This window comes from Vicia villosa, linkage group LG1 (genome assembly GCF_029867415.1).
Source record: "Vicia villosa cultivar HV-30 ecotype Madison, WI linkage group LG1, Vvil1.0, whole genome shotgun sequence".
In the NCBI taxonomy this organism is placed as follows: Eukaryota; Viridiplantae; Streptophyta; class Magnoliopsida; order Fabales; family Fabaceae; genus Vicia; species Vicia villosa.
In genome coordinates, this window is record NC_081180.1 from 40,934,510 (window position 1) to 41,006,083 (window position 71,574).

Here is a 71,574-nt window from a genome sequence, read left to right on the forward strand (position 1 = left end):
TGAGTGATATCTGCCTCCTTTTTCTCTCGTTTTAATCATTTAGAAATGTTGATTGTTGTGTTTTTGGAAGCACTTCATCATTTTTACATCCCTCAAAATAATTGCATCCACAATTAGCTCATTTTCTCGATTAAAAAAGGATAATGGTGCACACATTTGATAACATAAATGACCTAGTTGTAGCAAAAATAACATGAAGGATCAAACTGTTACAATTAAATAACTTAAAGGACCTTGGAAGTAATTTAACCTAAAAAAAAAGAGACATAAATGTCAAATAATATCATACATAGGACTGTCGATGTCCTCTATTTTTAAATTATCGATGTTGAAATGTCTTAATCGTGTTATATCCTAGTGTTTGTGTCCAAATCGTGTCGCATCGAGGTATTCATGTATTAGTCTTTGCTTTATAGATGTTTAATTAAAAGATGGCAAATTCTTAGGTACCCTCTTGTTTTGAATGGGTACTGGTATCCAATTGAAATGGATGAATTAAAAATGGCCACTTGTCTTATTTAATTGATATTTTATTTAATAGTTATTTTTAAAAAAATTAAATAAAAAATTTATATAATTACAGATATAATTTTGGCCACGTGCAAAATTCTGTTTTCCCATTTGTTTCTTTATTTTATATTTTTATTTATTATTATTAATTATTAATTGTCTGGTTTCAGATGAGTTATGAACGGCGGGGCTGGATTGTATTTTCTATGGCAAGTAATTTTCTTATGATGTGTTCGTTTGATTTCGAATCGGGCTCTTAATTCTGGTGGTGATATGGTAGATCCGGTTCCGGTCGTGTTCGTCGTCGGAGTTTCTCCTACTCCTGTCATAGGTGGCCTCGTCGGCGCAAGGAGATTGAACGGAGGAGTTGTCTACGTCGTAGGATTTAGCAGCTTCAACACTGTAAAAATCTTGAAAAAAAAGGAAATTAATTTCAATAATAATAGATAGATTTATTTCAATATGATTCTATTTTTTTCAGATTTCGTTAATTTGTCATTGTTGAATTTGTATAGTGGAATTGGATTATGTGAATTTGATGAGAGGTTTTGTTGAATAAGATTTTTGTGATTTCAATAAGACTTTTATGGCAATGTTCACATGGAAGATCAAGAAGTTTATTGGAATGGTGATAGAAGCTGGAAAATGTTAGCTTGCTGTAATAAAAAAATTTGGAGGGGTTTTTGTGTTTGAAAAATATGTTAAAGTGTAGAAGTTTTATACGTGAGTAAAAAAAAATTTGTGAATGAAATTGTTAGTGGTGAAGATTTTCTTTTGTTTTTGTTATTTAGTGATGATGTGAGTTCTGATTTTGTGATGCATTTGTGAAGTTTATGTCAATGCTGATGAAGGTTAAAGGTAATTATAATAATGGCGAAATTATAGTGAGGCAATTTCATGATTTATGGATGGTCATTTGGTTTTGGATTGATAGTTTTTGTATATGAGTGATGTTAGAATTTTTTGAATTTATAAAAGTGGAGATGAAGAAGGTCTATTACAAGAAGAAGAAGGAAATATTGAGTTTCTTAAAGAACATAACGAGAACAAAAATAAAAAAGTGGAATTGTTGGTATATTTTTTAATTTGTTTAATTGATTGGTCTGATAATTATTAATATAATGATTTTTTATAAATAAAATTAATATTAATAATTAAAATTAAAATTGTATAAGTGAACCTATCAAAATTAGACATGTCAGACAGGATACTGGTAAGTGGTACCCAATAAAATTGAATGGGTACAAAAGTGTTCACCTTAAAAGATTGCGGGAAAAAAGTATAATATATATTTTTTTAAATAAATGTTAAAAATCATTAAGTACTGTAAATAACAGATAAGATACCGGATAATAAACTGAGACGTGGCAAATGAGGGGTCGTTCTTCTTCGGCTGCCGCCGCCAGCGCCAGTCGTGAAAGGAGGAGAAAAACAAACTCAACCTCGCCGTTGAAGGATCGAACCAGAACTACTTCATCAAAATTATCATCTTCATCCGAACTAACCTCTTCTCCCTCTGCTACCACTCTACTCGATCGTGAACCAAACACTGCTCTCTTTGGCGAATACTCTAACCCTAACCCTCGATCCTTCCCGCACAATGTTAAACAGAAATGTTGGGAAAAAGCTGATAAGGTTAAAGGACGGGACCCCGATCGATGGCGGAGGGATCCTCTCGGGAATCTTATCTTCCGGAAGCTTGTAGGTTGCCCGGGTTGTCTCTGTCATGACTATGATCACATTCTACCTTACTCTAAGGTTTTCCTTTTTCTCTTTTCATGTTTTATCACTTTTCTTGAATTGTTTTTCTCAGCATAATTTGTAATTTATTACAATCTTCTTATTAATGGAGAATCAATTTCATTGGAAATTACTGATGACGACGTGTCAATGTCGGTATCTCGTGTCTGGTGTCCGTGCTTCATAGATAGATATGACATTGAGGATTTAGTTTGAGTTTAGTTAAATAGTTTAATTAGGCTGTTATAAACATGCTGGTTTGTACCAAGGATCTAGATGAATATGAAAAACTATTAGAAGGAGATTAATTAAGCGTTTATTCATTATTTGGAAAGTTTATTGAAATAAAATGTAAACAGAAAACTGGTTTATCGTAAGTTATTCTATTAAAGTTATTCTATTAAGTGAATGCAAATTGCAATACTAGTATAAGCTTTTGTGTCATGAAATTAGTCTAATCTGGTTTCAAACACCTTTTTCATTTCTGTAAAAGGTAGTGCGCTTTACTCTAACCTGTGGTATATCGGTGGCTAGCTATCATTCAATTAAGGGATAAAGGTAGAGAGTAAAGGAGGATGAAAGCTTTTGGTTTATCTATCTAGCTATTTGGAAGTTTGCTATAAAGGAGAAGAAAATGGGAAATTTGTATGTTATCCTCTGATTACGACTTAGTCAATTTTCTGAACCTTAACACGCTATTTAGGGGCATTGTTTCCGGAACCTTAACACGTTAAACATCCTCCCAGGAGACCATCATGACATCAATGAGTTGTCAACTTATTTTGATTTGTTTTCCTTTTTACTTATTCATTTTGGTGTTTTCTGAAATTCAGGGGGGCCAAAGCACGCTGGAAAACTGTCAAGTATTACAGGTAACGTTTCCCCGTCTTTCTTCATTTCTCTGTTTCTAGCGGAGTAAAATGTGTTGACTTTCAGGAGTATAATTTATAATAAGTTTTATTATTGTGTAATGTGCTTTTGCGGGATGCCATTTTTTAAACCATTGTATATGAGATTCAGTTAATCTAGGTTATGGATTATCTACTTAGAGTTCCATAGTGAAAATATATATTATAAATAACTACTTAGGTTTTTGTCATAGGATTTTGTTACCATATTTCTGGACAGTGAACTAATAAGGACTTGGATGTATACGATTACTGGAGCTATGTAGAAGTAGGGTGAAACTTGTATAATGTTGGCATGACTATCTTAGGTAGTGGGAAGAAAAAGAATATTGACATCAATAACATTATATTGATATTGAATATTGATGTGAATGGTATGCTGGATATTACTTCAAAAGCCAAAGTACTAATCCTTATTTATACTAATACTTGGCTCTTAATCCTAACTAAATAAGGAAATATTGAAGTTAATTCTAAAGTTTATTATATGCTCGGACATATTTCATGATAAAACAATAATGCGATGAGATGATTTTTTTAAAATATTTAACACAAGTCATCGGATGTCACACTGATTTTGTTATCCTACTATTATGTGGCTTTCAAACTTTCTATCGACGAGCTTTCCAATTATTAACATTAATGTCATTAGATGCTGGCATGATTTCCTTCTTCTAGTTGACTTGTTCATGTTATCTTTCATGTGGTTATGTTGCCAGCTCTAGTTTATTTGATTCCTTTTGCATTCACTTGATAAAAGTTCTGTCTATAATTTTCCAGGCAACAGTTAATCGATCAAAGGGTAATAGAACAGATATCTCCAGATCTGATCTTATTCAGAAGAGTTCTTATTGCAGGGTTTCAGGTATGTCACTATGACTATTATGATCTTACTTAGCCGTAGTAACTGGAAACTTACTGATGGAAATACTGGGTGAATTGCAGATCGTGATATGGATATGCTGGAATTATCTGCTTTTGGCAATGTTCGGCGTGGACAAGATACCGGAGGATGTAGAATTCAATGATGACAACAAACATTTTATACGTATTAATTTATATTGCGTGGTTCATTCCTATCCGGGGTTGGAATGATGACATTTTTCGGAGCTCCATCTCTGCGACTGCAAAGAAGGTGGTGGCAATGGCATTGTCATATCCGAAGTTGATGTATTCAAAGTGTAGGCATGTAACTATATTTATGTACTCTCTTTAAAACTGTAAGATCTCTCTCCAGTGTAACTATTTGATAATTTTGAATCTGTTAAGAACAAAGCAGAATGTACTAACTAAGCATAGATGTAGAGAAGAGTGAAGGTGATGATCTAAATCTGAGTCTGGGTAGTTCTCTTTCTCCATGTGACTTGATGGGTCAGCCATATAATATAGGAGTAGGTATTTTTCAAACTCCCTTTTTAATATTTTTAAAATTAATTGATATTATTAAAGAAGAAACATTTGAGAAAATTTATCTCTTCATTATACACGCTTCCATCATCCATGTATCATGTGAAAGGCCTTCAATCATGCCTATTCTAGATTGTTTTATTTATATTTCATATTTTTGTAAATCTGAAGACGAAGTGATAATAACTACTAGACATTCCCATACAATCCTGAAATTCAGGGTTGGAATCTTTCTGTTGACGTCTCACCTAATAATATTGATTTTTGTCCGTTAAGATAAGATTTGCAGACATTTAAATTTTATTCTGACGATGGTTTGTTATAATTATATTCTTAATATTAACCATCTCAAACAATATTAGAATAATATATTGTAAATATATATTTTTTTACAATATTGCAAAGACTATAGTTCTATATTAACCTATACATTTGAGCACTTTACTTAGAAAGTTACTATAAAAGATAGACACGCATTCATAAAATACATTTGCACCACTTAAAGTGATCGATCACTTACACATTTTTTGCTTAAAAGATAGCATTACATGAATATGGAGTGTGACTTACTAATCACTTTGGTAAATGTTGGCAAAATTTCTTCGCACATTTTTAACACCTTCAAATCTTTATTGCTTTCCATGAATCAAATATTAAATTCTAACCGTTTAGATTGATTTTTCCAACACTATTTTTGTTGACACATGAAAGGGAGACAAATAGGCGCACACTATATATTTAAATAAATTCAGGAACACTATAGAAACATCAAAAGATTGCCAATGGGAATTGCTTTACTCATTACTAGAAAGCCCCACTAATTAAGTACCTTGATTAAGGGGTTATTGGTGAGGTGTGCTTGATTGTAGAATGCATGCTTGTAAAATATAAACACTTTAAAAATATAAATGATCGACGTGTTCATATGAAAATCATACAATCAACTTAAATACCCAATTAAGAAATTATCAACTTTAGATGCTTTCAAAACCTATGGCCTCCCTTGGAGTTTTTGTGTGGTGTGAAGAGGACAAAGCTGCCACTATTCATATTAGTTTAATGGAGAAAATTTCTGTTCCCACTAGCAATAACAAACATGAGGTGGAAGACAACTTTTGAGCCTTTTTTAATTTTTTGTTCAATACATGCACATATTTACAGAAAAATGTATACTAGAGTTGCAAAAATCACAGGAGCAAGAAATTCAATATCTCAGATTTAGAAAATTTGGACTCTGACAAAAAGTAGTTGACCCTGCTGAACATGGATAACCATTTATCTAGCTGTTTTCCTAATACTGCTAGTGCTGTTGCCTTTTCGTGAGTTGAGGCAATATGTGAAGTGTTGGAGTCTTCTTGTGAGTTTCTTGGTTGTGTCCCCACTTTCTTTCTTCTACACATAGCCTATATAAAATATTCTTTAAGATTTAATGGCCATTTCCCACTACATTTTGACTTTGGTTGGTTTTATACCACCTTAGGTAATTGATACAAGAATATTTCCTTGTCATCTTTCCACTTTCATAGGGTACTCCACATTGACTTAAAATATATAATAACTTGATGTCCGCCTAGTTTAAGTAGTTTAATTTGGATTTCTTAAGCAATATTGGACCAGAAATGCTTAGTGGAGTAGAGTCTTGATGTAGGGGAGTGGATCTCCGGTACCATGGTGCAGGGTAGATCTGCAAAGTTAACACTTTAACGTTCAAGGCAAGATAATGAAGAGTATATTGACTTAGAAATTTTTTTTATAGACCTCCCAACCTTCTAGCCCATCTCTGGTGAAAAACCCAAACTACCCCTGACTTCGGAAATGCATTTCCGAAATGCAAGAAAAAGGTGTTTTCGGAGATGCATCTCCGAAAGCGCAATTTTTTTTTTGAAAAAATTGTCTTATTTCAGAAGTTCATTTCCGAAAACAGCATTTCGGAAGTTAATTTCCGAAATACTGGGTGTTTTGCAGATTAAGCAAAACAGCCCCCTCCCCCATTCATTTTACCCTAATCCTATTCTAAACACAACCTCTCTTCAAAATTTCTGCAAAAAGCAAGTGTGAAGTATCAGAGATAGCCAACATCTTCTTCCAATCTCAATCTAAATCCTCCCAAACTCTATTAGTGGTAAGTTTAGTGCATTTTTTTCAATTTGTAGATCCATTATTATATCTCTATTAGGGTTGTTTAGGTTGTTTAGATCCATTAGTTAAACTCTAAACTGCTATTTAGGTTGTTTAGTAGGCATAAAAGTAGTTTTGATTTAGGATTTTGGGGTCTGCCATGGAAGTTGCAGAAAACTTCTGCGCAGGGGTGTTTCCGAAGTTCATTTTCGAAAACACCTCCATTCCCAGTTTCGGAAATGAACTTCCGAATTGTATCAGAAGTTTAATTTTTTTTAGTTCTTTATGTTGTCTCGCATATTAATCGATTTCAATTGTTTTCAGGAACATGTCAGACAACGTAGCACGCATCAGACAGGGTAGAGAGACCCAGACTGCGTCGGCTAGACGCGAGCGGGCGGCGCAGCTGGCATCGACATGTGGACGGGGGCAGGGGCGGGGACGACGTGTGCGAGTTCCCGTGGAGATGGACGAGGGTACCTCCTCATCTGGATCTAGGAGTAGGCTGGCTCGAGTATCTTCTTCCCGCCAGCGAGAGGAGGAGGAGGACGTGGCAGTGCCATACCACGAGGCGGAGGGGGTACCAGATGTTGACCCTCCACCCGGGGAGGAGGATGAGCAGGAGAACAGCTACCCGGGAGGGCCCATTGACACTTCCGTGCTGATATCCTATCGCGACCACGTCGCTCGGCGGATCTGGGAGGGAGAGATATTTTTTATAATTTGCCCGAGTACATTATTTAACCGTTTATAATTTAGACGTTTATTCAATATTTTATTAACCGTCTATTTAACCGGTCTATGTAACATACTTTTTTATTTGTTTTTTTGTAACAGGAGAGAGATCCGTTGAAAATGGTGAACCATGCCCGAAAGATTTTCAGTCTGTTTAAACCGACTGCCGAGTGGTTTAACGACGCTGTGAGAGGTTCAGGGCTCAGTGGGCTCTGCATGACGGGGTACACCACCATCAGCCACGGCATGCAGGGGGCTTTTGTGGAGCGGTGGCACAAGGAGACGTCTTCTTTCCACTTGCCGGTTGGGGAGATGAAGATCACCTTGCATGATGTGCAGTGTCTTCTCCACCTGCCGATCAGGGGGCCACTGTTGACCCACTCCCGGATCCAGAGGGTCGTAGCCACTGAGTGGATGGCGCTCTATTTGGGTATGGAGTCAGAAGCTGCTGACTTTGAGTGCGCCACGACATCTGGGCCTCATATCCGGTTCACCACACTGAGCCGCTATTTCGAGTACCACCTGGACGCGGCGGCCGATACCGAGGAGGCGGGTGACGAGCTATTTACACATTATCACTGTGGCTGTGCTCTCCGGTGCTGGTACATGCATGTGGTAGGCGCTGCGATCTTTGTCGACAAGAGTGCGAGGTACGTCGACGTGACCTACCTCCGCTACTTCATGGACCTGACCACCGTTCACCAGTGGAACTGGGGGGCAGCTACTCTGGCATACCTATACCAGAAGCTGAATGAGGCCTCCAACTGGAGGACGAGGCAGTTGACCGGATCCTGCACACTACTCACAGTACGTTTCATTTTAATTGTTCCGTATTTATTTATGTTTCGTATTTACTTATGTTTCGTATTTATTTATGTTTCAGAGCTGGATCATCTTCTACTTCTCCCGCATCCACGGCTTCCACATCGATCCTGCGTACGTTGACGCCATGCCCAGGGCCGCCAGATACGTTCTCCAGAGGGGGAACAATACGATGGGACCATACCGTGGGTACTTGGACCGCACGATGCACGACGACGTCACCTGGAGGCCGTTCAGCGACTACACTCAGATTGTCCCCTTTGACGACATATCTCTATATTCTGGCTGGTTGGCATGCGGGACTACCATCATGCGGGACTACGATGCATGCGGCAGTTCGGATTTGTGCAGATGATACCCAGGTCACCCTTTGAGGCTGCTCCCGACACAGTGACCAGAGTGCAACTCACTGCCATGTTTGACGATTGGGAGCATCATGTGGTACCGGAGGAGTACCGTCGCATGCGGGTCACCCAGGACTGGCACAGTGTGGAGGGGTACGTCACATGGTTCTATCGGGTGTCACATCCTCTGCTGACACCCGACGCTCCCGGCGCTCCTAGGCCAGCACACGAGGAGATCCTGGAGAACCAGCAGGCCGAGGATGACCACGCCATTGATCTCCTGCCGATCTGCCTGCGGATAGAGATGCTTGGGCGGGACGCGTTGGATCGAGGTGTCGTTCATCAGGGCGGTCCAGAGGCAGTCGCCGTGATGGAGATGATCGTCACTGATGCGGGCTGTGCGGCGGCATACGGGCGGCAGAGGAGGGCAGGGTGAGAGGGTTAGGCATACCCAGTAGTGGTCGGGTTTTTTTTTTTTGTTTTCGGATTGTATCTTTCGTACACTATTATTATTTGGATTTCGATCGGATCGGTTTGTATATATCACTTTTCTTATCATATTAGTATATTAGTATTTTCTGTTTATATATCGATTATTTTTATTTGCCGTCTATCTTTAATTCCAAAATCATTAAAAAAAAACAGTTTCTGCATAATTCGGAAGTTCATTTCCGAAACCCCCCAAAATCTGAAAAAAGGTGTTTTCAGAAGTTCATCTCCGAAAACACCCCCCCATTTGGTGTTTTCGGAGATGAACTTCCGAAGTCTGAGAAAATTTTTTTAAAAAAATTACTTCGGAAGTTCATTTCCGAAGCAGGGGTAAACTGGGTTTTTCGCTGGGGGTGACCCCCATAGGGAGGTGGGTAAAGAAAAAACCTTGATTTATGGGTTAAAGTGACAACACCTCAAGTCTCACGTGAAACGTCTTATATCTGAATGACTCTTATAGATATTCCCTACAATTTCGACGTGAAATACGAGAGACCGTCTGATGACATGTAACGGTAAACAACAGCCCCTAGCATGAATCATGTGTGGATCCCTAGAGTAGAGTTGTACTATACCTTCCGTGCTTTAGTGGAGTGACCCGGACTGATGATTGGACTTCCTCTTTTTGAACCAGTAGCCAGCTTGGCCCAAAACAATTACTATTGAATATAAAATATCATAATTGTGTATAAGAAAATTCTACAATTAATCCTAGGGTTGACTAGTTGGTAAAGACTTGAGACTTGAGAGTGTGCTCTTCTAAATTATAGACAAATTAACGTGTATTTGGATTTGGGGTGAACTTGACACCGTGATTTTGTTGGCGTTGCGAAGTGTAGTTTTTGTTTAAATTGCGGCGACTCACCATGATTATGTTAATCTTATTGTCAAGCTAAACACGCACTTAGTTTGAGGTGATACTTTGGGAAAAAACAAAACAAAAATTAAAGTCTTAATTTAAGTTTTCAAACAGGTAAAAGACAGAAGTTTATGAAAGTTTACCAACGTGTGGAAACAACATGTTGGTCTTCCAAGAAATGATGGGTTACTATCAACTTTATGACTTTGGGAATATGATAATATTGCTGCTCCATCATATCGACATTCCATGTTAAATAAACATTCACCAAGATCTTATGCCGGTGTATATATAAACTGAGAACTAGCATATGAGAGGAAAACATAACCTAGAGCTTGCTGCTGAGAACGATCATTACAGGCATGACAGGAACTTTCTTTCGATTTTTCGTGATTCTTCTTGGCCTTTCTCATCTTTTATTCTCGACAGCAGTCCCAGTTACAAGTAAATTCTACAACTTTTATCGTTTATTCTCATGAAATTCATTGCTAATCAAAACATGCATGTAGTTTTTCTTCATCTTCTTAGTCCGAGTCTTACATATGGCATGCTTGTATTAAGCAGGAACTGAAAATCTTATGCAAGATGTGCAAGTTCACCTAATTACTCAGGAAAATACTCCTAAGGTACAATCTGATACTATCTAAGACTATTAATATTGCACTTTAAGAAAAACCATATACACCAATTTGGACGCGTTCATGTTTGCAGGTTATTACTGAGAAAAACTTGCATTTGGAAGAGTTAAACATTACTGAGAGGATGGATTTAGAACTTCATGATTATCCACCATCTGGCGCAAATGGTCGTCACACTCCAAGAGCACCATAACGAAGTGCTGCGTGATTAAATGTTAGTTCCGCTATGTAAAACAATATATTAAGTTGACATATGAGTTGTAAAAGCATTTATGTTTGATGAAAAAAAAAGACTAATTAGTGTTTGGTCATGAGATCTCAGGAACTCATGTATGGTGGTGATTAACTTCTACTTATGTAACTTCTACTTATATAACTTCTGCTTATATAACTTCTGCTTATTTTATCAGTTCTACAATGTCAGTTTCTAGCAGCCATAGCATGCATGTAACATAAGCAATTAGCTTCTCTTAGAAGCTGAAAATTGGATAATTATTCATATTGGTGCAAAAAATCCTCCACCGTCCATCTATATATTAATTTAGTACTAGATAGGGATGCATTTGGAATTTAACCGACAAACAACCTTTTTCTTTTGGCACTACTTTTGTCCAGAAAAAGATGTTTAAAAATGAAGAATTATTTGTCCACCCACAGATTGTATAAACCATGTTCCTGGAAAGTGAACTCAGAACTAATCCAAAATGTTTGTTTAATTTATGTAATTATGGTATTGGCCACTTACTAGACTTAAAAAGAGTATGGTCTTCATATTTAATATTAATTTGCTTTAATATTTGATATTAATCATAAAGACAAGTTCACATGGAACAGAACAGAAAGAAAGTTGTTTCCACAACAAATGACATGCAAATTTAGTACTATTAGGCCAGAAAACTTTGAATGATTAGTCTTGTGGAGATGGAGCAATAGCGGGTGCTGGTGAAGGAGCAGCATTTTGATCAACGCGCGAAAATCCAAATTTCTTAATAAGTTCATTTGCGATTAGTTCATTAGCACTGTCTGAGGGATGATACTCGTCCCAAAACACGTATTTGCTTCTGTCGGAGCATAGTATTGATGCAGGTACGCATGTAAGCGCCGGTCGAATTCTCCCAAACGAACAACACGGCGAGTCTGAGTTTTCGAATCCTACAAACCAAACATAATTAGATTAAAACCGATCCTAATAGTATGTTCATCCGATTAATAAGGAAGAGATCAAGTAACGTATATGTACTTACCGTAATTAGCCGGATTACTAATCAAATCAGAGACAACATCATATGCATCTCCAAATCTATAATTTGAATTTGGAAGTTGTTTCGCCAATTCATCGACGAGTTCACTTGAAGCTTTATTAAAAGTAACAGCTAGTTTGTTAACTTTTTCTCTACAATTTCCGGTTGTAGTAAGCACCCTTTGAAGTGGAATGCATCCCATTGGACCCAACCCAAACACCATCAATTGTCTTGCTCCTAAACTATGAAGTACCTAAAAACACAAACAATACAAAAAAATATATAAATATTCTCATTAAGTAAATGAATCATGATTACTTTAGTGTCATGAATTCAATAAACCTTTAGTTGTCTTCTTAGTGTTCCTATCAAGTAGTCCATGAAGGTTTCATCATTGTAAGTCCATGAATCAGTGTAAACAGGCATCAAGTAGTTGTTGATAAAGTCATTGCTACCTAAAGCAACAACATAACGGGCTTCTCTAAAAAAGTTTTCCGCGGCTCTTTTTCCGATTTTGCTTCTGATTAGTTCTTGTGTCCCTTGAAAGAGTTCAATTTGTTTGTCTAGTGATAACTTCTCAATCTGCATGAAAAATAATTGGTTCATCCAGAATAAATCAGTATTAGATAAATGCCGTGAGACACATATAGTATAAAAGTTGACACTTGCAACTCACAAAATAAGTGCCGGTTTCATTCAAGATTCCACCACCACCAGAAGCATAGTTCAATCCATTTATCAGTATATCTTTCTCAGTTATAGATGTGTCTAGGGCAGGAGGAGGCCTAGGTAGCCCTAACTTGTCACCTGAAAATGTATAACATTAGATTATAGTTCTCTGAACAAAAGTGTGTCTGGTGTCTTACATCTGTCTGAATAAGTGTGAGTCTGGTGTCTGACACATATCAACGTGTCTGTCTCTGTGTCGTATAAAAGTGAAAAGATTTTACCTATAATGTCAGCGACAGTGCGACCATTAGAGAATCTTCCATTAGGCAACCCATTACCCATGTCTATACCATACCAAGGGAGGTTTGCTTGAGCAAGGCTTCTAGAGAGATGCTTATTGTTTCCAACATCCGAAAGCGAGTCTCCGAAAATGAATTGCACAATCTTACAATGGCATCCTTCAAGCTTAATTCCAAAAATGATAGCTACAATAATAATACCAATTATCTTCATGTTAATTAATTTGTCTTGTAACACAAAGCACTTATGTTGTTTTCTTAAATATGTGTGGGTTTTTATAGTAGCCAGCTAATGGAATATTTTATATCTTGACAAATGTTATTTACAATTTGGTAGTAACACAAAGAAAATGTCATGGACATGCAATGACAGGAAACAAATTGTTTGATATACCAACTTTCTTACTGATTCAAAACTACTGCAACTACCTATATATTTTGTTCCAAACTAGTGAGTAAAATCACGAATCTATGATGAAAGTCTTTTTTTTGGATGTTGCAATTTGAAAATGAAATCCATGCGAAGTAGAAATTGAATGTGTGGTGGTGACACTCAAAGTATAATTCTCAACAAATACGTTGGATGTTCTTAGGGTAAATTGTTACGTACGCTATGTTCACCCAACAAGGAAATACAACAATTTTATTGGGACAGGCTTGAGTAAATGAGTAATAAAACCGAAGGATGTGTTTGGTGTAGAGCTCTTCATCTAACAGTTCATTCAAAAAATGAATTGAATCAACAATAATAAGAGGACGATTTATCTATACTCAAGCTGAATTAAAATTATTGATTTGATATACCGAAATTCCAATTCGCAATAAATTGTTAAAATTTTTCCGAATTTTGCTATACTTTTTCAAATTTTTTGATAAAATATTTAAACTTGTTTTTAATTTTTTTTTGTTGGTTCGGTTAAATTTTAGTATCAAATCGATTTATTTGTTATTTGATTTGATTTTGAAACTTGTTTATACCATTCAGATTTGATTCACTAACAAAATATAATCGTTTTATTTTAACTTAAATTTATTTTGATTAGCCATTTATTTAAGGGAAAAAAAGAGAATAAAGAAATAAATGTTTAAAAGATAATGGTCTTCACTTTTTTTATTTATTGCCCATAAAACTAGATGGAATTTTTAATTTCTTAATACTTGTCAAAAACACGATAAATCTATTTGACACCCCTTAACTTGTACCTAACACCTCCATAACCTTTCATTTTACCATAATACTCTTGAAGTTAAAAAACAATCAACTTTACACATTCAAAATCATATTTTTTTAGAATTTTACAAAAAAAATATATAGTTTTTTTATCGAAGATTTGTTGTTCATATCTGATATTTATAAGTAAGTGTCATTTTTCATTTAATTTATATATTTATACTGAATTTTTTGATATAATATTGGATATTTAGAGAAAAATGTACATTTTTATCGAATTTTTTAAATTGTCGGTACCAAAGTTATGGTTTTATACTAACAATTTAGAAAAATCGGGTATAATGTCATATTTTGTTTGTATTTTTACCGAATTTTTCAAAAAAATTTGTATGAATGTTATGTGTTTTTATTGACAATTTTGAAATATCTAGTAAAAATGCATATATTCATATCAGATATTTACTAAATCTCGGTACACCTACTTGCATACCGAAAATTTAAAATTTCCAGTAGATGCAGGGATGTGACCAGATTTTTTTTTATAATTTGGTAGGTCAACTTTATTTTTTATTTTTTGGGTCTATTGTTTGTAGTGAGGAAAAGAGGAAGAGACGACAAGATCATTCCTAGATTGAGCAAGAGAGTAGTTGCAGAGAGCTTTGGTGGAGGCGGCGAAGATAACATAGATAGTCATATGCAAATTAGGACAAGAAGAATAGTCCTCACCGGTTCTCACTGTAGGAGGATTGAGTAGTCTCACGGACCGCGTATTCTCCATCACATAGGAGGTGGATGTGGAGTGGCCAAAGATTATGATGCTACGGTAGATGTTCTCATTGTTGATTATGTTGAGGTAGAGGAGACAATTCAGAATGATACGTAGGTTCTTTCTCAGACTGATAAGAAGATTCGTATTTTAGCTGATATGGAGGTGCTAATTCAGGCAAATACAAAGGTGTCTGTTCAGGATGACACGGATGGAGAGTTCCCTGGAAGGCCTTCTGAGCGTATCTTTCTCACTTGGTATATTGGTCATATGGCATTTAGATTATAGCACATAGATGTAAAAATATTTTAATGGAAGTTATTTTTATTTATTAGTGGTTAGTTGAATGTAACTAATTATTTATGCTTTATTTGTTACAGAACCACGCCGATTGAAAATCCCCACTCATGAGTCGAAGTTGAAGAAATTCTTTAAATTATAGATGCCTGATCAGGTCATGGCGATTTTCATTGATCCTAGCCTACTGTCGTTGGTGAACTGTTTAGTCACCATTGTTGATGCTCCCTTATTGTCAGATTTTGTTGAGGGAAGGCATAATGGGACATCTTTCTTTCAACTTCCATTTGGTGAGATGACGATTATTCATGATTATGTCTCCAACCTCTTCCATCTCCTCCTTGCTAGTAAATTCATCACCCCTCCACTGATGAACCAAAAGATTGCATGTATGGTTGATGAGGTATACCTAGGTGTTACAAGTGGATGGCATTGGGGGAGTTCAGGGCTAACATGAGTGCAGATTTCTGTCTCTCATGGCTCTAGGATATGTATCACTCATTGGTAGAGCATTCCATGTATGATGTTGTCGCTAGGCTATACATGTTACATCTTATAGAATGTATTATCTTAGAGAATAAGTCTTGTGTATACATAGATTCCAAATACATATCCCTATTTGTTGACTTTGGGCCCTCGATTAGGCATGAGGTTGTGTTGCTTTGACATTTTATTTATTTCGTTCTTATTTATCAAAGACATTTTGTATATGTAATTTATGTTTATTGTGTAGTGTTAGATATACGAGCATTTCTCTTCCATTTGTGGTATGATCATGGTCCTATCACTGATGGCTCCCCATCGCCCATCAGATATAGTTCCAAGCATCCTCATTTATGTTAGAACAAAATCTGTTCATACTCATTGGGTTTTGATGATAACAAAGTACTTAAAGAACAATTGGGTATACTAACATTTGTTTAAGTGTGCAGGTTCATTAAGCTAGTAATTATCTTGGTTCTAACCCAGTTGAACAACTTATGAAGAGAAGCAGATATGACCTAGACTCGGATTGATCAAGATCTGGTCAACACTTGGAACCTCAACTTCTGATGACTTGGACACATAGTACTGCGCCTCTGGTCCGTACTATATGAAAAGCAGCTCCATCTTGTCAAAAGCCATATTATGAAGAAAGTCTACCATAATTCCTAGTGCAAGAATCAAGGCATTTTAAAATGACTTTTTTTAGTCTGCCCCAACATCCTTGTGGTCGTTGTGCTTGACACGACTTTGTTCAAAGGATGAAGATCTTATTAGTACAAACTTCCAACGACCTTCTCTTGGAAACCACTTCTCAACAAAGACACTTGTGCAAGTTATCTTCCAATGACTATTTAGTTACCTCTATATAGGGAGCTGAAGATTCAAAGGAACAAGAACACACATATATACAACAACAAGATATTACAACAAAGAACTAGAACTGATTTGATCACCAAGCTTTCGTACATAGTTGTTGTATTGCACATATACTTGAGATTTCTTACACTCGTATATCTTAGAAATATAAAGTGACAAGGTCTTTGTTTGTGTTGTATTCTTTGTACCTCTGACTGTATATCAAGTACATCTTGTTATAAATCCTAACATTTTGTTTAGAATTCGTAAAGTCTTAGACATAGTGTTTGAGCAAGGAAGTCTCAAGCTAGGTTGCTTGAGCAAGGAAGTTCTGAACCGGTGTGTTTAGGCAAGGAAGTCTCGAGCTAGCTTGCTTGAGCAAGGAAGTCCTGAACTGGTGTGTTTGGGCAAGGAAGTCTTGAGCTAGGTTGCTTGAGCAAGGAAGTCCTGAACTGGTGTGTTTAGAGAAGGAAGTCTCTTTCAAGTTTGATTGAGCAAGGAAGTCTTGGACTGGTGTGTCTAAGCAGATTGTAATCGAGTTTGATTATAGTGAAAATCTCTTATGGGACAAAAGGACTGGACTACTCTCGGTTGGAAAGGAACCAAGTTAATTTCTATGTGTGCTTTTACTTATTACTTATGCAATTTATCTTTCAATTGTTATCTACTCTTAGAATATGAACTTGATCAGATTCAAAAGCTGTTGTTCAAAGAAGTTTTGATCTTAACAATCAATTTGTAAGGTTCTTAAAATAAGCAAAATATTCCACCATACATAATTCAAACCCCCTTCTTGTGTATTTTTCTCACCTTCAATTTATCCAGTCTTCTAAAGTGCAGGTGGATGATTGGTGCTCTGACCGTCGTCGATGTCATATGTACACCCTTTATAGACCATAAAATGCATTGTGAGTTTGATGCCACTGTTCTTTTTTCTGGTTATCTATGATGGGAGAGTTATGTGGCTACATATTTACCTGAGAGGTGTATGTGAAATTTTTGCTATGTTCAGGGTATTCCTAGAACAATTCTTGTTGCATTATTATAGGGTATTGATAGATGGTTTAGGTCTAACATTATGAGAGTCATTGCTATTAGAGAAAATGTAGTGGATGTGTCTTTTCCTAAACAATGTTTGGATGTCCATCAACCAGATGATGATGTATCATCATATGATGGAGGATGTTCATATGACATGCCACCACCTCCACCTAGTATGGCTGACCATTAGTGGTTGTAGAGAATAACACTTCTCTCTGATGACCTCATGGGTTTGACAAACCTAAATGGTGAGGTCTATGTCGGGTTATTGCAAATAACACACATTGTCAGTGGTGAACAAATGTAGATTTTTTGTTGTTTATCATTTATTATCGCTGACATTATTTTGGGTTTGTACTGAATTATTTGTTTATTGTTGACAATTTATGTTAACATTACATTAAATGAAAATTAACATTACATTATTGCGAGACAAACATAACTTAACATGAACGTAACTTAACATGAAAATGATACGATCATAACTTAAACATTTCTAGATGATTAAAGACATTCCAACATCCTCACAATATCATCAGTAGATCTCGCAATAGTCACATCCACCTCGATTGGACCCCTTGTTTTGTATCGGTGAAATGTATTCCACATAACTCTTAAGTTTTCTTCTGTCTTTAAATCAAACTTACTGAGCTTAATATTCCCTTCATTATCAACCTATGGTGAGTGATACTCGATCTTAACTAGCTTCATGTTGTCCGGGTATCGCAAAAGACTATCCAATTTGGATTTTGGAACATCAAGAGGGGTGTTCTCTGTGAGCGTAGAATAAATAGGAGGACTCATGCCATTTAGGTACACTAATGAGAAATACAAAATATTCAGACATTGCAAGATGCTTTTGTTAACAACATAGTGGTATATTTATAGAAGTTTTAAATCATTATAATCACAATCCTACAAAAAGTATCGACACAGTCACAACCGCAAAAAACTAACACTACCAGATCTGTAAGGGGTGGGAAAAATATCCAGTATACTGGATTTTTAAAACTTTTGGCAAATCTTTTACTACACACTAGATATTTCAAGTTATCTGGTAAAATATTTGGGAAATATTGCGTCTCAAGCTCTTTCTATTTGTTTCATCATCGTAATATCATAACCTTGACTTTGTACCCTTGACATGGCTTTAAAATGGAACTATTGTCGATCATAATAACCTTTTTGTCAGAGGGATCTAGTGGGTCGGGAGATACGAGACCTCAACATGCAAATACCTTGACTGCTCACTCCTAGTCCCATCAAATGGAACTCCCATAATTTTCTCGCACTATTATTAATATTGATGAGAATTGCGATGTAACACTTATTCATGTTGGCTTTGATAGATTCATTCTTTATTCTTCGTGTGCCTAGCAATATGGCTTATCTAGCTTCATAACATGCTCTATCAAATCTATCAAGGTCTCTCGCTAGTCAAAAATATAATCTTAAATGACCTAGCTTGCTACATAGACTTATCCCACAATATTAACCTCATCAGTTCCTCTTATATTAAGTACTCTACCATACATATACATATTGGGATGATCCAAGATATTTAAGATATATTACTTGATAATAGGCTATTCAAATGATCCATGCATTCATAAAAGTAATCAAGATTATGATTTTATGGTTAAACTTGAAGCATATTGTTTACTAATGTTTTTAGTAAATAAAATCACAAGTTTTCATTCACTTAAGGGTTAAACTCGAAAAAATCTTAAGGAAAATTTGCGCAAAGAGTTTGAGAAAATGTATTCATGCTTGAAAATGTAGTGTTTGGACGTGGAATAAATGGATACAAATATCAAGAAGAGAAATGCATATTTTGCTTGAAAGATAGAGTAAATGAAAGAAAATGATAAAAGTAATTGAATAAAATGCCTAAGTTAAAAGTGGGTACAAACTCATACATTTCTCAAAAATTTAGTATCAGAATAACTTGGATGTTTGAATTCTATAGAGAAAACAATGAAAAATGTGAATCTCCGTCTGATAGACGAGGTCTGTTTATATACTATGTACATCTATAATCATCGACAATGGTCAACTCTCCAGCATTTCACACGTACACAATTATGTGTCATTTTGTTTTCTGATTTGCTTCCATGTGTCTTCAGTTCTTGAAGGAATTGGATCCTCTCCAATTTTTTCTCTCATGCCTTCTCTCATGTGCAATTTTAAATGGTTAGATTAATCCAACAGTTAAAACACATAAAAGAAAAAGACACCATTTAAAGAAGAGAGAGAAAATTATTACTTTTAATTTTCTTTTATTTTGTTAATATCCTATATAACTTAAAACAAAATAACGATTATCAATTTTTATTTTCTTTTAGAGTTAAAAGGTAGTGCACTGACGTGTAAAAAATCTTTACACTGTCAGTGCATCCCCTTTTCTCTTTTTTTTATTAATCAAATGTTTTAACAATAAATATACTATAACTATTCTTATTTTTATTTATAAAATATATAATAGTAAATTATCTAATTTATTATAACAAACAATATTTTTCAATGGATGAATTCTTTGGTTCAGTAGTTTTTTTTTAATTATTGACTCTTTCAAATAAAAGAACGTTAAAAATTTAAAATGTGATATATAATAAGTTTTATTTTTTAATTTTCATGTTGACAATGTGAAAAGAAATATTAATTTTATTATTTATCCACCAAACTGTATTCTGTACATTATAATTATATCCACAAAAACATAGATTTAATTAATTAAATTAGTGAAAAATAGTTTTTTTTTCACATATATACAAATTGTACGTTTTAAGTCCATCTTTAGCGATATAATTAAAAAAAATTAAACAATGATGTATGGTAAATTATAATTGATTTATAGTAAATTATAATTATTGTTTATGTTGATAATATTATAAAATTTTAAATTTAACTATTTTTTTAATTATATACATTTGTCTTATGAAGTTTATGATACATTAATTATTATTTTGATTATTCTCAACTTTTAAATTATAAAAATTTACTAGTTAATTAAATAGTATGGAATTATTTTAATTATAAACAAATAAAAAATATATAAAAGTATTAATTTAATAAAAACAATATTAAAATAAAAAAAAATAACTTACGTGAAACAAATTATATAAGAAATGTTTGATTTTTTTATGGTATTTTGTTTTAAGTTATATAGCATAGGAACAAAAATAAAACTAATACTTTTTCTCTCTCTTCTTTAAATGATGTCTTTTTTTCTTAATGTGTTTTAAGTGTTGGATTAATCCAACCATTTAAAATTGCACAGGAGAGAAAGCATGAGAGAAAAAATTGGAGAGGATCCAATTCCAGTTCTTGAACTATTGTAAATTGTTACCAATGTCGACAATTGGCCTTAAATCTCCTAACTTCTTCTGTCCAAAAACATCTTCAAGTCTTCTAACTGGCTCAGTCGATAATCAACTTGTTTCCTATCGATTGTAACTTTGATGTCGAAAATATACTTCAACTACTTATGTTTAACCTATATTTCTACCTCACATCTTCACTCGTGTCGAATATACTTGAATCTAAAATCAGATGCTAACACATACTACTATTTAAATCTCTACATCATGATGCACACTTCTCTTTCCGGGTTAAGTCACATTCTTACATGTTCCAAGTTATCATGATGCTGATTTTAGATGTATTTTTATTCCACATCTATCCAAACCGCTACACAACCATGTTTAAGGTAACATGGTTCGGTACGACAGCACTTCATGACATGAATTTATGAAGCTCCTTCTGTTGTTGTGAATTTATGAAGCTGATGTCACTCATCAAAATTACTATAACATCGAATTGAATGCATGAAAAGATGACTTAAAAATGCACCATTTTAAACACCACAACGTGGCAACACATGAACCACTCAAAACACAAACAAAGCCACGATTCCAAGTACAGACAGACAAACAAAGGACCATACATACTCCATGATCCTAAAATCTATCCACATGAAATCTCCATCCTCAATCCCATCCATCCAACGGTTATAAACCCCCTCAAATCACCAACCATATCCACCATTCCAATAAAGAAAAACTTCATTTCTTACTCTCTCACAGTCTCACATTTCGTTACTCTTCCATTCAACCACTATGACCTCCATCGCCCTCAAATCCTTCCTCGGACTCCGCCAATCCTCACCAGAAACCACCCATTTCTCCTACCGTCCTAAACTCACCACCCACCGTCGAAAATTCACTGTCGTTGCAGGAATAACCAGCCCAAAACTCGATGGTCGTAACCTCCGTGTCGCCGTCATTGGCGGTGGCCCAGCAGGTGGTGCAGCCGCAGAAACTCTAGCAAAAGGTGGCGTTGAGACCTTCCTCATAGAACGCAAAATGGACAACTGCAAACCATGCGGTGGAGCCATCCCTCTTTGCATGGTAGGGGAGTTTGACCTACCGTTAGACATCATAGACCGCCGTGTCACAAAGATGAAGATGATTTCTCCGTCGAATGTCGCGGTCGACATTGGTCGGACGCTTAAGCCTCATGAGTATATTGGTATGGTACGCCGTGAAGTGCTTGATGATTATCTTAGGAACCGGGCTAAGGATAATGGAGCGAATATCATAAACGGGTTGTTTTTGAAAATGGATATTCCTAAAGAGAAGAATGCGCCTTATGTTCTTCATTATTCTTCCTATGATGGGAAAAGTGGTGGGGTTGGGGAGAAATGTACCTTGGAAGTTGATGCTGTTATTGGTGCTGATGGAGCTAATTCTAGAGTTGCTAAGTCTATTGATGCTGGTGATTATGAATATGCCATTGCATTTCAGGTATGTTCTTCAAGACTTTATGCTCATTGTCAGTTCATAGGTTTCTTTTTATGTATTGTTGCATATATCTTCAAAATTAGAGTTTGACCTCTATCAATGGATAGTCTCTGATACCATATTAAAGTCTAGTTAGACATATATTATTGTGATGTTTTATGTATTGTGGGTACTATTTTTGAAAGGAAACACTTAGCATTAGCATGTTTCATTTTGATGGCATGGTTAATTTTTTCAGGAGAGGATAAAAATTCCGGACAATAAAATGGCTTATTACGAGGATCTTGCGGAGATGTATGTTGGCGATGATGTTTCTCCCGATTTCTATGGCTGGGTATTTCCAAAATGTGACCACGTTGCTGTTGGCACTGGCACTGTGACACACAAGGGAGACATCAAGAAGTTCCAACTGGCAACCAGGAAAAGAGCCGAGGACAAGATCTTAGGTGGGAAGATCATCCGAGTGGAGGCTCATCCTATTCCAGAACATCCAAGGCCACGTAGATTGTCGGGAAGGGTCGCGCTCGTGGGCGATGCTGCTGGCTACGTGACCAAATGTTCGGGAGAAGGAATCTATTTTGCAGCTAAAAGTGGAAGGATGTGTGCCGAGGAAATCGTGAAGGGTTCAGCGAACGGGAAGAGGATGGTTGAAGAAGGTGATTTGAGAAAGTATTTGGAGAAATGGGACAAGACTTATTGGCCTACTTACAAAGTTTTGGATATTCTTCAGAAGGTGTTTTACCGGTCCAATCCCGCTAGAGAAGCGTTTGTGGAAATGTGCGCGGATGAGTATGTGCAGAAGATGACATTTGATAGCTATTTGTACAAGACTGTTGTACCTGGGAATCCATTGGATGATATTAAGTTGGCTATCAACACCATTGGAAGCTTGGTTAGGGCTAATGCTCTAAGGAGGGAGATGGACAAACTCAATGTCTGAGTTATATACATATATGGATAAATTTATCTTTCATTTTTGCTTTTGTAGTAAACATGATTGATGTCTTATAAGTGTTCATTATCTATCTGTGTAAGCAAACGGATTATTTTCAAGCAATCCCAATATAGAATGGTGATTGGAGCATAGCAGAGGTTGATTGAAAATTGAAAGCAGTTGTAAAAGGTTAGAGCTATTACACCTTTGTATGTGGTAATATTAGTTGGAATTTAAGAGATTTGGTTTATGCTGTACATGATTCTTTTAGTTAGTGGCTTAATTATTCCTAATCGATTTTATATTTTAGATATTGTTATATACGTATATTAACTAACTTCAATTAGTTATAACTTCTATTAGTTATATATAAGTTGAGAGAGAGGAAGATCATTGAAATATGCCAACATAAATTGGTCAAGTTATAAGGATTTAGCTCGGATCTCACCGTAGAAGGGAAAACTTCTTTGGTAGATAATATAAGTGTATGAGAAGTGTTAATAGTGATTTTAATCTATATTTTAGATTAGTTTTTTAAGAACCAAAAGCAATTTTAGAGATTAGTTTTTGTAAGAACCAAAAGCAATTTTAGAGATTAAGAATAGAATTTAAAATGAATTTTAGGTGTTTAGTTTTTTTTTTTTAAATTGATTTTGCCTTTTGAATTACTCTTTTTTGAATTGATTCTATTTAAAGTTAGAATTTACAAATTTTAAGTTTAAACACAATTTTTATATTAAAATTTATTATTCAATTCAATTTTGCATTAAATTATCTAAACATAAATCAATTTATATTCAATTAACCTTTAATCATAATCAATTTTACAAAATTAACTAATTCAAAATTAATTTTTTAATGCAGAGCTATGCATACAACAACAATAACTAAGTCTTATCATACTATGTGAGGCCGACTACATGTATCAACTTTTTCCATAATGTTCTACTAAGGACTATGCTTCTATCCAAATCATGAATCTTTAGATCTTTTTTAATAACTTCTGCTATAGTTTTTCTCGGTCTTCCTCTTCTTGAAATTGTTTGTCTTCTCTCCATCTGGTCTACTCTCCTTACTACAGAATCTACAAGTCTTCTCTCTACATGTCCAAACCACCTAAATCTATTTTCACCATCTTCTCTACTATAGGCACTACCCCGACACTCTCTAATAATTTCATTTCTAATTTGTATCCTATTGAGTCTTACCACACATCCTCGCAACATCCTCATCTCTACTACACTTACTTTATTCTCGTGTTGATTTTTAACCGCTCAATATTTTGTCCCGTAAAAAATTGCATGCCTTAGTGCAGTTCAATGAAACTTTCTCTCCAGCTTGAGTTGTACCCTTGCATCACATAAAATATTTGATGCCTTTCTCCATTTCAGCCATCCAACTTGAATTTGATGGCTTACATCACCTTTTATTTATCCATCATTTTATATTACGGATCCAAGAAATTTAAACTGTGTGAATTGAGGGATAATATGGTTTCCAACTTTCACCTTTAGGTTAGAAACGTTTCTTCTTTTATTGAACTTAAATTTATATACTCTGTCTTACTTTTGCTTAGGCAAAAATCATGTGTTTCTAAAGCTCGTCTCAAAATTCCAACCTCTCATTTAAATCCTCATTCGACTCATTAAAAAGGACTAAATCATATACTGCAGAACTAAACATACACGATGAAATTGTTAGAAACTTATCATATAACATTAAACCTACTTTATATATCATGAATAATAAACTATGATGATAGTTGTATGAATTAAGAAATTGTTAATATTAAATAAGATGGTTTAGAATTTACCTCTAGAAACTGTTGATTGTTAATGTGTGTTGTATAGTCTTAAGACATCTTCAATGCTGGTTAAGAATGATATGCACCTTTTCTTTTCTCTCAAATTTTGATGGGTAAATATGTAATAACATGATGACTTTTTTCATGTGTCATAAACATATTTAGAGAAATTGGAGAGAGGGTCTACCTTTTCACTAAATGGTTACAACAGTTCACCTTATTAATTATAATTTGAATAATAGTTTGAACCATACCCTTTCACTAAAGGGTTACAATGGTTCACCATAAACTATGGCAAGCAAGCGACATTTACAAAGAGATAACATTCAGAGACGTCATCTTTCCACCTTCTTTTTGGCGATATGACCATTATCCTAAATGATGTCTCTTGCCTCATACATTTTCCCATTAGAAAAAATTATTGGACCATATAAGGCTCAATCAAGAGGAAGTCAGGGAGATGATGGTTACCTATTTGGGCGCTGACTCACTTGAGGCCGCAAATGAGGTAGCTGACATTAGAGGTTATCATGCTAGATTTAAAATCTCGGAAGAATTTTATAAAGACTAGCTGCAAAAGGTTGTGAATGCCGAAGGTGATGATATGTAGGTCAAGTACCACATATAGTGCACATTGAAGTGTTACCTTTTATTCTTGGTTGACACGTCAATGTGGGTGGACAAATTTGTAACCTACAGTGATGTGGTCTACCTTAAATATTTCATCGACTTAATGGCGATTCACAAGTACAACTAAGGGGCGCCTATTTGATCTACTTTTTCTCGAAGCTAAGCGGAGATTGTCTTTTGAAGACAAAGCAGTTGACAGGAAGCTGCATGCTGCTTACAGTAATTTACTGTTACTAGTATTTTCATAACTCTTTTGTTACACTTGTTACTAATATTTTATCTGAACTATTTTTCAAGGATGATTTATCTCTCATTTTCCTCGCGTTTCCGGGTGAGAACCTATGCCTAACTACACCGAGGATTGGCCATGTGTTGCTGCCTTTGTCTCATACAGAAAGAATTAGGAGATGTATCCCTTCCTGGTGTATCTTGATCGCACTATAGCAGATGACACTGCCTTCTACTCATACTATGGTCACCAGCATACGTGTCAGCTGGACATCATTTGTTATATTCCGGATGGTTGGGTTATGGGTCAGGTCTAATGTATGCATATCTGCTAGAGCGAGTGATGTGCCAGTTTGGGTATTTAAAGGTTATTCTGAGACACCCATCAAAGTCAATTCCTCCCACCACCCGCCACAAAGATCTTGATCCATACTTGATGATCTCGAGAGTCATTTAGTACCAGAGGACTATCGCAGGGTGCCAGCTCCTATACAATGGACTTATGCAGACGACTGCATCACATGGTTTTATAGAGTGTCACATCCTATCATGACACCAGACACTCCTGGAAGACCACACCTAGGAAGTAAGGAGCGTATGTCGGCACATATTGTGTATATGGTGAGATTAAACATAACGACGCGACTTTTTGAGGAAACCATCCCCCAACTGACCCTCGTAGAAGACATTATTGTTGAGGGACAAAATGCCTTGCAGTACAGGCAACAAAACCATGGGGTTAGTCATACACAATAATTTATGTTTAATTGTATTATTTTTTGTATTTTCGGAACAAGTTATGTATAGTCGGTACATTTTGAATTTACTTTAATTAATGTACACCTTTTTTATGTATGTGTAGTATGTTTGAATCAATTAATGTATGTATTTTCTGTTAGAACAAGATTTGTTCTGATCAATATTCTTAGTTTTGATGATAACAAGGATATGAATTTTGTGTGAGATAATGTGGTACTCTAATACATTGCAATTTCCATTTCAGGAAATATATATAAAGAGTATGCACAAATCAGCGCTCAGAAGATTTGTCTCAGAAGGTTCAGCATGCAACATCAGAACATGGTCTGGCAAGACATCAGAAGATGGTCAAGGCAGAATCAGAACATGGGTCTATGGAAGCATCAGAAGAACTTGAGATCAGAAGCAGAAGCACTGAAGTTCTCATGGTATCACGCTCAGAAGCACTTCAAGGTCAGAAGACAAGAAGATGCTATGCACCAAGCTGTTTGACTCTGATGATATTCAAATATTTTATTCACAAACATCAGATCAGAAGAAAGTACAAGTGGCAGGCTACGCTGACTGACAAAAGGAACGTTGGAAGCTATTAAAGGCAACGTCAGTAGACACAGCGTGAACAAGGCTCGAGGTAGTTGACAAAAGCGTGAAACATTAAATGCAAAGCTGTACGGAACACGCAAAGCATTAAATGCTCCCAACGGTCATCTTCTCAAACGCCTATATATATGAAGTTCTGATGAGAAGCAAGGTTGACGATTTTGAAAGAACCAATTCTGAAAAACTTGCTGAAACGCTGTTCAAACTCAAAGCTCAGAAACTTCATCTTCATCAAAGCTCACTACATTGCTGTTGTAATATATTAGTGAGATTAAGCTTAAACGTTAAGAGAAATATCACTGTTGTGATTATAGCTTTTCAGAAGCATTTGTAATACTCTTAATTGATTACATTAATTTGTAAGTAACTAGAGTGATCAAGTGTTGATCAGAATACTCTAGGAAGTCTTAGCTTGTGTCTAAGCAGTTGTATTTAGAGTGATCACGTGGTGGTCAGGATACTCTAAGAAAGTCTTAGCTTGTGTCTAAGCATTTGTTCCTGGAGTGATCAGGTTGTGATCAGGATACTCTAGAAGACTTAGTCGCGGACTAAGTGGAAAACCATTGTAATCTGTTGCGATTAGTGGATTAAATCCTCAGGTGAGGTAAATCACTCCGTGGGGGTGGACTGGAGTAGTTTAGTTAACAACGAACCAGGATAAAAATAACTGTGCATATTGTTTTTATCGTTCAAGTTTTTAGATTACACTTATTCAAACCCCCCCTTTCTAAGTGTTTTTCTATCCTTCAATTGGCATCAGAGCGCCGGTTCTAAGGTGCAAGCACTTAACTGTGTTTAGAAAAGATTCAGGAAGAGAAAAACGCTTCAGTAAAAGATGGCTGGTGAAGTTCCAACAAATCCAGCTGCATCTACATCTGGCTCTGCTGAGCAATACAATGGTAACAATGGTTATACTAGACCTCCAGTATTTGATGGTGAAAACTTTGAATACTGGAAAGATAAACTGGAAAGTTACTTTCTTGGTCTAGATGCTGATCTATGGGATCTTCTGTTGGATGGTTACAAACATCCTGTTAAAGCTACTGGTGTAAGGCTCACGAGAAGCGAAATGAATGATGATCAAAAGAAAGATTTCAAGAATCATCACAAATGCAGGACTGTTTTGCTGAATGCTATCTCTCATGCTGAGTATGAGAAGATATCTAACAGGGAAACGGCCCATGACATATATGAGTCCTTGAAGATGACTCATGAAGGAAATGCTCAAGTCAAGGAGACAAAAGGTCTTGCTCTAATCCAGAAATATGAAGCCTTCAAGATGGAGGATGATTAAGACATTGAAAAGATGTTTTCAAGATTTCAAACTCTGACTGCTGGATTGAGAGTTCTCGACAAAGGCTACACCAAGGCTGATCATGTAAAGAAGATCATCAGAAGTTTGCCCAGAAGATGGGGCCCAATGGTGACTGCATTCAAGATTACGAAGAATCTGAATGAAGTTTCGTTGGAAGAGCTGATCAGTGCCCTGAGGAGTCATGAGATTGAACTTGACGCTAATGAACCTCAGAAGAAAGGTAAGTCTATTGCTTTAAAATCTAATGTTAAAAAATGCACTAACGCTTTTCAGGCTAGAGAAGAAGATCCTGAAGAATCAGAATCTGAAGAAGAAGATGAACTGTCCATGATCTCCAGAAGGGTAAACCAACTCTGGAAGAGCAAGCAAAGGAAGTTCAGAGGCTTCAGAAGTTCAAAGAAATTTGAACGAGGAGAATCTTCTGGTGACAGAAGATCTGACAAGAAGAAGGCTGTCTGCTATGAGTGCAAGGAGCCTGGACATTACAAGAATGAGTGTCTGAAACTTCAGAAGGAGAATCCCAAGAAGAAGTTTCATAAGAAGAAAGGTCTTATGGCAACATGGGATGATTCTGAATCAGAATCAGGATCAGACTCTGAAGGGGAGCAGGCAAACTTTGCGCGTATGGCGACAGAAGATGATGGATCAGAATCTACATCAGAATCAGATTCTGAAGAGGTATTTTCTGAACTATCTAGAGAAGAGTTAGTTTCCAGTCTAACAGAGCTTCTTGAATTAAAAGCTCATCTTAGTATCAAATACAAAAAGCTGAAAAAGCAATTTGAATTTGAAACTAAGAAGCTTGAGTTGGAAAATTCTGAATTAAAAAAAAAAGTTTTAAAATTATCCAATAATGTTGGATCTCCTTCTGATTCAGAAAAATCCACTCCCAGTCTGAATCATATTCTGAAAGAATATGATTTAAGTTTCAGGAAGTTCTTATCTAGAAGTATTGGCAGAAGTCAGCTAGCTTCTATGATATATGCTGTGTCTGGGAACAAGAGAGTTGGCATTGGTTATGAGGGTGAAATCCCATACAAGCTTGAATCTGTGGATGATATGAAAATATCATACAAGCCTCTGTATAACCAATTTAAATTTGGCCACTCCCATGATATTAAGCACACATCACATGCACAAAGTTTTCACATAACACACCCCAAGAAGCATGTGACACAACCTAAGAAATATCATGGAACTAAGAATAAGAAGTATCATACTGTTCCTCCTGTTAAATATTTTGCTAAACCCAAGTTCAATCAGAACTTGAGGAGGACTAACAAGAAAGGACCCAAGAGGATGTGGGTACCTAAGGAAAAAATTATTCCTATTGCAGATATCCTTGGCTGCAAAGAAGGAAATGCACAACATGTCATGGTACCTGGACTCTGGATGCTCGCGACACATGACAGGAAGAAGGTCTATGTTCCAAGACCTGGTGCTTAAATCTGCTGGAGAAGTGAAATTCGGAGGAGATCAGAAGGGCAAAATTATTGGCTCAAGAACTATAAAGTCTGGTAACTCTCCTTCTATTTCTAATGTTCTTCTAGTAGATGGATTAGCTCATAACTTATTGTCCATAAGACAATTGAGTGACAATGGTTATGACATAATCTTTAATCAAAAGTCTTGCAAGGCTGTAAGTCAGAAGGATGGCTCAATCCTATTTACAGGCAAGAGAAAGAACAACATTTATAAGACAGATCTTCAGGATCTTAAGAATCAGAAGGTGACTTGTCTTATGTCTGTTTCTGAAGAGCAATGGGTCTGGCACAGAAGATTAGGACATGCTAGTTTGAGAAAGATTTCTCAGATTAACAAACTAAATCTGGTCAGAGGACTCCCCAATCTGAAATTCAAATCAGATGCTCTTTGTGAAGCATGTCAGAAGGGCAAGTTCTCCAGACCTGCATTCAAGTCTAAGAATGTTGTTTCTTCCTCAAGGCCGTTAGAACTCTTACACATTGATCTGTTTGGCCCAGTCAAAACAGCATCTGTCAGAGGGAAGAAATATGGATTAGTCATCGTTGATGATTATAGCCGCTGGACGTGGGTAAAGTTCTTGAAACACAAGGATGAGTCTCATTCAATGTTCTTTGAATTCTGCACTCAGATTCAATCTGAGAAAGAGTGTAAAATCATAAAGGTCAGAAGTGATCATGGTGGCGAATTTGAGAACAGATTCTTTGAGGAGTTCTTCAAAGAAAATGGTATTGCCCATGATTTCTCTTGCCCCAGAACTCCACAGCAAAATGGAGTTGTAGAGCGAAAGAATAGGACTCTACAAGAAATGGCCAGAACCATGATCAATAAAACCAATATGGCTAAGCATTTCTGGGCAGAAGCAATTAACACTGCATGCTATATTCAGAATAGAATCTCTATCAGACCTATTCTAAATAAGACTCCTTATGAATTGTGGAAGAACAGAAAGCCCAACATTTCATATTTCCATCCTTTTGGATGTGTATGTTTTATTCTGAATACTAAAGATCATCTTGGTAAGTTTGATTCTAAAGCACAAAAGTGTTTCCTTCTTGGATATTCTGAACGCTCTAAAGGCTACAGAGTATACAATACTGAAACATTGATTGTAGAAGAATCAATCAATATCAGGTTTGATGATAAGCTTGGTCTTGAAAAACCAAAGCAGTTTGAGAATTTTGCAGATTTTGATATTGATATATCAGAAGCAGTAGAACCAAGAAGCAAAGCTGCAGAAGCTGGCAGTCTCAGAAGTAATGGAGCAGAAGATCAAGTTGCTGCATCTTTAGAGAATCTCAGGATTTCTGAAGAACCAACAATCAGAAGATCACCTAGACTTGCTTCAGCTCATTCAGAAGATGTGATCCTTGGAAAGAAAGATGATCCCATCAGAACAAGGGCATTCCTTAAGAACAATGCAGAATGTCAATTAGGTATTGTTTCTTTGATCGAGCCAACTTCTGTTGATCAAGCTCTAGAAGATCCAGACTGGATAATTGCCATGCAAGAAGAACTAAATCAGTTTACAAGGAATGATGTATGGGACTTGGTTCCTAGACCAGAAGGATTTAACATCACCGGTACTAAGTGGGTTTTCAGAAACAAGCTGAGTGAGAAAGGTGAAGTGGTAAGAAACAAAGCCAGACTGGTTGCTCAGGGTTATAGTCAGCAAGAAGGGATTGATTATACAGAAACCTTTGCACCAGTGGCCAGGTTAGAATCTATTCGTCTATTAATTTCTTTTGCCACTCAACACAACATCACTCTTTATCAGATGGATGTCAAGAGTGCCTTCTTAAATGGTTATATAGATGAAGAAGTTTATGTTCACCAACCTCCTGGTTTTGAAGACTCCATGTCTCCAAATCATGTTTTCAAATTAAAGAAATCATTATATGGATTGAAACAAGCTCCCAGAGCTTGGTATGAACGTTTAAGTTCTTTCCTTCTGGAAAATGATTTCACTAGAGGAAAAGTGGACACTACTCTCTTTTGTAAAACATTTAAAAAGGATATTTTAATTTGTCAAATATATGTTGATGATATTATCTTTGGAACATCTAATGCTACACTTGGAAAGGAGTTTGCTGAGTCTATGCAGGCTGAATTTGAAATGAGCATGATGGGAGAACTCAAGTATTTCCTTGGGATTCAAATCAACCAAACTTCCGATGGAACCTATGTTCATCAAACGAAGTATGTGAAAGAACTTCTGAAGAAGTTTAATCTTTCTGAAAGCAAAGAAGCCAAAACTCCTATGCATCCAACATGTGTACTGGGTAAGGATGAGGTAAGTAAGAAGGTAGATCAGAAGTTGTACAGAGGTATGATTGGATCTCTTCTATATCTCACTGCTTCTAGACCTGACATTCTCTTTAGTGTTTGTTTGTGTGCTCGATTCCAATCAGATCCAAGAGAATCTCATTTAACAGCGGTTAAAAGAATTCTAAGGTATCTGAAAGGTACTACTAATGTTGGTTTAGTTTACAGAAGATCTAAAGACTACAACTTAGTAGGACTCTTTGATGCTGACTATGCTGGAGATAGAATAGAAAGAAAGAGCACTTCTGGAAGTTGTCAATTTCTTGGAAGTCATCTGATCTCATGGTACAACAAGAAGCAAGCTACTATTGCCCTCTCAATAACAGAAGCAGAATATGTTGCTGCTGCTGGTTGTAGCACACAAATGCTCTGGATGAGAAGTCAGCTGGAAGATTATCAGATATATGAGAGTAACATTCCTATTTTCTGTGATAATACTTCTGCTATATGTTTATCTAAGAATCCTATTTTGCATTCAAAATCTAAACATATTGAGATTAAACATCATTTCATAAGGGACTATGTTCAGAAGGGTGTTATATCTTTAAACTTTGTGGATACAGACCATCAATGGGCTGATATCTTTACAAAACCCCTTGCTGAATATAGGTTTAAGTTCATTCTGAAGAATATCAGTATGGATTTATGCCCAGAATGAGAAGATGAGAAGATCTTATGTATGAGTATCTTCTGAAATGAAACTGATTTTTTTTATAAGAAGTTCTGATTGAAATCAATTAGAAATTGTGATTCAGTTATTACTAACGTTTCATTGTCTAAGTTGATTCAGAATCTCTTTAAAAGCAAAACAGCTGTAACTGGCTATCCAGATGGTAAACATGTGTTCACTATTTCTGGACAAGCGTGCGTGCAGTTGAGGAGACGTCTACTTAGGTAACTGTGCAAATCTCGTCTTTTGTCATTATTATCTCTCCTCACGTCACGTAACATTAAATGCTATCCATCATTTACTCTTTTTCAGTTTTCTTTTTATACTCTTCAAACGTTTCTTTTCCCTCTTATATTTCTCTCACTTTGCATTCAGTTTCTTTTTCGTTCTCTCTCTTTGCATTCATATCATAAACCCTAGCAGTTTTCAATATCTGCAACTTCATCATGAATCCATCGTCAAGCTCTGGAAATCAAGAAACTGATCGAAAACAAAAGAGAAAGGCAACTGATGAACCAGAAATCAAACCAAAAAGAGTTAAAATCTACTATGACCCTTTCAAGGTGAATCCCTTTGAAGCCATGATGTCTGGTAACTATTCTAGACGTCTGTATAAACCCCTTGATAGTATCCCTGAATCACCACCCTCTTCACATTTTTCCACCACCTCTTCCTCCTCATTCATCCTTTCGGAACCACCTTCTTCACCATCTGATATCTCCCCTCCTTCAACCCATCCCCCAGATATTTCTTCATCTCTCTCACACCCTTTTCCCACCAGAACACCTAACCCCTACAGTGTTGTTTTTCCCGATTCCAGGTTCACTGTCAACCCTCCAACCCCTACCACTCAATCATTTCTGGAGCTTTTACATTCTGATGTAAATAGCTGGTTGGAGATTCTGGGTGCTGCTCACCTTAACCATCTGGATGAGTATGCTACATGCAACCTTTGGGATAACTTTCGTCAGGATTTTCTGGTTAGGGCTACAGACATTCAGAGAAGGATCATGTCTGAAGCACCTGGTGTTCGTGGTCTTCGGTTGGAAGTTGGTGAAAGCAGCTATCACCATCTCATCAGGAACAGAAGAGTTCTTGAAGAGAGGATACCTGCAGACGAGTTGGAAGAAGAAAATCCCTGCAGAGACATCGTGGTATGGAGACCATGGTATCCTGTGCTGACTGGAGATTTTCAGTGGCTGTTTAACTGGTTCAGAATGAACCCTTCTGAAAAAGCACCTCACATGGTCTTTCCAGTAGTGGTTTATCCTGCTGAAGTTGCTGGTCTTACTCCTCCAACAAACCTAGCAGCTATTCTTCAAGCGTTGGAAGTTGGAACTTCTGAGCTGCCTGAACCAGAATATGCTGAGGCTACTTTTGAGTCAGACTCAGATGTGGAGATGGAAGATACACAAGCTGAAGACCTTCCAGAAGATCGCCCTGCTGAGATTGCTGTCCCTTTTGGCAGAAATTCTGGTGCCTCTTCTTCTGGTGAAACCTCAGCTCTGATGGAGACCTTGGAAGCTCTTCATCAGAATCAAGCTATGCTGGCTTCTCGTTTGGACGCGCAAGAAGCAGCCAATGCTGAGTTTCGCTCTTTCATGGCAAGGCAAGCTACAAGCACTGACGGGATTCATGATGTTCTGGCGCGGATTTTGCGTAGGCTAGGGTCTTAGTCCTTTGGTCTTTGTAGTTTTCTTTCCTTGTTGCATCTGTTTTCCTGCATTCCTTTTTTGTAATCCTTCTTGTTGAAATCAATGAAAAGTTATTTATGTTTCTTTCCTTTTGTCTCTTGCTTTACCTCTGAATCTTTTATGCTTTTTGATGTTATGACAAAAAGGGGGAGAAAATGTATGATAAATGATCTGATTAATATTATCAGTTACCGAGTAAAAAGGCTCCACATTTACTAACAGAACTTGCAAAGTTCTATGTTTTTAAGTTGTGTTGTTGCAGGAATCAAAGATTCAAGATCAACATAAGAAGCAACAAAATGGATCAAGCTCTTGGATTCTTGAAGCAAGCTGAGTGCTAGGAAGCTTCAGAATCAGAAGCAAGAAGGAAGAATGATCAGAAATAGCTCTTGGATTCTTGAAGCAAGCTGAGTGCTAGGAAGCTTCAGAATCAGAAGCAAGAAGGAAGAATGATCAGAAATTCTGATAATAGAATATGATCCAAATCATTGTCTATTTGCTCTGATACATTGTCTATTGGATCTGATATATTCTATATGGCTTATATGGCTCTGATACATATTTTGTGTTCTGATACACATTTTATGTTCTAACTCATTCATGCTGACTTTTGTCGTTTAGTTTTGTTCTGTAACATTTCAGGATGTAGAGATGCTCTGATGATGCTCTGGTACATTCAACAATGTTCTGATACAATCTAGCATGAAGTGATGTAAGAAGAAATTCAAAGCTCTGAAGCTATCCGAGGGAAGCAGAAATCAGAAGCTGTGAATGTTCTAAAGATCCAGAAAACTCAAGTTCTGAAGCTGTCCTAAATGGAAGCATGAATCAGAAGCTGTGAATGTTCTGAAGATCAAAGAAATTCAAGTTCTGAAGCTGTCCTAAATGGAAGCAGGAATCAGAAGCTGTGAAAGTTCTGAAGATCAAAGAAATTCAAGTTCTGAAGCTGTCCTAAATGGAAGCAGGAATCAGAAGCTGTGAGTGTTCTAGGGATCTAAAGAAATTCAAGTTCTGAAGCTGTCCAATGGAAGCAGAAGTCAGAAGCTATGAATTATCAGAAGACAGAAGCTTATGTGATCGTCTCTACCGAAATAATCAGGGAAGTCTTTTATTATTAAAGTTCTTCGAGTATTTATTTCAGGGGGAGATTATTCATCTCAGGGGGAGATTGTTAATCTCAGGGGGAGACATATTCACATGCTTATGCTATAGCTGTGTAATTTGTCTTTAGCCGTCTGCTCTTTCTGATCGCAGATTCATATCATTTATATATGTTTTTGTCATCATCAAAAAGGGGGAGATTGTTAGAACAAGATTTGTTCTGATCAATATTCTTAGTTTTGATGATAACAAGGATATGAATTTTGTGTGAGATAATGTGGTACTCTAATACATTGCAATTTCCATTTCAGGAAATATATATAAAGAGTATGCACAAATCAGCGCTCAGAAGCTTTGTTTCAGAAGGTTCAGCATGCAACATCAGAACATGGTCTGGCAAGACATCAGAAGATGGTCAAGGCAGAATCAGAACATGGGTCTATGGAAGCATCAGAAGAACTTGAGATCAGAAGCAGAAGCACTGAAGTTCTCATGGTATCACGCTCAGAAGCACTTCAAGGTCAGAAGACAAGAAGATGCTATGCACCAAGCTGTTTGACTCTGATGATATTCAAATATTTTATTCACAAACATCATATCAGAAGAAAGTACAAGTGGCAGGCTACGCTGACTGACAAAAGGAACGTTGGAAGCTATTAAAGGCAACGTCAGTAGACACAGCGTGAACAAGGCTCGAGGTAGTTGACAAAAGCGTGAAACATTAAATGCAAAGCTGTACGGAACACGCAAAGCATTAAATGCTCCCAACGGTCATCTTCTCAAACGCCTATATATATGAAGTTCTGATGAGAAGCAAGGTTGACGATTTTGAAAGAACCAATTCTGAAAAACTTGCTGAAACGCTGTTCAAACTCAAAGCTCAGAAACTTCATCTTCATCAAAGCTCACTACATTGCTGTTGTAATATATTAGTGAGATTAAGCTTAAACGTTAAGAGAAATATCACTGTTGTGATTATAGCTTTTCAGAAGCATTTGTAATACTCTTAATTGATTACATTAATTTGTAAGTAACTAGAGTGATCAAGTGTTGATCAGAATACTCTAGGAAGTCTTAGCTTGTGTCTAAGCAGTTGTATTTAGAGTGATCACGTGGTGGTCAGGATACTCTAAGAAAGTCTTAGCTTGTGTCTAAGCATTTGTTCCTGGAGTGATCAGGTTGTGATCAGGATACTCTAGAAGACTTAGTCGCGGACTAAGTGGAAAACCATTGTAATCTGTTGCGATTAGTGGATTAAATCCTCAGGTGAGGTAAATCACTCCGTGGGGGTGGACTGGAGTAGTTTAGTTAACAACGAACCAGGATAAAAATAACTGTGCATATTGTTTTTATCGTTCAAGTTTTTAGACTACACTTATTCAAACCCCCCCTTTCTAAGTGTTTTTCTATCCTTCATTTTCTAATTTATGGCCTAAAATATAAGTTGGCCTAGAAAATGACAAAGTTAGTACAATGATGCTGCCTAGACAATATTAAGGGGGGTTTTCGGAGATGTATCTCCAAAATATTTCCTGTTATGTGCAATAAACATGCTTCCAATAGCTTAAAATGAATTCATGGGATTTTACGAAGATACATCTCCGAATCTATCCTAGAAAATTCACAGAGATGCTTCTCCGTACCATATGTTGGTAAAATGGGGTGTGTGGCTGAATTATGAAGGTTGTTGTAATTTTTAGTGCGTCAGAAGATGTATCTTCAGGCATCAATAAAGATATTTTTGAGTTTTCAGAGGTGTGAAATGCACCCCATTGCGTGGGATGAACATTCCTCTTATCAGACTTAACGGGCTATCTCATATCAGCTAACCATCTTGTCGGCTCTAATCAATACCACTTTGTACTGATACCAACATGTTTTTTTAATATATCAGCTAACCTAAAAATGTCCCTAGAGTTCGGAGATGCATCTCCGGACGCACCCATTTCCCACAAAAATGAACGCAATCGAGTGAGTCACCCATATTATACTTAATTTTAGTTCGAAGTTGCATCTCCGAATGTGTATTTGGTAAATTTTGGAAATGTATATCCGAAAATGGGGCTGATACTTCAAAACAGAATCAAAGATAGTATGAGCAAGATCTAAAAATTACAACAACTTGACATTAAATTAAAACATTTATTACATAGATAGTTGTAAACATAAATTTAACATTACATATCGTTATAAACGGGTAGTTAGGGACGTTGCAACATATTGATAATATTTTTTACGAATCTTGTAATCTTCGCATTCACTTCAATTAGACCATTTGTTGCATAACGGTTAAAATTACTCCACATAACCTCTAAATCTTCATCTATCTTCAATTTAAAGTTTGTGAATTGTATCTTCCCTTCCCCGTCAAACGAGGGTGAACGACACTCGAACTTGACAATTCTTCAATTTTCTGGATATTGAAGGAGAGTATTCAATTTGAATATCAGAACGACGAGAGGTATGTTCTCGATGACCCTAAATTGAAGTGACAACTTCTCGCCCTTGAAATACACAAATGCAAGTTGGCAATATGTATTCATTCTCTGACTGAGGTGTATATATGGGATGAAAAACACTATTTTTATAAATTTTGGATCACTTTAGATTTTAGAAATTTTATCATGTCATCAAAACACTTTTTAGAGATGCATTTTCGGGATACACTTTTTTTTTTTACGAAAAAAATTATGTTTACGGATATGCACATCCATAAAGTGTCATGTTGTGTTTTTGTTTAGTATGAGATTTATCCGGATATAATTACTTTTGAATTTGAAACTGTATGAATATAGAAAGAAATTGTAAATCATGAAATTTAGGTTAAATATGTTTTTGTTTCTTATAAATATCTCAAATTTTATATTTAGTCCTATTAAAAAAATGACATATTTTGTTCTCTACACAAATTTTATACGTGGAGTTTTAGTCCGTGTTATTTTCTAAAATTTAAAAAATTATGTAATTACCATTTAACTTTTAAATTTTTAATAATTTTTTCACACATGTTTAGAATACTGTAAAATATTTATTTACCAAATTTATTTATTTTTAAAATGAAAAGAATTAAATATGAATTTAAAAAAATAATGATGAAAGTAATAAAAATTTCGACATAAAAATTAAATATTGAATTTCTTTTTTTTCAAAAAACTTTTTATAGAACATATATGTAAAATAATTATTCAAAAATAAATCTATAATATAAGAAAAATAGATGCTCTGGAAAATACCATTTTAACCTTTTGTCTTTGTCCGCCACCTCATCATTTTAGGGGCATTTTGTGTCCAAAATTTACTTTTTGTAACTAAATTGTACTTTTGATTCTAAATAGTACTTTTGCATCTAAATTGTACTTTTGGTTCTAAATTGTACTTTTGATTCTAAATTGTACTTTTGCACCTAAATTATACTATTTTAAAGGTATTTTGTGTCCAAAATTTACTTTTTGCATGTGTAAAATAATTATACACTTTCGGTGCATGATTATTATTCTCTTTTTTTAATTCACAAGTAAATTAGTTTCTAAAATATATGTTATTAATCTAATTATGTGTCAAATGGTTGTTACGGGTCAAAGTCAAATTCTATTATCAATCTAAATATTTTTATAAATGATGCCTACAAAAAATAATATTTGTGTACAGGGTAAAATATATTTAATCCATGTATATTTATAAACGGTGTTATTTTTATATACGGGAAAAAATCTATTATTGATATAAATATTTTTATATACGAAAATTTACTATTGATTTAGATATTTTTGTAAAAGATACCTAAATATCAGGGCTGGTCCAATCAATCCAGAGACCCTATTCGAATAAAAAAATGGGCCTAATAAAAATATTTACACCGCAGATTATATCGACTATGAAGTAAAAAATACATCTTATTTATAAATAAAATTACTTACGATTCAATTTAATTTAGGATAATTAGATAAAAAAACCAAATTAACTTTCAAATTTTATTTGGATATATTTGACACCCCTAATTATATTGTATATTACTTGTAATAGTTAGTTTGTTTTAGATTTAAAGTTTTACGGTTTGCACTTTTTCCTAATAAAATGTATACTTTTTAAATTATATATACTTCAGAGTATAATAATGATAAATATTACATGGAGTACTTTTGAAATTAAAAAAAAAAGTGTGCAATTAATATCATAAATTTTCTTAAATGTTAGAATATTAATATGGTTATATGTAGGCTAGCTTTTCATTTTACTAGAGATTAAGGGCCTAGATCATGACACATAAAAACAGTATAATTTTTCATAATTATTTGACTAAAGATGTATATGGTCGGCACTGCTAAACATAAATAATATTTGTATACAGAAAAAATTTATTATTGATCTAAATATTTTTATATACGAAAGATGATATATATGATCCAAATATTTATGATCTAGAAATTGTATACGAAAAAAAATTTATAATTGATCTAAATATTTTTATATACGAAAATTTACTATTGCTCTAGTTATTTTTGTAAATGATACCTACACATAAATAATATTTGTATACGGGGATCTAAATATTTTTATATACAAAAAATGGTATTTATGATCCACAAAATTTTAACTCAAAAGTGGTATACGGAAAAAAAATTATTATTGATCTAAATATTTTTATATACGAAAATTTACTATTGATCCAAATATTTTTGTAAATATATCTAAACATAAATAATAATTAATATTTGTATACAGGAAATTTTTTTATTATGGATCTAAACATTTTTATATACAAAAGATAGTATTTTTTATTAAAAAATGGTATACGGGAACAAATCTAATATTGATTTAAATATTTTTAAATACGAAAAAATTTACTATTAATTTAAATATTTTTTCTTTTTTAAAATTCTATTTAAAATAAATATATTATGTATACAAATACACGTACCAGACCAGAACCCGTGCGTATGCACGGGTTTGTTACTAGTATTTATTTAACTGCAAAAACTAAAATTACGTTAATAATAATTTTGTAGAAATTAAAATATAATATTTTTATTAATAACAATTTTAAAAGAAACCCATAAACAAAATTTAATAATTTTATAAGAATTAAAAACAAACGTTCATTTTCCTGACATTTATAAACGCAGACAGTCATTTACAGCGATATGACACTAATATGACACTAGAAATCGTCCCTACAATTTTACACCAATATGACACTACATTGAAAAAGAAAAAAAATCCAAAAATACATTTTCAAATACATTCTCGAGCAATTTCATATTTTAAGAGCTGGGAGCTAGAAATTCCCATAGATTAATCGTTCGTTGTTGATTAGCCTCTCCACTATCAATAATCGCTCGTTTATTTCATGTCTATGATTTCTAGGGTTTCTCTTCCCCCATTGCCGAGCTCCTGCGCACTCTTCTCCATTGGATCCGCTCTAAGATAATCTCCATTCTCCAATCGAACTCAAATTCTCAAATTCTCCTCCCTCCTTTAGCTGAATACATTTTTGTAGCAGTTCGAGGTAGGGTTCTTCTATTTCTTGCAATACCTTTTCAATTTTCAACTGCTTATTGCTGTAACGCTTTTTTTTTTGGTGCCCTTGCTTCCCTTTTCATCTGCCGCATTATTTTGAGTTTTACCCTAGATTTTAGTATATGTTTAGTTAATCATTAGTTTCAATTATTCATCTTTCTTCAAGGATTGAAGGTAGTTGCTTTCATACAAATAAAATCAGAATGATACAAACAATGATCGTTTATGCTGTGTTCAAATTGCAGTGAAGAAGAAGCTGGTTCAAATGAGCAAGTATGGCTTGAATCTTAGGCCCGCAAAGCCGAAAAAACAGCTTCCAAGGCCTTCAATTGCCCTTCCTTTTGGCTTTAATGAGGATGATGATAATAATGTCGAGAGAGAAATTGCTATCCAGGCTAGCAAAACTAAAAGTCTCAAGGATGTATGTTGACCTTACATTTTAATTGTGTCGTGGTTGTTATGAATATTTATTTATTTGTACAGATTATGATCTTACTTTCTATTGGTTTGATTTTTTCCATTTTAAGGTCGAAGAGCAGCAAAAGAAAGCATTGGAAGAAGATCCAACCATATTTGACTATGATGGAGTCTATGACAAAATGAAAGAGAAAGTTTCCCGTCCATTGTTACAAGATCGTGAAGAGAGAAAGGTACTGTTGCAGGGAGGGATGAAAGTAGCGAAAATAGTCACGTGTCTATTCCTTTCCAATAGTTCGGTTTAACTTTCTTGAAGGCTAATACAGAAATTTGTTCATTTTGGGTCATTTGGGAAATAACATTGTTACTCATTATACTTTAATCATTGATGCAGCCAAAATATATTCAAAACCTGATTCAGAAAGCAAAAGAGCGAGAGCAGTATCGTGAGATTGTATATGAGAAAAAGATTGCCAAGGAGAGAAGCAAAGACGATCATCTCTTTGCTGATAAAGACAAATATATCACAGAAGCATACAGAAAAAAGCTTGCTGAACGAGAGCAACAGATGGAACTAGAACGTCTACGGGAACTTCAAGAGGATAGAGAGGATGTATGTTCCTGCTTTTTTAAATAATTCTATAATCCTTATTGTTTTCATATCTCTTCTTGTTGCCAATCTGATTGGTGATGTATTTTAAAATGGTCCATTGTCTTCCTTTCTTTCTCCCTCAATTTTTTCAATTTATTTGGTATGCTTGTTTATGGTTTAGTTCCCATTTCTATTTTTAAATTGTTGACATATTTTGTTTTTAATTATTTGCATAGGTTACAAAGAAAAAGGATTTTTTGGTTGATTTTTATACAAACCTCGATAAAAATGTGGCTTATGGTGCAAAAGATGCTCAAAGGAGAAAACACGACAATCGGGCCGAGAATAGAGTTCCAGAGACACATGAGGAAATGAACCCTGATGCATCAAATCAACACCAGGATGGTGGTAATACGGATGAAGAACATTCATTGGATAAGGAAACTTCACCGGCAGAGTCTTCAGGGAAAAAGATTGGCGATCAGGGCAAAACTTCCCATCTTTCTAAAAGAAGTACCAGTCCCTTGGATATGAACCCAAATCTCGCAGCTTCTTCAGAAGAAAAAAGTACAATTGAGGAGCAATCAGCTTCACAACCAAATCCGGAGCATCACAAAAGAAGTCAAGATGCTGTGGCTGCAGCAAAAGAACGTTTTCTGGCACGTAAGCGAGCAAAGCAACAGTGAACATATATACCTGACTGTTGCTCATAGATGTCTAGTTACACATGACGGTCTTTCCTAAGGAACTTAAAAATCATAGAATGAACTGTTGTCAGGCTGTAGTGTAAGATGTTTTTGCCAATTATATGGTTTTTCTCTCTTCTATGGTGCAATTTTTCTGTACGGATCAAACCCCAATCCTCGCGTGGTTGAGTAACCTGAGCTTGCATACTTGAAGTTGCTGCTTATGTCTATTTTGTACTGTGAATAACTCTTCGGTTTAGAATTTAGGTTGTTTTATTGTTGTTCACTGGACGAAAGTAAGTCCTAATATAACATAGAAATATGGAGATGTTTCTGTCATGTTATGCTGTCTTCCACCCTTTCTATTTTCAATGCAGAGTGTTGTTTTTCGAATTAGAAAATATTGCCACCAAGAAAATTATCGGGACGAGTCGCGTACTAGGTCGCTTTCTTTAAGACGTTTCACCGTACTGCCAGTAATAATGAAAAGCAGTTCGAAATACGATGACGTCTCCAGGATAAAACAGCCCGTTTCGACAATCACTTGCACTATGATGTGTCGTTCGAATTACACCTTCAGATGGTTTAAAAAAATTAGTCGTAGTATCTGGAATAAATTCCAGTCGAAAATCAGAAAAGAAAATATAGATGAAGCAGAGTAGAGAGAGGAGAAAGAATTCGGTTGTGAATTCTGGAGTGGTGAGCAAATGAACGAAAGGAAAGTATTTATAGCCAAAAAGATCCAACCGAGTGGACCAAAACATGGGCGAAAATATATCCGGCCCAGTCAATATAGCCGTTATTTACTTGGTCAGCAAGCTTGGAGGACAAGTAACCTAGTCAAAATCTAGGTTAAGACTTGGTCTAAGGACACGTCACCAATTCGTATTAATTAATATTAAATATTAATTAATTTCTTATTTAATAGTATTTAATTTTTACCGAATTAATTAATTATTCAATGATAATTAATTTCTATTAATTCCGGTTCCAAAACCAAAAAACTAATTCATGCGGACCGAGCCGACCGGCCGGACGGCGGCGGCGCGCGTGTGTCTTCTTGGCACAGTGGTGTGTCCTCACTCCTTTATAAAATTGCAGGTGCCCTTGGGCCCAACAACAATTGTTCAAGTTGGAATATATATATATATACACTACTAATATTTGTGTTCCCTCCAATGTGAGACTTAAGATGAACCTTTTCAAATTCATCTCCATATTAGCTCTTACTTGTGTTCATTTATTGCATTCCAACACAAAGTTATTAAGAGTTTTCATAAAGTAAGTTCATGCATGTATTTTTGGAGTAAGGATACCCCATTTTTCAAAGAAATGGACAATTTCATTGTTTTAACTTTTAATAGTCGTTAGGATTGTTTAAAAAATCCATAGAACCGAACTATAAAATTGAACCGAACAGTTGTTAAATAACATAATCATTACTTTCATTTGCTGAACCGCATAATTTGTTAAAAACAATTCAATAACCAAATCGAATGATGGTTAACCAAACCAAAATCTATCATATCACCAAAATTAACTAACTAAACTTTGTAGCATCAGTGTTGACTTCGATCTTTGTTAATTTTAAAACAGGCCTTTAATTCAAACCAAAAAAAATTAAGTATTTAAATAAGTCCCTGAAGGAAAACATATATAACTTGTTTACAAAAGTTCAAGTGTTGTGTTTAAGTAAGTAGTTATTAAAGAATTTTTCGGCATATTATGAGAATTGAAAATTGTGAACCAATATCAAAAAATGTGGCAGATAAATTATTTTTACTTACTTTCTCAAACTCTAAACCTCTCAACTCTAAAACTCTCTCAACTCACATTCTCTCAAAATCATTCAACTCACTTCAAATCTTCTTCCATCAACATCAAATTGATCAAAGAATTTATCAAAAAAATGTTTTGTTTTCACATATAAATAAGGTTACAATTTTGAAGAGCAAGTTTGGGTTTGATGAGGCTTTTAATTACAAGGAGGAACAAGACCTAGATGCAACATTGAAGAAGTGCATAACTAGCATTTAGCTTAGTTATTCATAAACTAGTTATCTTGCTTTAGGTTTCACTTTTTGTTGGGCTTCTTTTGTACTTAATGCTAAACATATACAATTTTGTGTTCTGTTTTAATTGTTGACGGGTACTTTCCTAATGGGATTGACATATATTTTGACAATGTTGGACGAGACATGCTTCAAGCAGCACTAGTTAACATGAGACGGTGTGGTCGAATAGTGGTGGCTGGATTGATCTCACAATATGAACCTCAGGGCATTAAAAACTTGGTCTATATCGTATCTAAGCAGATCAAAGTAGATGCATTCACAGTATATGATTACTATCATTTATATCCAAAGTTTTTGGACACAATTTTGCCTTATATTAGGGATGGGAAGATAACATTTGTTGAAGATATATATATATATATAGCTAATGGCATTGAGAGTGGACCAGCTGCATTAGAAGCAATGTTCACAGACAAGAGTAGTGGCAAACAAGTGATTTTACTTGCTAATGAATAACTTGGTGTTGCCTTAATTCCATTTCATTTTGGTTTGTGAGTAATAAATAGACATGTATACTAATAAACCTATGCTTTTCATTTATTTAGTAAGATACCTAAAGCCACAAATGACAATATTGTTATATCAATTATGTTCGAATTTGGAATTTCAAAGTAGTATGTTTGAATTTTTGGAGATTGTGTATGAGCTTTTGATGACTGCGTAAAAGTTAGTGAGACCAATGTTTTAAAATCCGACAAAGTCATTGATAGAAAGTCATTGATTGATTGAACTGCATGGCGCACTTGAATAAAATGTCATATAACTCTCGGTAATTAAGTTGTATATCTATTAAATTGGATTCAATCCGATGATGTCATCTCATTTGAAAATGTCAAAAATATCATAGAGAATTGATTTTTCACATTTAGTAAACTTTTGATTTGATGTGTTCATCTACCTCTACGATCGAATATTTTAAAAAAAACACTAAGGTTATGTTTAAATATCACAAAATAAAAGCAGAATGAAGATTTCATTTTATGGTTTGAAAATTTTAAGACGGAACTTTTTCTACTTAAATAAAAAAGAAAAAATATATATCGTGGTGTCTAGGGTAAACCACCAATTAAGTGGTTCATAGTGGACCATGACTGCTGGCCATTGGATCGAGCAGTTACATAAAATCTTACTATGTACTCATCACACCAAATATTTCTTATTTTAATTTCCCCTTTCTACCTGTCAGTGAGATTCATATGGCCTTTTGCTCTACTTCTACAAATGTCTCTGCATACAGAAATTTCAACACCATAACTTTTCTTCCATTCAATTTAATGTCAAACAACATCGTTTAATTGATTATTCTCATTATTATTTTCATTATTACATAGCAACAAGTTTCTTCATTTTTGCTTTCCCTCCTTTAAGATTTGTAATTAACTCACTTTTGTTTTTGGCATTAATGAGATTTATTCTTTCTCATTTTTAGTTTCATTAGTTGTGACTTCAAGCTTCCGGCTACTTGATAGGATTCATTCAAATAAAAAAATTAAACACAGTGCATAGAGAATGGTTCAAATGTTCTTATTGGGTGTCGCATATTCTTTTAACCTCTATCTGTAACTGTTATGTTTAAAATAATTCATATTACAAAATCATGGAATTGCATAAATTAAGATTTGAAGAGGTTGTGGAAGAGGGCATGAAGTTGACAAAAATAGATTTAAATTGTAGGAAGTCTTAATTAACTAACCAAAGCAATTGTGATCTAGGATAATGGATAAGGAATTGGGGCTTTAAGGAAGGGACGGATGGGGAAGGTCATATTCTTTTCTATTACAGTATGAAGTAAGTGAATGAGAACAAGGATGACATTGAAGACATTCAAGCTTCAGTTCTTCATGCTTAAGGAGAAGAGAATGAATGAGAATTTTTATGTGATGACGAACAAATTTGTGTGGTAATGACTAGAGGTGTCAATTCAAGGGGCCAAAAAATTTGAGCCCTAGCCCACTTAATGAGGGGGCTTCAAAAAATTTGAGAATAACAAGCCCTCAAATATATAGGCCCCAAACATATAAGGCCCCAAAATTTAGAAAGGGGCCCAAGGCCCCAAATTAAAAATTAAAAATTTCTTTTAAAATAAGAATAAAATTTTAATTTTGAAAAATAATATTATAAAAATAAACAAGCTAACTTTAAATTTTTTTTTAGTTAGAACTAGATTCACAAGTATGCATAAATTTCAATAATTTACTATCACTTCTAAATCTAAATTTAAGCATTAAGTTGTACCTAGAGTGAAAAATACTATATTATTTGGTGGCTTATTATCAGAAACAAGATACATGCAAATTACATTTGATCAACTAACTCCTACTATTGTTAACTATTATTGGCATGTAATAGTTCCCAAAGGTGGACCAAAGGCAGGATTGAGAAATATATTACTAATATATTTCATTCTTTAAATTAGTTAATATTTAATAAATAAAAAAATCAATCTTTAATCACTCAAGTCCAGCTAGAAAATATTATGCAATTATATGCCATTTACCAAAATCAAATTAGAGCATTTAACCATAAGTATATCACATCATATTCACTTTAAAATACAACACAGGAAAATAAAGTTTAAACAAAATTCACAAATTGGGCTCAAATTGGGTTCAAAATAATGTTTGGGTTTTACCATATTGGGCTCAATATTAATAGATTTAGGGTTCTATCATAAATATGGAATATGGAGGAACTTTGTTCAGGGATAAAGGATTAGTTTGTAAAACATAGACTTGTTACTGTTTCTGCATATGTAATCCTACTTTACAAATTACAAGAATAATAATCCATATTGGAGCTAGAAATGAAATTTTTGAAACAAAATAAGGCCCCCTCAATAGGGCCCATAAATAACACATTAATTAAGGGGCCTAAAATTATGGGGCCTAAAATATTTCTCATTAACAAAGGGCTTAATAAAGTAGGGCTTTAGTGGGGCCAAAAAATAGGGGCTTTAAAAAATTGGGCTTATTTGACACTCTAGTAATGACTATTGAGTTCTTAAAGGCATCCAATAGCTAAAATAAGTGGTACATGGGTGAGGGATTTAGTAAAACCCTCACCTTAGACTATGTACAATGGGGTGTTGAAATTTTTTTTCAACTGTTGAATTCATGCAATGATATGTTTAATAGCTTGTTTAATATGACGTGGATTACTTTGTGTTGAAAGAATTCAACATGTTGAATGAATGAGAGTGGAGGTCACATACAATATTTTGCAAAATCCTATTGGTTGTTGTGATTATTTGCATTTTCAGTGTGTTGTGAATGGTGGTAAAGTATGGTGTTGAATTTTATTAAACAAAACTATTGTAGTGAGTAAAAGTTGAATGTGTGTTGAATTATTAGGTGGAAGAGAGAGAAGATGATGTGGAGTATAAAAAGTGAAAAAGTAGGGTGTTGAATTTGGAAACCATTGTAAATAGTCTTAGAAGTCACCATATCACTAAATGATAAAATGATTAAATAATGGAGCACCATTTCACTCCATTGCATCCCATATAGCTAAGCTAAGCGAGTGTAAATAAGGCATATACAAAAGAAACGTGAATAATTTGCGCGCGTGTTTGCATAAAAGTTGATCAACTTTGAAATTAAAACGGGAAGAAGTAGAAGATTAACGAAAAATGGAGGGAAAGTCGATGAAATCGGAATCACAACCAGTGACCGCGATTCTACTCACCAAAATCAAAGGTTCATCTTCTTCTTCATGAAAATCATATATCTAGCTTCCCTAAACCTAAAAATTCAAACACATTCGTTTTCTAATTCAGAATTCACTCGAGGTTTACTGGTGAATCTCACCAATGGACAGTCACCGATCATTCTCCTCGATCGATTCGGAAATCACTGCATCCTTCCAAATTCCAACTGGTTTCTTCATTTCTAATCCGGACTCTCTCGATCTCGATTTATTCGATCGCATTCTTCTTCATTCTCATTTGTGTTTAACTTCTCTGTTCTTCAATGCAGTTTCTGTAGTTCCAATTTGCCGTGTGGCAAGGAAGTTCTCACACTTTGCAAGGAAACGCACGTTCACAGACTAGGTTTTGAGTTTGTAAACTGAATTTGCTCATTGTTCTCTTCTGTGTTACTGTTCTCTAGGTTTTGAGTTTTTGTTTTGTTGCTTTTAGATTTCATGTTGAGAGTTCTGCTCATTGTTCAGAAGCTTTTGCAAGAGAACATACATTGTTCCAAGAGAGATATTTATTACATGCATCCTTCTGTGTTTTTGGGTGAGTCTTCACAATTTTGCAACATGGATCATATATTTGATACTTGTATTCATTTCCAATAGATAACTACCGTTGTAGCACTGACACCTCTGAAAAAATGTGTGTCAGTGTCCACACTTGTGTTTCCACACTTGTGTTGTGATTACGTTCAATTTATCTATTTTTCAAATAATTACCAGTGTGGATGTGTCATTATCGGTGTCGTGTCCGGTGTCCGTGTTTGTATCAGTGTTTCATAGGTAATAATTGTTATGAATTATTCAGATGTCTTCTTATTATGACAAAATTTTGTAGAAATATATTTAGATTCTTCATTGTATTCAGGCTTAAGTTATCATTATCTTATTTATGAGATTGTTTAAAAGTTGGTGCCGTGATTTATTTATTGTTGGTTCTTGAAAGATTTATTTGTAGGGTAAAGGTTTATTTCTTTTTTGGCAGATATTGACTTCCTTTTCATGTACTCTTCTATTTATTTTCATATTGCAGGCCAATCAGTTGTGGACCGTGCTATTAATGATATATGTATCTTTATGCAGTGCAGTCGCCATAACCTCAATGTGGTAGTTTTTTTCTCCTTCACTTTATCAATTTATTTCTGTTTTTCTTTTCTTTTGCTTCCGTTAATTTGGTGATTAAAACTTGAAATGATTTTTATGTTATGCCTTGCTGCAAATTCATTTCAAATAGCAAGCTAACCACATATTTTCATTTTATTTTTTGTAGGTTTCTGCCGGAAATGGGTACTTAATGAGATCACGCTCTTTCATGAAAATGCACTTTTCTGTCAGAGTTCATTTTATATGAACAACCGTGATAGTTTTATTTTCCCCTGTGAAACTATTTTGTGCTGTGTGCAAATTTTGTATTAAACAAATTATTGCCACTGATGTTTTGAATCCCTTCCCTGATGCATCTAAAAGTTATGAACTTCAAACAATAGTTTTATTCTATTTTTTTTTGGAACTCTGTATCTTCTGTTGGCTTCATAAATTTCATTGATATCATAATGATGCCAGTGATAAAATACAATTTCATTATGATTCTTCTTACTCTGTGTTTGAAATTGTAACATTAATGGGGATGCCATATGTGGGATTCAGTCATCTAAATTTGTATCTCTGCTGCATTAACAGTTATTAATCACTTTTTTCAAGGCTGATGATGTTGTTTGACTCCTATTCAAATAAGACTAATAAGACTTATGGACCAAACTTGTTTCTGCTACAGGTTAGTTATGGGCTGGATAAGATTTGTCGAAGGAAAAAAAATATTTGACTGCATAAGTTCTCCCAACACAGTAAGAACTAAGAACTAACCTTAATGTAGTAATTTATTTTTACCTTTTAAATTACATGCAAATATTTAGCTTTTCTGCAGGCTCACCCTATTCCTGTTTATGTCGAAGAAATTAAAGGTATCATATTTTCTGGGTGAATGAATATCCTGCATCTGTTTAGTTTCCTTATGATTATATTTTGTAGATATCAACTTAAAAAAAAAGTGGCAACAGCAGAGGATAAACGACTAAACGCTTAACTCCTGTCTGTAGATATTGTAAGTGTTGCTGACTACATATTAGTTGTTGAGAAAGAATCAGGTAACGAAGTTCTTTTTTTTTTTTTAGTGAAAAAATGAGAAATGTTAAGGTACTTTCCTATAACTTTCTATTGAAAAGATAGTTGATGTTGAACTTGCAGTTTTCCAGAGATTAGCAAATGACCAGTTCTGCAACGCAAACCATTGCATTGTCATTTCTGTAAGCAATTTTCCGAAAACCTTATTTAGTTTTGCTTCAGTACTTCGCTTGTGTGAATTCTATCTTTGTACAGGGAAGAGGCTACCCAGATATTCCTACAAGAAGGTGTGAAAATGCTCTTGCACTTTCCTAAGATATCATGCTGTCAAGCCATATGCCTGCTTTCCTTTTTGTAGTGTACAATATGAATGTGTCTAGTTATTTGTATGCACGGTTGCAAATGTACATAGTTGGTATTTTTTAATTTTATGCATTTTGTATCCTAACAGGTTTTTGCGGCTTCTGGTTGAGAATTTGCACATACCTGCTTATTGCTTGGTGGATTGTGATCCTTATGGCTTTGATATCTTAACCACTTATAAATTTGGCTCAATGGTTAGTATTTGCAAGTTTATTTGATCAGATGTACTTCAACATGCATATCATTAACTACAGGACTCTCAACCTGAAATATATTGGATTGTTGAGTGGGTTGAATTTCTGTCTAATGATCAAGTTTCCTTTTTGTAGTCCGTTTGACTGATCCATTTTCCACTGTTCTTTTAGCAAATGGCTTATGACACGAAACATCTTCGTGTCCCAGAGATATACTGGGTTGGAGCTTTTCCTTCAGATTCTGAGAAATACTTTGTTCCAAAGCAGTGCCTCCTTCCTTTGACTGTTGAAGGTAACTAGGGATATTACATGTAATGCTTCCGATTTGCATAGTTACCGATTTTATCTGATAAATTTGGTGTCTTTGATATTCATATTAGATAAGAGAAAAATTGAAGCCATGTTGCTTAGATGCTACCTCCAAAGAGAGGTCCCCCAATGGAGGTATATTCATATACATTCCATGATATGTCCTTTTCTTTTCCAACTGGTCTGAGATTTTATAGCCTGTCTAATTTTAATGTTTTTTATGAAGGTTGGAGCTCAAAATGATGTTGGAGAAAGGAGTGAAGTTTGAGATTGAAGCTTTATCCGTGCACGCGGTTTCTTTCTTGACAGAGTCTTATATACCATCCAAAATTCACGGTCAAGTTAACATCTAGCAGCGTGTTCCAGAAATGGGCTTGCGCACAGGTTGCACACATTTCATTATGTTTTTCCATTTGTTCTGCTTTTTGGAAGATCCATGCACTCCTCTAATTCAATTTAAATGTTTTATTGCATATTGATATACCAGGGTTGTGAGTTTTCAGAGTTGATATCCTTTTGCAATGTGTAAATTACCCATAGATTATAGAATGGTTTCATTTGGTATTTTAGAGTAGCAGGGGGGTCAGTCTAGAATCTTTGATCAATTTTTGTCTACCAATTAAAGATACTACATGCTGTTGTTACCAAGGGTGTAGGATTGAGACTATGCTTTAAGCAAAAAGATATATAAAGATCTTTGAAATTGTTATTCACTTGGTCTTCTTTCATTCACTCACCACATAAATGATAATGAGCATACAATACTAAGAAACATGAGGAAAAATGCGTAGATAAATTCAATACCAAAGGTGCTATACTGCTATAAATAAATATAACCTGCAATGTAACATGTCAATTTCAAACGATTCACTGAAATAATGTGTGATAAATGCCAGATAGGTGATTAAATCATTTCAAAAGTGCAGTTGTATTATGTTAATTTTATGTATTTGTCTAAATAATAGTATCGTTTATCACTTGAACAGTTAAAATGTTTTCTTGTAGCTATTTTTGTTTTTCAACCATATTACTTTCAGATTTTGATTTTGATATAAGTCCCATTCTTGTTAACGAAAAAAATGAAAGTTAGAAGCAAGTTAGTTTCTATACTTCGAGTATATCTCTTAACTTATAAAATGACCATGTGTTATCAAACCCAGAAACTTTATGTAAATCAAACAGCATACAACTCTTCAAATTTATTGTCAACGATGACAACCACAATGACCCCATATTTAAATGGTGTACTAATACAATATAGGTTAAGGATGTTGGTTAGTAAATTGCGAAGTAGTTGGTGATGGATTTTTTAATAGGGTGAGTCGGAGACGGTTTTTATCTCTTCCATACGCAAATTCAAACATAATGGGTCATCAATAAAATCACGAGTACTGGATTTTAAGAAAATTGCAAGGACAAATTATCAATACAACTAGTAAAGGACTCGTGTGTTCGCACGAGTCACGCAAAGTCGATATAAATAATAAATAAATATATAACGATGGTTAATAAATATATATAAAAGATACGCAAATTAAAAAGAAAAAACATTTGAAATTATAATTGTCATATATATATATTGTTAGACGCTGGCCTAAGGATCTAGAGGGGGGGTGAATAGATATCTCACAGTTTTTCGGAATTAATTGAACTTTAAGCGAAAGCGGTTCTGAATCGACTCGCGTCTATTCCGGATCACTATTGAAACGATTGTATATGTGTTAAAACCACTAAACAGCTTGAGATAAACGATAAGAGAATACCCTATAGAATCAATATGTTGCTCTAATGAAAATCGATTAACTTCTTATATGATGAACGATGTTTGCAATGCAGTAATAGTGAAAGAAGCAAAATCACAAACACTTGGTGATAATGATAAAATTGATAGTAATTCAATGTGTGATGAATTGTGATGTTTATACAAGTTCTTAATTCACAATTTTAACACTCGAATCGTTGATCAATTTGCAATTATAACCAAATATGAACAGAACTTAAATGAAAAGATAAAAGCGACAAGAACACGATATTTGTTTAGGCAGTTCGTCGATCGTCCTCGCTACGACTACGTCTGCCCCCAATTCCAAACTGAAATTGGGAAATCTTCCATTAATGTTGAAAGCAGTTTATACAAAGAAGAAAGCAAAGCGATAAACAATAAACCAAATTTGTCGATCCTTTGAATCTTCTTCCCCCTTAATCTTGAGCCAGATCAAGGTATCCCAAGAGCTTCACTTGATCCCTTTTCTGCAGTGTCTTGAATTGCCTTGAACCCTTGTTCTTCAATCTTCACACTCAGCTGGATCCTTGATAAAACCTCTTGATAAAAACCCCCAAAATTCACCAATCTTGGAGGACAAAACCCTCAGATTTTATTCACCAAAAACCCCACAAATCTTCACCCACTAGGAATCTTCAATTCCGTTCCATGGACGTTATCGAACTCGATCACTAACCCTCAACGCAAGAATGATTATGTGTAATTGTGTTGGAGATGATGAAGAACGAAGATGAGAAGCCTTTGTGTATCTTTCAGTTGTTGGTGTTGATGAGTAATTAACATGGAATGATATATATATATACATAGTTGCTGGTATGTTGGAGCAGAGAAAACACATAATTTGGGAAGTTTTCAGCAAATAGGTTGACCTACTTTAGTGCTTAGGTCGACCTAACAGAAGCAGAGTTGAAATTGTCCCAGTTAGGTTGACCTGTTAGGTTGGCCTAAAATCTGTTAGGTTGACCTGCTGAAGGTTTAGGTCGACCTAAAGTCAGTTAGGTTGACCTGTTGAAGGTTTGGGTCGACCTAAAGTCAGTTGTTTCCAGTTAGGTCGACCTGTTGAAGGTTTAGGTCGACCTAAAGTCAGTTGAAATGCATTTTTGTGACTTTTCTTCAGTTTAGGTCGACCTAGGAGTGTGGGTAGGTCAACCTAACAGTGACATGTGTAAATCCCTTCAGTTTAGGTCGACCTGGGAGTGTGGGTAGGTCAACCTAACAGTGACCTTGTCAGTTTTGCTGAGTTTGCTCTGGTTTTGAGTCGACCTAGGGCTTTGCTTGGTCGACCTAACAGATGCAATACCATTTTCTGAGTGATTTGAGCTTCATAATCTTCCATTGTCTTGAGTCATTCATTTATGCTTTTGTATTTGGTTGCTTGTGATGTTTGCCATGAATCAAAAACTCATTTGTGAGTGTATGCTTGTTCTTACATATATATATATATATATATATATATATATATATATATATATATATATATATATATATATATAAATCTACCGTGAGTAGTCATCTATCTTATTTTTATCCAAATTATTTTTCACTGTTAGATATAGGTATGATAATCCTGGATATCTTCAAGAATCGTGTTCGTTCACTTTCCGAACAAAGTATTTCGACCCTATTCTTGTCTAGGTTCACGAAATCTTTGCGGAATTCTCGAAGAACAATCTGTTTCTGACAATGGAGAACAGATCAGAATGTAGAGGAAGTATGTTTTTCGTATTGGAAACCGAGGCCAAATGACTCCTTATATAGGAGATCAACAATAGAAACCGAAATGACACATCTGTTCGGTAAAAACAGTTATGTTGGTTGGGAAACGACGCACCTGTTCGGTAAAACGGTTATGTCGGTTGGGAAAGGGTGCAACTATTCAAACGAAAATTTCGTTCGGGGCGCTACCCAGCGGGACCCCAGCCAGGGGCGCTGCCCCTTGGACCCCCGCAGGGCGCTGCCCCGCACCCCGCCAGGGGCTCCGCCCCTTGGACCCCGACGGGGCGCTGCCCCACACCCCGCCAGACAAATGCATTGATGATACTAAAATCACCAACAAACTCCCCCCATTATAGTATAATCCTTGATTTACTTACAGGTATAACGATCAAACAAATGCATAGAAGAAAATGTCTTGCGATTGAATTTTCATCTTAGTACAAATACACATTCCAAATATTCAAAAATCGGGGTGTCACAATGATTGAACCCGTCAATCCATTTGAATATCTAAAGATATAGTACACATATGTTTCTTACAATACTCTACTATTCATACTTGACACGTTACAAGCCATGTGTCCTTATCCATTAATAAGCATATAGGAAGCCAAGTCCAAGCTTCTTGAAGCGGCAAAACTTCAAGCTCACATAGGTGATCCTTTTAATCTTGCACCTGCATTAGCAATTTTTCAAAAAAACCATTAAGAAGATATACTTCAACCTAGCCATCATTTGCAGGTCTGAGCACATACCTTGGAAAGATAAACACAATTGCTCCAATATTTAACTATGATCTTTCCACATTGAATTCTGCTTCTAACGTTGTATTAGAAGGGAATTGGGTATACCATAACTAATATATTTAAATGGACTTTAATCTCATCCCAATTACCGACTTCTTCACTAAGTCTCTTGCTAACCCCTTTGTCAAGTGGTCAGCTAAGTTTTGTTGCGACCGAACAAACTCAATAGATATCACCCCATTCATGATTAATTCCCTAATCATACTATGTCTAATACCCAAATGTCTAGACTTTCCATTGTATATTTGGCTATATGCTTTAGCCAGTGTGGCACTACTATCACAATGGATAGAAATTGGTGATATCGATTTAGGCCATATCGGAATCTCATATACCAAGTTCCTTAGCCATTCTGCTTCTTTACCAGCAGCAGCTAATGCTACAGACTCAGATTCCATTGTGGAACTAGTTATACATGTTTGCTTCTTGGAAGCCCATGAGATGGCACCTCCCCCAAGAAAGAACACCCATCCACTTGTAGAGGATGAATCTTCAACATTATTTATCCAACTAGCATCCGAATAACCCTCTAACACCGAAGGAAATCCCATATATGACAATCCATAATTCATAGTACCCTTCAAGTACTTGAATACCCTAGTTATCGCATGCCAATGATGTCTACTAGGATTACTAGTAAATCTGCTCAATTTTCCAACTGCTTAGCAAGATTAAGGTATCCCAAGAGCTTCACTTGATCCCTTTTCTGCAGTGTCTTGAATTGCCTTGAACCCTTGTTCTTCAATCTTCACACTCAGCTGGATCCTTGATGAAACCTCTTGATAAAAACCCCCAAAATTCACCAATCTTGGAGGACAAAACCCTTAGATTTTATTCACCAAAAACCCCACAAATCTTCACCCACTAGGAATCTTCAATTCCGTTCCATGGACGTTATCGAACTCGATCACTAACCCTCAACGCAAGAATGATTATGTGTAATTGTGTTGGAGATGATGAAGAACGAAGATGAGAAGCCTTTGTGTATCTTTCAGTTGTTGGTGTTGATGAGTAATTAACATGGAATGATATATATATATACATAGTTGCTGGTATGTTGGAGCAGAGAAAACACATAATTTGGGAAGTTTTCAGCAAATAGGTTGACCTACTTTAGTGCTTAGGTCGACCTAACAGAAGCAGAGTTGAAATTGTCCCAGTTAGGTTGACCTGTTAGGTTGGCCTAAAATCTGTTAGGTTGACCTGCTGAAGGTTTAGGTCGACCTAAAGTCAGTTAGGTTGACCTGTTGAAGGTTTGGGTCGACCTAAAGTCAGTTGTTTCCAGTTAGGTCGACCTGTTGAAGGTTTAGGTCGACCTAAAGTCAGTTGAAATGCATTTTTGTGACTTTTCTTCAGTTTAGGTCGACCTAGGAGTGTGGGTAGGTCGACCTAACAGTGACATGTGTAAATCCCTTCAGTTTAGGTCGACCTGGGAGTGTGGGTAGGTCAACCTAACAGTGACCTTGTCAGTTTTGCTGAGTTTGCTCTGGTTTTGAGTCGACCTAGGGCTTTGCTTGGTCGACCTAACAGATGCAATACCATTTTCTGAGTGATTTGAGCTTCATAATCTTCCATTGTCTTGAGTCATTCATTTATGCTTTTGTATTTGGTTGCTTGTGATGTTTGCCATGAATCAAAAACTCATTTGTGAGTGTATGCTTGTTCTTACAAACTCCCCCTTTTTGATGATGGCAAACATTTGATTAAATGACGAAAGCTCCCCCGGTCTTGTATGCGTAAGCTCCCCCGTACTAAGCTCCCCCGTACTAAGCTCCCCCGTACTCTCAACTCATCTCCCCCTTTGACAACATCAAAAGAAAGAAACCAGGAGAATAGTAGAAGAGAATAACAAAATAATCTAAACAAAACAATGTCTTACATAACACAATAGTAAAAAAATAGAGCATAATATCCAAACATATTTAAAGGTACAAACCAAGCTTAAGTTCAAGTAATAAAAGACATAATAACATGACAGAAATGAGATGCAATGCAATGAAATAAACTAATGCAATGCTCGCTAACGTTTGCCCAAACATGTTAGATGTATGCTTATTCTACTATTTTTATGTCCAAACATGATATGTTATGAGTAATGATGAACAACATATACATGTAAATGAGATAGGTGGAGAAGCATATAAGAAGTCACTATAAACATGTTAATTGATAGCATATTATAGCATCAATGATATTTTTGGAAGTGAACAACAAACATGTTACCACTTTCTCAATTGTAGGTATCTCGTCATCATTTCGTAGAATGAAGTATATTTCTCTAGTCAATGTGGAATGATGCTTGATTTGATGATGAACTACCTTCATACAAATAACACTCATTTCCCTTCGGATACCATAGGCCATATGTAGGAGTTCCACGTAGATATCGCATAATTCTTTTGACAGCTTTTAAGTGAGATTCCTTTGGACAAGATTGATATCTTTCTCATCTTTGTCTAGGTTAGTATTTGTTGCCATAGGTGTCTCAATCTCCTTCGCTTCACTCATTCCAAATCTTTTGAGCAGCTCCATGAGACTCATCTCAAATTCACTTTATCTTGGAGCGTGTTGTCACGCCCTTTGAGATGTCCCCTATTATGTTGTCGATTGGATGATCTTTTACATTTGTCCAGGCCTTAGGAAGTTCTTCATTGTTTGAGATGCTTTCTTTTTCAACACTATCATGAAACTCATCTTTCTCTTTCTTAGCATCTTCCTTTGCAACACTTTCACTTTCGTCTTCCTTATCTGTGACAAATGTCTTCAGTAGATGGGCCTGCACTATTAAAAGATATACCTTTCTCGACACATTTTGCATAAGATTCATCAAAAAGACACATGAACTGACTCTTCAATAATAAGTAGTAATCGAATTGAGAGAACCTATATGCCTATATGCCTTACTAGATTGAGAGTAACCAAAAAAAATGCCTTCGTCCAAGTTTTAGCATATAAATGTGGTTTACTCATGTGCCATTAAACATGATCTCTCTTTTCTTAATATGTTCTATTGTGCAGCCAGAATTTGTAAAAGTTACTTTGAAGTCTTTGTCGTACAATTGACTAATACTTAGGAGATTATGTTTAAGACCTTCTACTAGTAACACATCAGTTATTGTTGTGGTAGATGGGTTACCTACACTTCCTTTACCAAGTATAGCTCCCCGATTGTTGTCTCCATAGGTGACATACCCCTTTTTCTTTGCGTGGAACTCAACAAAGAGTGATATGTCTCCCGTCATGTGTCTTGAACATCCGCTATCAAGGAACCACAACCTTTCGGCAATGCCAAGACACTTTTCCTGCAAAATTAATTTAGAGTGGAAGGTCCCCAATCTTCATTGGGTCCTAGGTGGTGAGTACAGAAATTGTTGCACTTAGGCAACCATTGAAATACTCCTTTAGGAACTAAAATCCTCCTAAATTTGCATTTTTCAATGGTATGTCCCTTTTTGCAACAATAGTGACAAGTAATATGATGAGAGTATGCTATTTTGCTAGTTGATACTTTTGGTACAAAAGTGTATTTACTATATAAAGGAGTATACGATCTTTTGAACTTATTTGGATCAACCGCAAAAGTCACTTTTGGTTGTAGAGCCTTATCTAATTTGGTCTTTAGATCTCTTACTTCTTTTTGCCAAATATGACATGTCTCACAACCAAACCATGATGTAGGATCTTCCTCAATTTTATCCTTTTGAATATCTAGCATAGATTGTTTCAAAGCTTCCATGTCCTTTTCGGTCTTCTCAACTTTTGATTCAAGATACGAAAAAATTTTCTTATTTGAGGCCAAAAGTTTGAAAGCTTCAATTGCATCTCTATGTAGTTCTTCAAAGGCTAATTTTAATTGAGCATGAGATACCTTATCTACAAGTTCAGGTTTAAGATGACTTACACGTTTCTTTTTCTTGTGTTGATGAGTCGTAAGACATAGGTTTGCCGATTCTTCTTCATCGCTTGATGAGTCTTCACTTGAGGAATCACTTTCCCATGCTATGTAGGCTCTTCTAGACTTGTTGTGACTTTTGCTTTGATTCTTGTCTTTCTCCTTCTTGAGATATGGACAATCCGGTTTGTAATGACCATCTTTGCCGCAATTGAAACAAGGGCCTTTGGATTTTCTTTTATTGTTATCATCTTTTTTGGACTTGTCTAATTGCTTCCTATGATTAATCAAGCTTTTTCCGGAGAGTTTTGCTCTATTTTTCTTTATGTACTTGTTGTATCTTCGCACAAACAGTCTCATTTCCTCATCATCGGAGTCTTCCTCATCACTAGTATTACTATCCTCTAGCTCTTGTCTTGAGGTCTTGGAGCTTGAAGCTTTTAGAGCTATTAACTTCTTCTCTACCTCTTTCTCCATGTTCTTCTCTTTCTTTGCCCTTTTCTCATGCATGTCAAGGCATTTAAGGTGTTGTTCATGTTCCTCTAGTTTACCAAAGAGAGTGGTAATGTCTAAGGTGTTTAGATCATTTGCTTCCTTTATTGCTGTAACCTTGGGTTGCCATTCCCTGTTCAAACATCTTAAGATTTTGTTAGTAGCAACTGCATTGGAAACAGGTCTATCAAGAGAATTTAAACGATTTTTCAAGTGAACGAATCTCTTCTGCATGTTTTCGATGGATTCACCATCTTCCATGTGGAAGAGTTCAAATTCTTGAGTTAACGTATTGATTCTAGCTAGTTTGACATCATCCGTTCCCTCGTGGGCAACTTGCAATGTGTCCCACATAGCTTTAACGGATCTACAATGGGAAACGCGATAGTATTCATCAACTCCTAGAGCTGAGATTAGAATGTTTCTCGCTTTCCAATCGTATCCATATCTCTTTTCATCTTCAGCATCCCAAGTATTTTCTGGTTTTGGAACAACTGCACCAGCTGCATTTGTCATGGTGATCTGAAAGGGACCATTGACAATAGCTGTCCAGATGTTCCTATCAATTGCATTGATGTGGACACACATACAATCCTTCCAATAGCCATAGTTTTCACCGTTGAAAACTGGAGCTCTATTGTGAGCCCCTTTAGGTCCGGAAGCCATCTTTCCAATAAGTGTTTCACGTAGCACGGAATAAACCAGAGCTCTTGATGCCACTTGTTAGACGCTGGCCTAAGGATCTAGAGGGGGAGTGAATAGATCTCTCACAGTTTTTCGGAATTAATTGAACTTTAAGCGAAAGCGGTTCTGAATCGACTCGCGTCTATTCCGGACCACTATTGAAACGATTGTATATGTGTTAAAACCACTAAACAGCTTGAGATAAATGATAAGAGAATACCCTATAGAATCAATATGTTGCTCTAATGAAAATCGATTAACTTCTTATATGATGAACGATGTTTGCAATGCAGTAATAGTGAAAGAAGCAAAATCACAAACACTTGGTGATAATGATCAAATTGATAGTAATTCAATGTGTGATGAATTGTGATGTTTATACAAGTTCTTAATTCACAATTTTAACACTCGAATTGTTGATCAATTTGCAATTATAACCAAATATGAACAGAACTTAAATGAAAAGATAAAAGCGACAAGAACACGATATTTGTTCAGGCAGTTCGTCGATCGTCCTCGCTACGACTACGTCTGCCCCCAATTCCAAACTGAAATTGGGAAATCTTCCATTAATGTTGAAAGCAGTTTATACAAAGAAGAAAGCAAAGCGATAAACAATAAACCAAATTTGTCGATCCTTTGAATCTTCTTCCCCCTTAATCTTGAGCCAGATCAAGGTATCCCAAGAGCTTCACTTGATCCCTTTTCTGCAGTGTCTTGAATTGCCTTGAACCCTTGTTCTTCAATCTTCACACTCAGCTGGATCCTTGATGAAACCTCTTGATAAAAACCCCCAAAATTCACCAATCTTGGAGGACAAAACCCTCATATTTTATTCACCAAAAACCCCACAAATCTTCACCCACTAGGAATCTTCAATTCCGTTCCATGGACGTTATCAAACTCGATCACTAACCCTCAACGCAAGAATGATTATGTGTAATTGTGTTGGAGATGATGAAGAACGAAGATGAGAAGCCTTTGTGTATCTTTCAGTTGTTGGTGTTGATGAGTAATTAACATGGAAAACACATAATTTGGGAAGTTTTCAACAAATAGGTTGACCTACTTTAGTGCTTAGGTCGACCTAACAGAAGCAGAGTTGAAATTGTCCCAGTTAGGTTGACCTGTTAGGTTGACCTGCTGAAGGTTTAGGTCGACCTAAAGTCAGTTAGGTTGACCTGTTGAAGGTTTGGGTCGACCTAAAGTCAGTTGTTTCCAGTTAGGTCGACCTGTTAAAGGTTTAGGTCGACCTAAAGTCAGTTGAAATGCATTTTTGTGACTTTTCTTCAGTTTAGGTCGACCTATGAGTGTGGGTAGGTCGACCTAACAGTGACATGTGTAAATCCCTTCAGTTTAGGTCGACCTGGGAGTGTGGGTAGGTCAACCTAACAGCAACCTTGTCAGTTTTGCTGAGTTTGCTCTGGTTTTGAGTCGACCTAGGGCTTTGCTTGGTCGACCTAACAGATGCAATACCATTTTCTGAGTGATTTGAGCTTCATAATCTTCCATTGTCTTGAGTCATTCATTTATGCTTTTGTATTTGGTTGCTTGTGATGTTTGCCATGAATCAAAAACTCATTTGTGAGTGTATGCTTGTTCTTACACACACACATATATATATATATATATATATATATATATATATATATATATATATATATATATATATATATATATATATATATATATATATATATATATATATATATAAATCTACCGTGAGTAGTCATCTATCTTATTTTTGTCCAAATTATTTTTCACTGTTAGATATAGGTATGATAATCCTGGATATCTTCAAGAATCGTGTTCGTTCACTTTCCGAACAAAGTATTTCGACCCTATTCTTGTCTAGGTTCACGAAATCTTTGCGGAATTCTCGAAGAACAATCTGTTTCTGACAATGGAGAACAGATCAGAATGTAGAGGAAGTATGTTTTTCGTATTGGAAACCGAGGCCAAATGACTCCTTATATAGGAGATCAACAATAGAAACCGAAATGACACATCTGTTCGGTAAAAACAGTTATGTTGGTTGGGAAACGACGCACCTGTTCGGTAAAACGGTTATGTCGGTTGGGAAAGGGTGCAACTATTCAAACGAAAATTTCGTTCGGGGCGTTGCCCAGCGGGACCCCAGCCAGGGGCGCTGCCCCTTGGACCCCCGCAGGGCGCTGCCCCGCACCCCGCCAGACAAATGCATTGATGATACTAAAATCACCAACAAACTCCCCCCATTATAGTATAATCCTTGATTTACTTACAGGTATAACGATCAAACAAATGCATAGAAGAAAATGTCTTGCGATTGAATTTTCATCTTAGTACAAATACACATTCCAAATATTCAAAAATCGGGGTGTCACAATGATTGAACCCGTCAATCCATTTGAATATCTAAAGATATAGTACACATATGTTTCTTACAATACTCTACTATTCATACTTGACACGTTACAAGCCATGTGTCCTTATCCATTAATAAGCATATAGGAAGCTAAGTCCAAGCTTCTTGAAGCGGCAAAACTTCAAGCTCACATAGGTGATCCTTTTAATCTTGCACCTTGTGGTGTCGTTTTCTTTTACCTCCCCGTTTCACTTGGGAGGACGGCACGCTAAACCCTTCACGCGAAATTTGGAAGGAGAATGCGCCCGTGGTGGGATGAATTTTATTTCAGTTCTTCCTACGATATCACACGAACTTTCTTATTTGTCCTACGAGTAGGAAAGGGGAAAAAAGATCTCAACTAAACCCTAGGAGTTTGCTAAGTGTGGGGATTTCACCTAGACTAGAAATTCTGGAGTCCGGGGGGTCGGTTATACATAGGGAAGTGTTTAAACACCCTACATATCTGTAGTACTCTACAGGAACCTTCTCTGTGTCATTGTGATTGTGTTTGCTGCTAATGATTGGGAAAGTTTCTCCTTTGTGTTAGGAGAAGGAAATGAATTGATTTAAAGAAAGACAGACAGATAGACAGACTGACTATTTTTGGTATTTTATTAGCTCGCTGAGATTCCTTGTGAACCTCATGCCTACATATCCCTAGTGGAAGTCAGAGCTTAATGTAGTTCGGGGAACTAACTAGGGAAATTAATTGTTTTTGGTGCCTTGCTTGAAGCTCAAGGTTGAAGCTTGGAATTAAATCTCTGTTTACAGTAAAGAGACATGAAATCATCTTTACAGAGAGGTATTTGTACTATTCTACCACAAACATTTAAAAGTGACAGAATAACTGAATTCATTTCATTCAAGAGGGGAGTCTACTTGGTTGATCAAGTATGACAGCCATTGTGCCTCTAAAATGAAAGAAAGGTGCTCATCCAAATTAGGGAAAGTGTACAAGTCTGGGGATGTGCCAGAGCATGTCTTTCAGAGTCCTAAATGGGAGACTTTGATTGAAATTGAAATTGAAATGTTTGTTTGTTTGAATGTGGTAGAGTAGTAAAAATATCTCTCTATAGAGATAAGCTATGTCTATCTACTGTATAAAAGATTTGACTTTAGCTGGCTTGTATGAGGCCCAAGCTTGAGGCTTTTTGATTGATTAATTAATATTGACTTTGGGAGATGACTCCACTGGGGATTAATTACAGGGTATTTTAGTGTTCTGTACAAAGCCCAGAATTGAGGCTGACTCTACTTAGGGAGACTCTATTTGTGTGCCTTGTACAAAGCCCAAGGTTGTGGCTGATTGCTGAGGATAATTGAATGAATGACTCTATTTTATGTGCCTTGTACAAAGCCCAAGGTTGTGGCTGACTCTAGCTAGGGAAAACATTATTTTCTGCCTTGTACAAAGCCCAAGGTTGTGGCAGACTCTTAAATAAACTGAGCATGGATGACTCTATGGGGAAAAGATCCTAGGTGTTAGGAATCTTTGACACATGAAAATATGGTTTATCTGCCTTGTACAAAGCCCAAGGTTGTGGCTACTGAATGATGAAGGACTCACTGGGGAGACTCTATTATCTGCCTTGTACAATGCCCAAGGTTGAGGCTGACTCTTGACAGGGGAGTTTTATTGTTTGGGTGCCTTGTATGAAGCCCAAGGTTGAGGCTAACTGTTTTTGTTGGTTTTGACTCTACTGAGGAGGTTTTATTTATTAAAAGACTGTTTTTCTTTGGAAGCTAACCCTTTCCAGGGATTTTGACTCAGCTGGTGAAATTATTTAGTAAAAGACTGACTTTATCATGTTTTTTTGGAGGCTGACCCTTTCCAGGGGTTTTGACTCTTTTTGGGGAAATTATCTCCTAAGAGAAATGAATCTTTATTTTTTGACATTTTTATTAATTGACTTTGGAGGCTAACCCTTTCCAGGGGTTTATATTAAAAATGAAAGAATGTGTGGAAGCTAACCCTTTCCAGGGATTTATTGAAATGGAGGTTGATTTTAATTGACTTTGGAGGCTAACCCTTTCCAGGGGTTTTATTGAAATGAATGGCAGAAAGATTATCTAATGGAGACTTCTTGTTTAAAGCCCAAGATGAAGGCTGACACATGCTGAGGATGATCAAACATGGATCCTAGACTCTGCTAAGGAAGACTGATGAAGATAAGGGTGACAGAGACTGTCCATGTCTCTCATTCCAAAAGGTGTACTCAATGCAAAATTGAGACAAACTTAGCTTGTTTAAAGTCTGGTTTAAATTGGAAGAAAACTCACCAGGGTAGGCTAAAAGGTGGCTAAAGACCTGTTCCTATGTTTATAAGAAACCTGATGGGTCCTTGTATACAAGCTCAAGAGGAAGCTGGAAATGATTTTAAGAAGCCTGTGGGTCCTTGTACAAAGCCCAAGAGGAGGCTAATCGAGGGTCCTTGTTATAGCACAAGAGAAAGCTATGTGGTTTTGAACTTATTTTGGCTCTAAGCAAATGGGTAAGAGGTTTCACCGGGAATAATTCCTCTTTGGGTGGATGTGTCCTATTATTTGGGTTCTAAGGTTTTTGCCAAGATGTTTCACCGGGAATAATTCATCTTGGGGGTTTGAACTACAGATCTCTAATTAGGAAAGAGCCTTCACCGGGAAGACATTCTCAATCCTAGGCCATATTCCTATAATATATATATAGTTTAACTGTCCTAAGGTTTATACTCAAACGTAGTTCTAAACTAATATATATGCACAGTTTATATTTGACAGTAATTTAAATAAAGACTGTAAATTGAAAGCTTGTAAAGCCTAACCTGGATGGAGTGGAGGCCATTGAAGAAGTATGTACAGAGCCTCAACAGTAATTGGTGTTTTGTTGATAATAGTTGAATATTTATGATAAACAGTTAATGGTTTTTGAAAACAGAAGAAGTGAAGATGGACAAAGGTCACATAGGTATCTGAAGAGTTTCACCGGGAATAATGCCCTTCAAATACCAGAAGAATGTTTTGAAAACAGAAAGAAGATTTTGAAAATACAGTTTTGAAAACAAGCTAAGAAGAGAAGGTTTTTGGGACTTACACTCTATTAGAGGCCCAGTACTTTACAGTACTGGTGTAAAAGCAATTGAAAATGATTTTGAATGATATAAGGTTTTGTTGTTTGAAAACCCTAATCATTTGATTTATTCGGAGATTGAAAACAGTTTTGAGAATTGACAAAAGTCAACTTAATTAAAGTAAAAATAAAGATTTTTACTTAATTAAGACCTAAACAATTAGGGTTTTATCATAAACTTTATTTACAAAATGATTTAGGTTAAAACAAAATGAAAATATGTATTAAAGTATTTAAGAAAAACACCTAAAACATACTATTTTAAACCTAATAAAAATACATGAAATAAATAATATTTTTATGATTTTTTTGATTATTCACAAAATAGATGTATTAAATGACAAGTGTGTGAAAAATGAAGTGAAAATAAATTAGTTTGATAGGTTAATTAATTGTGTGAAGTTGTGAAGAAAATAAGTGTGAAAAGTGGTAAAAAAATAGGAATGTCTCCACCAAGGCTTGAACTCACGCCTTTATAGTCACCACACCAAAACAAAGCCAACTGAGCTACACGCTCAGTGTGACTAAAGAGGGATCCCAGTTGTTTATATGTGAAACACGCGCGTTAAAATGGAAAATAAAAACAAAAGGTCTGAGGGGGGGATCGAACCCCAGACCTTGGGCATGAGGAGACTAAGAGCGCATGTGTGGCCACTAGGGCAAGTTATTCATTCGTTAAGGAAACGCCTATCATTAAAAATAAAACAAACTTTGCTCAGAGATTTGAAAAATGGCGCCACCCTCCATCTTCGTCTTCAACCTCAAGCTCCATCAATTCAAATTTCTGAACTCTCTCAACTCTCAACCATTTGCAATGATGTAAACATGAAACTTGCTCTAAATTCACTCACGATTCTAAATATGTAACTAACATGAATTAATATTAACTACATCTAACTAATTTACCAGAAATCGTGAAGAACCCTAAAATTTCAAAATCAAATTAAATGACTATACTGAAAGATAAATGGATGATGATAGAGGGTTTTCAATCCTCTGATGATGCTGAACAAGATAGAATCGAGCTATTTCACAAAGAGTACTTAAATTAGAGAAGTGAGGTTTGAAGCAACTGGAAAACTCATCGAAACAAAAACAATGAAGTCGCCATCGAACATCTATTTATCCTACATACAGGAATGGAAAATATCGAAGAAAACCAAATAACAAGCAATGGTCTCAGAGAAAGGGTAAGGGTGTCTGTTACGTGAGGGGAAGGTATTAGCACCCCTCACGTCCGTGGTACTCCACAGGATCCATTCTTGCTAGTTTCTAATCTAAGGGTGTGTGTGTGTGTATCATGCAATGTGCAAAGGGAAACATGCAATGGAAGATATACAAATAATAGGAAACATGCAAATAATAGGCAAACAAGATAAGAAGGAAAGGTCGAACAAAACAACAATAAAAAAGGTCGAACAAAATAAAAAGAAGAAAAAAGTTCGCTCGCTAGGGTGTCCGTACCCTGTGCCTACGTACCTCCAGTGTGCAATGGAGAAATCAGAGCGCCGTAGTTCGGCCCAAAAGTTTCTGTTTCTATCTCGATTCGCGTCTCCTAGAGAAACGGAACCGAGCACCCTAAGGGAGCATGCATACAAGGAGCGTCACAAAGATCCTAGCAAACATGGCATGTGAACAGGCATCACAGATAAGAACATGCGAACAAGCATCGCAAACAAAAAAAAACAAACATGTAACAGGCATACACGAATGTGAGTGTGTGAACAGGCATCACAAGTGATAATGCGAACAGGCATCGCAAACAACATGTAACAGGCATACATGTGCAAGTGTGTGAACAAGCATCACAAAGATAACGCGAACAAGCATCGCGAACAACATGTAACAGGCATACATGTGCAAGTGTGTGAACAAGCATCACAAGGATATCATACTAACAGGCATAGCAGATAAGGAGATAGTGAACAAGCATCACAAAGATATGGCATACAATCGAGCTCCGCTCGAGAAACAAACAAACTACCGAAGTAGTAAACAATGCAAATGCAACACACAAACGAGCTTAGCTCGTAAAGCAAGCAAACTACCGAAGTAGTGACCTGGGAACTAGGGAGACATTCTAGCTAACGGGGAAAGTCCTCCGAAGCCACCGTCCACGGGGAAAGTCCTCCGAGACGGTTGAACAGGCAAATAATTGGAAATAAACGTTCTAGCTAACGGGGAAAGTCCTCCGAAGCTACCATCCACGGGGAAAGTCCTCCGAGATGGTTGAACAAGCAGATAACGGGAAATAAACGTCCTAGCTAACGGGGAAAGTCCTCCGAAGCTACCATCCACGGGGAAAGTCCTCCGAGACGGTTGAACAAGACAATAACTGGAAATAAACGTTCTAGCTAACGGGGAAAGTCCTCCGAAGCCACCGTCCACGGGGAAAGTCCTCCGAGACGGTTGAACAAGACAATAACTAGAAATAAACGGAAAGCAGTAAACAAACAAAAACAGAGCCTCTTTCGAGGGCTTGGCCAGATGAATGCCTAGGTCCTACTTCTCATGGCAAATATGATGCTGCATGCCTACCCTACTTCTCATGGCAAGGTATGGTGCGCGAAAGAGTAAAAAGGACAAAGGGGATACCGAGCGGATAGCAAATCCGCAGTGAGCTAGCAACGCAAGCAGAACTAAGAAACTTCACGTAATCTAACATCCAGCAGAGCCAGGAGTCCAGCATAAGCGTCAAAGCGATGCAGTGTGAAAATAAATCACAACCACTATGTGGTGCGTATCAGACACAACCACACAAGCTACCTGCGAGAAACACAATCCAGACAATACGAGAATATACATCTCAATGGATGAGAGATCAGGAATAAGTTTGTGTCCCACAAATAAAGTGGAACACAACGCAATCGATTCGCAATCGAACTCTCTCAAAGTACCTTGCACAAGCTAGCACACTTATTAGAAATAACAAGGAAATGCGAACAAAGTCGCTTAATCAGATTATGAAACAAAATAGAGGTAAAATTCTAATTAAATTCTAAGAACAAAATCTAACAAGAATATTATTTTTCATGGCATTTTTATCTAAGACAATAGAACAAAACTATGTACAAAATATTAAAATTCTAACAAGCAAAAGGTATGACATGTTTTTATTCATTATCTCTTTTTATAAATGCTAAAACTAACAAAAATTATATGATTTTTATGTTTTTATCACTTAAAAAGAAATAGGAAACAAAACTATGAAAAACAATGAAATCTAAATGTGGAAAATATGTACACAGGGGGGTGAATTACTGGAATTAGTGTGCAGAGAGTGCTAAGGGCGCAGGCCCAAGGGATTTGGCCCAGGCAGAGTTTTTGTACAAGTTTCTTGTGTCCAAAAAAAAATGGATGAATGGGCCATTGGGGGGTGTAACAATGAATTTCGTGATGAGGCCCAAGCATTAGATCCACATTCAAATTTCATTCAATTTTGTTATCCAGATTTTAATAAAGCTAAGACTAATTAATCTCTCTTAACAACAATTAATACCAGTTAATCAAATGTTAATACAAAATTGAAAGTAAACTGGAAGGGAAATTTAGGGTTAGGAACTCGTGACCATTGAAGCTTTTCTCCTCTCTTCTCAGACGTGACACGGTGGCGGTGGCATATCCTTCCTCTCCGGTCAACTGTTCAGAACACCATGGCGGACACGCATATCTCCGATGTCCCTCATCTCGATCGCTTTCTCTCCGTTCTTCATGCTCTCAATCCCTCATTTCAGATGCAATCCCTTCCGTTCTCCATCTCCGTTCAAATTTCCTGCGTGATGCGATTGATGTTGCAATCAGATGATGATGTTGCGGTGAAGAACGAATCGTGAAGATGATATTGAAGGCGATAATTGCTGCGTGCTGATTTGCGGTGAGGATTGCCTAAGATTGATGACGAAGGAGGCGATTTAGAGATAGCGCAAGATGAATGATTGAGGATGCTTTCGTGAAGGTGATGATGATGTGCGTTGCGATGGTGATGTTGTGACCGCTGCGTGATGAAGGTTCAGACGCGTGGAGTTTTCTGAAGCGGTGATAACAGATGCGTTGTTGTCGATTTTGAAATTCGTTGATGATTAGAGATTGTTGTTGAGAATGAAGCGTTGAGATTCGGATTTCTGAGAATTGTTATCAAGCTATGAACGAAGCAAGAGAGATATTGAAGATTCAGATTACAAAGTCTGTTACCAATTTCGTTAAGAGGTACGTTGCTGATTTTTATTACATTTTCTGGTGATGATTGAATGAAGAACGATCAAGATTCGGTTATCGTGGTTGAGATTGAAGAGAGAGAGGATGAAGACTCAGGGAGCGGTTATGGTGGAGATGATGAAGATGAACCTTCAAGAGTTTTCTAGTTTTTCTTCAGAAATGTGATTGAAGGAAGATGAAAGAGATTGGGAGAAGGTTGAAGATGAAGGTGGAATCGGTTCAGAGTCTTGAATTCTTCTGTTAGAGTTTGTTTTTTTTTTTGGTGATTTCTGTTATCATTTTCTGCAGGTTTTTGTGAATTACGGGAAGAAGATGATGATTGAAGATGATTGATGAAACTGTGATGAAATTTTGGGGAAGAAGATTGAGAGAGGTTCAGAGAGAGTTTGTTACCATCTTTTTTTTTCTGTTATCAATTTTCTGTTCTGAATTTCTCCCCCTCAATTTTCTGCCGATTTTCTGCTTTATGCATCTGATAATTCTGCGAACCGTCTCGGTTTGGTTTATTGGATTTGGTTAGAACCGGTTTTCCCTTTGCTCAGAGCGGATTTGTTTTGTTAATGTGCTGCGGTTCTTCTTCTTTGTATTTACTGATGTGGTTCGGTTTTCTCTTTTTTTTGCAGCTTTGGTTTATTTCGTGGCTGGATTCGGTTTTTTATGGTTTATTGTGAAGATCGAAGCGTGAATTGAAGATGGAGATTATTGAAGATGATGAATCCAGGTTCTGAGAATCCAGAAACGGTTATCGAGATTTGAAGAAAAGAGGTTGTTGAAGATGGCGAGGT

At 35.7% G+C, this 71,574-nt stretch overlaps 6 protein-coding genes across 6 annotated transcripts; 5 read left to right on the forward strand and 1 right to left on the reverse strand.

Annotated features, from left to right (window-relative positions):
- The first annotated feature begins 1,832 nt into the window (after positions 1–1,832).
- On the forward strand, positions 1,833–4,516 carry LOC131635181 (uncharacterized). The gene is made up of 4 exons (XM_058905781.1): positions 1,833–2,268; positions 3,084–3,122; positions 3,939–4,023; positions 4,104–4,516. Exons 1-4 carry the CDS (start codon positions 1,882–1,884, stop codon positions 4,184–4,186), a joined length of 594 nt encoding a protein of 197 aa, XP_058761764.1. The 5' UTR covers positions 1,833–1,881; the 3' UTR covers positions 4,187–4,516.
- A 5,639-nt stretch (positions 4,517–10,155) lies between these two features.
- Positions 10,156–10,979, forward strand: LOC131604803 (uncharacterized). The gene is made up of 3 exons (XM_058877221.1): positions 10,156–10,376; positions 10,497–10,558; positions 10,644–10,979. Exons 1-3 carry the CDS (start codon positions 10,295–10,297, stop codon positions 10,761–10,763), a joined length of 264 nt encoding a protein of 87 aa, XP_058733204.1. The 5' UTR covers positions 10,156–10,294; the 3' UTR covers positions 10,764–10,979.
- A 312-nt stretch (positions 10,980–11,291) lies between these two features.
- Positions 11,292–13,010, reverse strand: LOC131604793 (GDSL esterase/lipase At1g74460-like). The gene is made up of 5 exons (XM_058877212.1): positions 12,762–13,010; positions 12,488–12,618; positions 12,154–12,393; positions 11,815–12,064; positions 11,292–11,722 (listed from the first exon to the last, which is right to left on the reverse strand). The coding sequence occupies exons 1-5, from the start codon at positions 12,991–12,993 to the stop codon at positions 11,478–11,480; spliced, it is 1,098 nt and encodes a 365-aa protein (XP_058733195.1). The 5' UTR covers positions 12,994–13,010; the 3' UTR covers positions 11,292–11,477.
- An 8,406-nt stretch (positions 13,011–21,416) lies between these two features.
- On the forward strand, positions 21,417–23,388 carry LOC131635191 (geranylgeranyl diphosphate reductase, chloroplastic). Its single transcript, XM_058905793.1, has 2 exons — positions 21,417–22,200; positions 22,436–23,388. The coding sequence occupies exons 1-2, from the start codon at positions 21,514–21,516 to the stop codon at positions 23,135–23,137; spliced, it is 1,389 nt and encodes a 462-aa protein (XP_058761776.1). The 5' UTR covers positions 21,417–21,513; the 3' UTR covers positions 23,138–23,388.
- A 17,511-nt stretch (positions 23,389–40,899) lies between these two features.
- Positions 40,900–43,290, forward strand: LOC131604809 (uncharacterized). Its single transcript, XM_058877227.1, has 5 exons — positions 40,900–41,245; positions 41,502–41,677; positions 41,784–41,906; positions 42,068–42,286; positions 42,502–43,290. The coding sequence occupies exons 2-5, from the start codon at positions 41,522–41,524 to the stop codon at positions 42,949–42,951; spliced, it is 948 nt and encodes a 315-aa protein (XP_058733210.1). The 5' UTR covers positions 40,900–41,245; positions 41,502–41,521; the 3' UTR covers positions 42,952–43,290.
- A 5,364-nt stretch (positions 43,291–48,654) lies between these two features.
- LOC131619882 (meiotic recombination protein SPO11-1-like) lies at positions 48,655–52,187 on the forward strand. Its single transcript, XM_058890946.1, has 15 exons — positions 48,655–48,721; positions 48,802–48,901; positions 49,001–49,074; positions 49,162–49,263; positions 49,753–49,826; positions 49,990–50,006; positions 50,494–50,563; positions 50,644–50,680; positions 50,816–50,863; positions 50,964–51,022; positions 51,096–51,127; positions 51,292–51,397; positions 51,569–51,689; positions 51,778–51,841; positions 51,933–52,187. The coding sequence occupies exons 1-15, from the start codon at positions 48,655–48,657 to the stop codon at positions 52,057–52,059; spliced, it is 1,098 nt and encodes a 365-aa protein (XP_058746929.1). The 3' UTR covers positions 52,060–52,187.
- The last annotated feature ends 19,387 nt before the right edge of the window (positions 52,188–71,574 follow it).

Bases quoted from the DNA above. Each gene is read 5' to 3' on its own strand.
- LOC131635181 (XM_058905781.1), top strand. From the start codon at position 1,882: ATGAGGGGTCGTTCTTCTTCGGCTGCCGCCGCCAGCGCCAGTCGTGAA. The intron at 3,123-3,938 runs GTAACGTTTCCC...ATAATTTTCCAG, and splicing joins AAAACTGTCAAGTATTACAG to GCAACAGTTAATCGATCAAA. The intron at 4,024-4,103 runs GTATGTCACTAT...GGTGAATTGCAG, and splicing joins TTCTTATTGCAGGGTTTCAG to ATCGTGATATGGATATGCTG.
- LOC131604803 (XM_058877221.1), top strand. From the start codon at position 10,295: ATGACAGGAACTTTCTTTCGATTTTTCGTGATTCTTCTTGGCCTTTCT. The intron at 10,377-10,496 runs GTAAATTCTACA...TGTATTAAGCAG, and splicing joins GACAGCAGTCCCAGTTACAA to GAACTGAAAATCTTATGCAA. The intron at 10,559-10,643 runs GTACAATCTGAT...TCATGTTTGCAG, and splicing joins CTCAGGAAAATACTCCTAAG to GTTATTACTGAGAAAAACTT.
- LOC131619882 (XM_058890946.1), top strand. From the start codon at position 48,655: ATGGAGGGAAAGTCGATGAAATCGGAATCACAACCAGTGACCGCGATT. The intron at 49,264-49,752 runs GTGAGTCTTCAC...TTCATATTGCAG, and splicing joins GCATCCTTCTGTGTTTTTGG to GCCAATCAGTTGTGGACCGT. The intron at 50,564-50,643 runs GTAAGAACTAAG...GCTTTTCTGCAG, and splicing joins GCATAAGTTCTCCCAACACA to GCTCACCCTATTCCTGTTTA.
- LOC131635191 (XM_058905793.1), top strand. From the start codon at position 21,514: ATGACCTCCATCGCCCTCAAATCCTTCCTCGGACTCCGCCAATCCTCA. The intron at 22,201-22,435 runs GTATGTTCTTCA...TAATTTTTTCAG, and splicing joins AATATGCCATTGCATTTCAG to GAGAGGATAAAAATTCCGGA.
- LOC131604793 (XM_058877212.1), bottom strand. From the start codon at position 12,993: ATGAAGATAATTGGTATTATTATTGTAGCTATCATTTTTGGAATTAAG. The intron at 12,619-12,761 runs GTAAAATCTTTT...ATACATTTTCAG, and splicing joins CACTGTCGCTGACATTATAG to GTGACAAGTTAGGGCTACCT. The intron at 12,065-12,153 runs GTTTATTGAATT...TTGTGTTTTTAG, and splicing joins CACTAAGAAGACAACTAAAG to GTACTTCATAGTTTAGGAGC.
- LOC131604809 (XM_058877227.1), top strand. From the start codon at position 41,522: ATGAGCAAGTATGGCTTGAATCTTAGGCCCGCAAAGCCGAAAAAACAG. The intron at 41,678-41,783 runs GTATGTTGACCT...TTCCATTTTAAG, and splicing joins AAACTAAAAGTCTCAAGGAT to GTCGAAGAGCAGCAAAAGAA. The intron at 42,287-42,501 runs GTATGTTCCTGC...TTATTTGCATAG, and splicing joins TTCAAGAGGATAGAGAGGAT to GTTACAAAGAAAAAGGATTT.